The sequence below is a fragment of the Platalea leucorodia genome, assembly GCF_965183815.1.
Source record: "Platalea leucorodia genome assembly, chromosome: 11".
Lineage (NCBI taxonomy): Eukaryota > Metazoa > Chordata > Aves > Pelecaniformes > Threskiornithidae > Platalea > Platalea leucorodia.
In genome coordinates, this window is record NC_138833.1 from 6,641,728 (window position 1) to 6,713,816 (window position 72,089).

The window sequence follows — 72,089 nt, forward strand, 5'->3', positions numbered from 1 at the left end:
AAGTTACAGATTCAGTATCCTCAGATGAAGAAATAGATAAATACAATTTTTAGGATAATGCTTAATTAAATATGCTGATGTGATTAAAGATCACTCGGGATGAAAACCAAGATCAAACGAAGCCAAATGCTTCCTTGAGAGGCATGTTGCTCGGTACTCCTCAGCCCACCCTGTTGGCACTCATGGCAACAGCGACAAGCTTGTAAAACTGGTCCTCTATTTGCTATCCCATCCTCAACACAGGGTCGTCATCTTCATCCTCGTAGCTCTTTTGCCTACGAACTTCCAGTGTCACCACTGGCACGCTATGGTCCTCTGCTGAAAGGGTCAAACTGGTCAGAATATTTCCCAGTCAAAACCAGAACATCATCACGTTTTGCATTTGACCCCTAACCACAACGGAATAGGTACGCCCAGCCCTAACGGGCTTAGGACTGAAACGCACCTGGAATGCAGCGGGTCATGTTCTTAGTTCCTTTTTTAAGGGAATCAGAAAGGGAACCAGTAGACAAAGAGAGAGACACTGGGGCAGGAACCTACGTCTCATCCTAGTCCATCTCCTTAACCACCAGAACAGCCCACCCCAGGGACAGCACATAGTACACTACAGCCCAGGAAAAATAAGGCATCATGAAAACTTCACACGTCGATGACAACAATCATCGTGCTGCACCTCCAGACCATACTTGAGTACTACCATGACAAGCATGACATGAAAATAGGAGCACTACATCAGATTCAAAAGTGCAGTTGGCCTGTTGGGTCTCGAGAGACTGCCAGGGTCCTTCCAGGCAGCATTCACCTACCGTAGGCAGGTCAGGACCACTAACAGACTCTTCGTATAGATGAAAGGAGCCTGGTGTCAACTGGCATAGCTCACATGGTGTGTGTATATATATATATATATATATATATACTGGTTCACATTGTGAAGATCCAGTTGTACACAGAATGGAAAGCACGGACAAAACCCAGGAGATGCGCTGAATCACTGCAGTGCAGACAGGAGGTTTCTGCTTTCTCATCAGCATTAGGAGCCAGACAAGTGGAGTTTCCATACAGAAAGAAGACCCAGTCTCCAAGTGCTTCCAAGTCCTTATGGACAGCAATTCCAGGTTGTTTTTTTTTTTTTTTTTTAATCTCCTTCAGCCATTAATTCTTTTCAGAACCGGTGAAAATATTTCCTTTGGTCCTACCAGGCTGCAATGCTTTTGCTTAAATACATCTTACGTGAAAACCATACTCAAAGCAACTGGGCACAGCTAGGAGCAAAGCGGGGGCCAGCTCAGGCTGCACATCTGGAAAATATTCCTACTGGTAAGATCTGCTGGAGAGGGGAAGGGGCTCCCCAGGGAGCGAGAGGCGACCCACGGTTGGCGTCGTCGTAAACTGGATGAGGCCAGAGCCCGGAGGGAGCCGTGGCAGGAGCAGGAGCGATTTGATATAGGAGGTGCTGTCTCCAGCTTTGCTGGGGGATTAGAAAGCTGCCCACGGCATTTTTCTTGTCTGGTGCCCAGGGACGTGTACAGTTTCCCCGTTAAGAAGGATCATCTGAAGGAAGGTTGGGAAACGAAAGGCGGCGTGCTGCGTGCACCCTGGCTCGGGGCGCAGGAGGGATCACGCCGGTCACAAGTGCAGCTGGCACAAATCAGTGTCACCCCAAGAAAGGGGATCTGTGCTAGCGGCACCCACAAGTGATGTCTTTCTAGTTGTCAGAAAAAAAGCGAGAAATGGCTATTTCATGCATATTCCAAGTGTTTACTGTAAACAAAATGCTAAATATTGTGTTAATTGTAAACAAAAGCCCAGGGAAATAATAATATGACAAGCCGGAGTTTGATCTTGAGAGCTGCTTTCAGGGATAGAAAATTGAGAAATATGGCTGGAGCAGAAATCTACTTTCAATTCCAGGTGCAGTCTACAGACATTTAGGCACATGATATTTTTTTCTATATAAAAGCAGTCCCAGGTGAGAGTTCATAGATGATATATCTAGAAAAACCCAAAAAAACTCCACCAAAAAAAGCCTTGCTCTCTGTTCCAAAAAGCTGTCTTCTTTCTTAATTCTATCCATTTAAATTTATTGCTGCTGAAATTCCCAATGTCTGCCAAAATGTAAGGCAAGTTGCATACAGACGAGTGTTACCAGCACAACAGAGAGAAGTGTTCAGAAAGGAGCCGGGAAGGAAACACTGACAAGGACAGATCCGTCATTTTCAGCGATTACAGCAATTCTTGGGAAGCATGTATTTGAATTACCAGTAGTAAAAAGAAAAACAGAAGACAAACCAAGAAAATCCCTGCCATATGATAATGGATCAGGCCAGTGGTCCGTATGACTGTTATTTATTGCAGCAGTCATCTGAAATTGGAAGTGTGTGAAACTGGGTGCTGGAAATGTGCGCTGAAAAAGATGTCTCTGTCCAGAAAAACTTGTCCTCTCTTTCAACGCGCATCGAGAAGGGAACTGAGAAGGGAAATGCAGCGGTGAAGGGATGCGACCCAGGTACAGACGCTTTTCTCTACAGCCCCCCGCTGTGCCAGGCTACCGGCAGAAGTCACGGCCGTGCTGGCTCTCTTGCTCCCCTGCTCCTCCAGGCCCTTTGGTGCCTGACCTCCAGCCGTGACCTGTTTTGATGAACCTGGAAGTTATCTCTACGACTTCTACTCCTCCCTCCAACTGGGCAGGAATCAGCCAAATGGTTCAAAAGTCAATGGAAGAAGGGTAAAGTGGCTGAAGATACTTTGAAATGGTTGACAATTTTCAAAAACAGAGTGCTCTTCCAAATCCCCAGTTTTCATTTAGAAAACATTCCAGTTGAAAGAAAAAAAAATGTTAAAAAAAAATTATAAGATTTGAAGTACTTTAACCCTATTAACATTAAAATAAAATCCCAAATGTTTTGCTAGAATAGGAAAATTTGCCAAACGGAGATTTCAGGAGTATTTAAAGGCCAGCATTTTTCAGAAAAGCTATGTTAGAAACACCAGCTCTGCTCTACACTAAGAAATCACGTCACATAAAAAGCCAGACAGCAGACAAATAACACGCAGAAGATCGTTCTGCAAAGCTGGATCCCACATGACCCCATTTATTAAATGTACACTGAAAGCAGTGAGTATCTCCATACGCTTACTTCCATAGCTCGTTTTGCACGGGTTTTCAACCACAGAATTTAGCGAGAGCTCTCTGAAGTGCTATTTTCCGGATGCTGTAGTTCCAGGAATAAACGGGCATCCAAGCAGGTGAGGGAAAGGCAGTACAGCCAGAGGCCCCAGTTGAGTCCTCTAACGCGGACGCGGTATCCATTTCTAGGAAAGCCACGCTAACAGGAAATGCGGGGGTTAGAAACAGCTCTTGTAGAGAGGTCTTAAGACTCTAATACAGATGCATCTGTATTTTTCCATTATACTGAGAGCTTTGCCCATATTTACTGCTTGGGGATTGTTTTTCTCACTGCTGTTGTCCTGCCAGCAATATGTACTTATGGCCGGAGCCTCTGCGGTCCATTGGCACGGCAGTTTGGACTTTGTGGTTGGACCTCGCGCTACTTCTGCACTTGGGCTCCGCTCTGTGCCTCACGTCATCTCTAATGCTGACATGCATGGCTGGCTGGGAAGCTTGAGCACATAGGTCTGGACCTACCCTGACGCTGATCTTACTTCCACGCAGCTTAGTCGGGCATTTTAGTGGGAATGGAGGAAGCCCCAAGCGCCCTGCCAGCCCCGTTCCTCAAGCACTGCAGACCTTGGCACAAGGCAGCACGAGGGCATTGACCGTTTTGCTGGGGATCAGGTACCCATTTAATCCCTGTGCTCAATATGCCAGAGAAAAAAGAAAAGTCCGGCTGAAAGAGAGATTTCCAGGCAGCACGATGCCGAGTGCCCACCTGAGCAGGACCGCCTTGCTGGCAGAACCCGCTGGTCCCCACAGGAGCTAAAGGCTGGGTACCAGCATGAGTCAGAGCTGCTCTGAGGTCATGCACCGAAGTCTTTTCCCAATCGTTATTCAGGGAATTGAAGAGATGTTTTGCCTTAGCTGCAAAGGCGGTAGGTTTTTCTCACACAAAATCTAAGAAATGTGCAGAAATCGATTCAACAATGTCAGGAAGGGGCCAAGCTGTAAGGCCAGTGGTCCCTAGTGGCCCTCAGATGTGTGAATCAGTGAAAATCAGAAAAGTATCGTAGCACTAAAGCAAAACCTCATTAATAAAAGTGACAGAAAAAGCTCTGAGACAAGGAAAATTACCCAAGAGCAAAACTCATTAGACCCTGGAATAGCCTCCCCCAGGAAAGCAGCGTAGCCCTACTACTTGAGCTACTCATTTTGTAACTAGACTCATTAATAGTCTTAGGAAGATACTTTAGGACAAGTCCTTCGCTGGCAGGGGGGTGGACAAGATGACCTAATAGGTATCTTCCATCTCTGTGAGTATTCTCCATTTACACCAAAGAACTTAGCTTTGTGTTAAAGAAAAGAAAACCTAGCACTGTCCTTTGCCTCCCTGTTGAAATGCCAGACAGATGCTTAGCGCAACTGGCCCCCGCTGAGATCCTTCCTAATGCAAGAATTTTGGAAACCGATTCAGAACATGACTAGTATTAATGTTTCTCAGTTTTTGATGAAATCTCTGTACACAGACAGTCACTGCTTTCCCTTGGCCAGACTGACATACCCATCCTCGAGGGAGGAGTTGCTTCCCAACAGCAATTGCAGGGAGCACACAAGGAATCAAGCGCACAGGATGAGGGTGCAGGGACCCAAACCTGGCCCCAGCTGGTCTCAAATGAACCACACTTTGTCCTTTGCATGCCATCTGCCAAACTTCACAAGCCTGTCTGATGCTCTCACCCATGCCTGTTCAGTTCACTTTTACTTCTTGATAGAAAGCACACTACAGCCCGAGGAACTGGGGGAACGAGAAGGATTCTGCACAAGGTTAAATGGAGGAATTGCTCAAGCAAACCCATGGAAGAGCTCTCTAGAGCTTTATATACGAAAGAGGTGAAGACCAGGCTAAAACACACACATCCTCAGCAAAGGCACAGGTGAGGCACAGCTCATGGCCAGGACTGAAAGAACCAGACGTGATGTACCTCCGCAGGGATGACCTCAAGGCATCCAAGAGGAGCTGCGCTAGAAGTTGATAATACCACATTGCATCTCCTGCTTGTTTACCTTTTAGAGAAGTACATGAGCTACAAAACCCAGGACTGGGTTTTCAGCATTACACTAAATACAACCAGCGCCAGGTTTCCTGGAAGAGCGAAGGAGGACGCAGCCTCTCTGGGTAGCACAGCTTTCATAAGAAGCACGTTCCACATGGTAGGACTGTGCTGCTTTGCAGTCCTTTACATCATCACTACGATTACATGTGGCTATAATAAATGCAGTCTATCACTGGACAACTGGGAACACTACACTGCAGTTGCTTGGCTTTGTTATCAGTCATTATCTGTATCCAGCAGAGTCTAAGGCCCATCCCGATATCAGGAAAACATTGTACGTGGCAGGATGCACCCGCACAGAAAGCAGTTGTGGATGCTCTGGGATTTCAGGCAGGATGAAGCGATGAGTCCCACATCTCATCCCTCGCTCTTGGGCATCCCGGCCCCAGTGCAACCCACAGCCCCAAGGCAGAGGCTGAGAAGATGCAGATACCTGGGGCTGCCCGGGGCTTTTGGACTCGGGCACTCAGGTGTCACTACGGAGCCAGCCCCAGCTGGCCATCCCAGCCCCAGCTGGCCATCCAACCGACTGTGCATCACTAACCCTGAACACAGACTACTATCTTGTGGCTAGCTAAAGCCTTCCAGACAGTTTCCAGTCTCGACCCAACAGCCTCACCAGCTGGAGAAGACATCTCTCCCTTACGTGATTCTGCTGAGTCAGCTGCTCTTGACGTGCAAAGAGATTCTCAACATTATGCATCACTTTACCACCCAAAGGAGCCAGGGGCACTCAGTAATTTGCATGACTTGGCTCATATGAGGACTCCAGCAGCTGTGCTGCAATATAACTTTACTGTTTTCCTTTCCCAGACTTTGCTATTTAATCTGAGTAAGAGGCTTGCAAGAAGGTGATGCCAGGTATAATTATGCCAGAAAAGATAAGCAGGCTTGTCTGACTGTCTGTGCCATTATGTGCATACACTGTCATAAGAGCTAATACTTCTGGCTGCGTGGCATAAAATGGAAGGAAAAAAACTCGGAGAAGAACAATCAAAATACCATTTCACCCCTTCTCATTTACTCATTTTCTCATGTCATTTTTGCCATCTCTTTTAAAAATTATTTCTCAAGTCAGTATTTGATGTTGTTATCTGCTGTGCTCTGAAAGAATCAGTGGAATTTTTGAAGCCTCAATTTGTAGATTAACATAAAGCAGGGATGTCTTTTATGCTTGAAAACTAAGTTTACCAACCACTCAGCACTGTATCTTTCTTCGAAAACAAGGATTTTCTCTCCCATCACAATGATTTGGAAAGGTTTGCACTTGCTTCTACAACTAAAGGAGTTCACAGTTACAACTTTATTGTCATTAGAGGGATACAGAGCGATAGTGCCAGAACGCGACTGTGGTATTCGAAGTCACTAAGCCAGTAATTTGCTGACTAAAGCAAAACCCTTCTTGGAGACTACCAGAAAACACTGGAAAACTTCTGGAAGGAATCACATAGCGCAGGGAGAGGTGGTTTTCCCAAGCCCAGGAAAGCTATAAAGCTCTGAATTAGCCTGTGCTCCCCAGCAGCAGAGTCAAGCATGATGACCTTTTTTCTTCTCTATTTAGAATTAAGTCCTGGAATGACCCGTTGGACACTTGATCTTTTTATAACACGTTGGTCATGCAGAAAACGCAGTAGCGAGGGCCTTGCACCACTGCACACCGAAAATTACCTTCGATGGTTATATGGCTGCCACCACCTGAACTGTGGGTGGAGATAAAGACAGGGAGATCCCTTACCTTACTGTCATGGGCAAAACAGACTCAACTTGGGGAAAATTTAAATTAATTTATTGCCTGTTAAAATAGGCACTCTCTTTTTCCCTCCTCCTCTGCCTGTCCGGTGGTTTTGCCCTTCCTTAAATGTGCTTTTCCAGAGGTGCCACCAGCGTCGCTGCTGGGCTCAGCTGAGCCCTGCGGAGCCAGCTGGAACAAGCCAGAGCCGTGTGAGTCCGGCACGGGGCAACCCCGACCTCTGCTAAGAGAGGGCCCCCGCTACCCAAACCTGGACACCCCATTCACCCGGCTATTAGCCTGCAGGCTGCTTCAGCAATACCGAGTGAGAACATCTTCCTTTTAGCCAAACATCCTTCAGACCCTTTTGGAGAAATGATAAACTAACCAACAAAAAGACCTTCAACATTTCACCTGGATTTTAAGCAACCGAAATGTTATTTTCATGACAATAAGATGAATACACTTCCATGTATTAAAAAGACCTATTAATACTTTTCTTGTCTGAGTGACTTGCAAATGTATTTCTGCTTTGTGCCTTTGGCAGCAACATTCGATGGCCAAGCATTTTCATAAAACTGAAAGTTTTCCTGACCTTTCCTGCAGCAAGAAGTCACCGACTTCCTCCTGCTGTGTATTTGCATAGGGAACGCTTTTAAGCCAGCAGTAGTCAAAGGAGAGTTTAGTAGTTGTGTCCAGGACTGTATCCTCAACCAAGAGGTTAGTCCTATTGGAGCTCCTTCAGCCAAATGCTTTAGAACCTGGAGATTAAAATTTCGTAAATTTTGCTTTTTTGTACTCCTTATCCTTTTGTAACTGAATTCAAAGTTGTTATCACCTTTACGTGGAATTGGTCAGACACTGGCGTGGCAGGAAGAGGACTTTGATCGTGCCAGACCTGGATGATGAAGCGTCACAACTGCCAGCCTCCTGCCGCTGACTTCTCTCAATAAAGCCCAACTATGGATAATCCTCCTCCCACATCTTACAACAAGAACTACAAGAACTACAAGAACTGAGATGCCAACTTCAGCTAGATTAGCGCTCCCTGCTAACCCCCTTTACCTAAGTGGTCTGCTCTTTGCTTTCCAACAAGCTGTGGAGCATTAATTTGTTGCAGCTTTTGTCATTTATAAGAGGCTATTTACACGTTTTGTTCATTATTACAGCCTCTGAGTCATATATTAGTTTAGTCACCTCTAATCATTTCTATACTAAACATTCAACTGCTTAGAAGACAAACCCAGCCCCGCGTGAGGCATTCACTGGTGAGAGGGGCCATAAATCACCTTGGCCGAGTTCTCAGAAGCGGCTGGGCAAAGAGAAGTTTCCTAGCTGTAAATGCCCCCCCCGCCCCCCTTTGCAGACTCTTGGACTTTTGATAAACATGAGCAATTAGCACCTTTGCAGACATCATTTTCCTTCCCCACTGATGGAATATTGGATACCCAGAAGGAAACTGTGCCTTGGAGAGAGGTTCCAGGAAGGTCTTCAGGATTGTACATGGGATTATTAACACTGCTTCGACTCATTCAAGGAGTTATGTGCTAACACGCTCCTCTCACCCACACCTCCCTGCCCCTAGAGTGACATGTGCTGTGACAAGTCCATTTCTGTCCGATGGGAAGAAAAACAAACATTACAGTGGATAACCAAACAAATGTGGGCTCTTCAGTTCTTGGATGGGAACTCACTCTTAGCTAATGTCATAAAACATGGGAAGAATGCTCTATAATTAAACCCTTCTCTGGAAATATTTGACTAGGTTTGGGATGAGCGACAGGAACAACACTGAAGTCAGCAGCAGCAGTAAAGGCTGCATGAGACTGGGACTGAGGGATTTTCATCAAAATATATACTGGGAAGAAGCTGGAGGTAAGAGGCTGCTACGTTAAGCAGGGGAATTCAGTGAGGGATTATAGACACACCCAGCAAACCTGTATCTCCTGTTCGCATCCCTGCAAACACACCGGGGGAAGCTGTATCTGCAAAGAGGAGCCAAGTTTACACCACTACAGTCACTATCACACAGTTTTCATCTTTCTGATGCAGGGTTCAGCTCCTGCTTTCATGCTGTCTTCCCACAATCTAATCTTTTTCTAGCCACGACAGTAGCTGAGCTGTTTTCAAGAAAACCACAGCCTGGTTTAAGTGATGCTGCGACAGATTTACAGCACAGAAAACAGAAGCTCTGATGTGTGATCTGCAGCAGCCATGACAACGGAAGCCAAGGCTGGAGACCTACAGGTAACAGGATGGACATCCACAATGTTAATCAAACCACTTGCCACCAAAAAATGCTGGCAAGAAGAGGGACAAGTCGTGAATCCTAATGGGGCACAGAGATATGGGAAGCTGAGCCCAAGGAGACTCTCAGGCTGTTCAGTTCTGGATCCCAGGAGGATCTGAGCAACGCCCCAGAAGCACGGGGAGCACACACAGCCATATTTTGAATTTCCACACCACCAGAGCAGCGTCTCATGTCCTGCAGATCTCAGATCTGGACTGCGACCTCCCCTTCCCCCCAGCCTGCCTCATTCCACACTTCCTCTGTTCATCACTAATTCCCTTCCTCTCCGCATGACGGACAAATGGGCATTGCCCATCCTTTGCCTCTACTCATCCTCTCGAACACGGATCCCACCTCACAACAGCCTCAGAGGTCTCTGTTCAACCTACAAAGCTCTGCTTGTCCAGGGCAGGTTGCTCTAGGTCCCTCATGCCTGTCAGGCCCAGGGAACCAGAACAGGGTGGCACACACATCCAACCGATACCGAACCATACTCAGCTGTAGGTCGCATACGTTAACGTATTAAGCCAAGATTTGTAGCAACATGATGCTGAAAATAATGCTCTGAAATTAGGACTTGCACCGACCGTTTTTTAGAAAGTCTTAAAGAGCACACAAAACCCACTGAAAGTTGGGAAGGGTGACTGTGGGTGCATGGCAATTCCTGAAAACCATCTCCATTTTAGAATTTCTTCCTATTTTCAGAAAGATTAAGCATTCACACTGAGCTGAAAGGCTTAAGAATAAACTTTACTTCTGGAAAACCTTTGGTTTCACTGAAAAGCAATATAAACGGAGGGGGAAGGAGCAACCACTGATGTTGATAAGAAGTGGGAAGAAGTGCAATCTGTTAGTAAAATGGAAGAAATATGAGCACCGAGCCTCCTGTGTGCCGAGTTCTGTTCTAGGTTACAGCTCTTACCATCTTGAACACCACCAGTTAAGCTAAACTTTCTGTGCCTCAACTTGTCACATTTTGAGATGGATGAGCATTAATTAAATTTGCAAAATGCATCGAAGTCTTTTGAGGAAACACATAGGAGATGATAATTCTAAATTTCCAACGGGGACCTCCGGAGCCTGTGATCTGCAGAGGGTTCAAAGCCAGTGCAGGGCGGATGCTTTCAGCAGAGCAGCAGGAACATGGGGAGTTACAACTCCACCAGCCATCAAACCCAGCCAAGATCACACATCTCAAAACTCCTTTTAAAAAGAAGTAGAGACACATAAAAGAATGGTCTCTTCTTGCTGGAGCCATCAGGTGAGCACCCAAAGGAAGTCTTAGAAAGTTGTTTGCACAACTTTATAGGTTCATCAGAAAAGACGACGACAAACTTGGGCTATTGAAATGATTTTCCAACTGGATGGTGAAGCAGGCACAAAAACAAAAAGAACATGAAAAAGCTGATGCGGTGACCAACCCCCAGCCTACTTCCCTCTTGTTTTTGAAATACGAATCTAATTTGCAAACTAAGTGTCAAATACCATTGTCAAAAGGCATAACTCTTACAGCTGTTGGGCTACGGGAGAACGGCTCAAGTGCTTGACAGAAGAGGAATACAGTATGTATTGGCAATACTTCTCATTACATATTTCAAAGGAAAAATTGAAACCACATTTCTAGACGGCAGAGTTGGATTACCAGAAAGGCATCGGCACACACAACGATCGCTCTGCCTCCCCTCCTCTTCCTCCTGAGCCTACCCTCCCTGCTGCGCCTTCCCATGAAGCCACCAAGCACCCCTTACCTATTGCAGCACGGCAAGGCCTCTGGTTTGAGAGAGAATATACCCGTGCCACGAAAGGGTTAAAGAGGACAATAAAACACAGCAGGTGCAAGCACACCAGAAAGAAATAAAGCAAAATTCTCTCCTTATGGGAGCAATAGAAATGATTGAGAGTGTGGACTCTGTAATCTGCAGAAACTGGGGCGACACTGTTGAGTCAAATTAAATGCACAGAGTGGAAAAATCCTAGCCCGACAATATATCTGTGTCATGTGTCTGTGTGTAATTTACTGCCACAGTTGGAGTCTGCCTTCGATAGGTTTGGGGAGAGAATTAATGCGTGGGGCTTGTTTCCTTACGAAGTACGGACATGTGCGTACGTCTGGAACCACTCTGAAGAGTGATGAACAGGACAGTAAATTTTTTGCACTCTCCAATCTCCCCCATCATGGTTAAGAGCTGTCTCCACCCTGTCACTCCAAGCGTTGCGTTTGCTTATCAGGAGGCAGTGAGAAGAATCGGTGGGGTGAAGCCTTGCGAGACAGGTAATTGCTCAGGGCAGGAAGGTGCATCCTGCATCCCTGCCCTCAGCTGCCAGCAGACAGCAAAGCTGCCAGGCTCCAGCCAACTATTGCCCTCCTGAGCCCTTTCCCCAGTCTCCTCAAGCAGCCTTAGGTGCTGTCACACAACTCGGTTTGACAAAACCAGGTTCTGACAATACACAGGCAGTAACGCCGGGAGTCGGAGAGATGCAATGCCCGGGATGCTGTGTTCACCCGGAGCAGAGGCGGGAAGCAGGGCGTATCACACTGTGCACCAGCCTACCCCAGTCGAAGGCAAGGCAAGTGCAGCTTCTCTGCTGGCTACAGCAGCTTAGCACGACTCAGGAAAAGGATATTCCCTCCCACAAGACGCACAAAGGACGGGAGGGACAGCAGCACCAGCAGCTCTGCATAGTCCTGCCTTTAACAAGAGTCTCAGCCAAAGCCCTTGAGGTAAATAATCCGAGAAGACAGATCCATATTACCTACCAGCACACTTTTTAGAGGAGTCCTTCTCCTCTGCAGTGATTTTCTCTACCACCCATCAGGCTTTATTTTGCTGTCAGTGTTGGATTTCAGCTCAGAGATTTGCACTGCAGCTACTGGCTGGGTTCAGCTCCTTGTGTTCGGCTCTAGGAAACTTTCAGGATGAAACAGAAAACGGGGTAGCTTTGGTGCATTACCAGCAACGCTCTGGCATGACTTCTTGATGTTCATTAATGCCAGGCAAGTTTCAAGTGTCCCAGAGCTATGTTTTTCTAGTGGATAGATGCAAAGCAAGAATCACAGTTTGTCTCCTTTTTTTCTTACATATACACAAACCCCAGATCACAAAACTAAGCTTAAGGGGCTCGATTACCTTTCCTTCACTGGTATAAATTGTAAATAGCATCAAAGACGACATGGAGCCACAAGCGTGTGAGGCAAATGGCTAAGCCACAGGAGTTTGCAACTCATTTTAAAATATAGGCCGTCTTTAGGTAAAATTACCCTGAAGTGTGCACAGCTCTGCTGCCCCTGTGCTGCATCCCGTGCCGCAGGTGGCACGCTCCCCTTCTTCCCGCAGCACATCTCCCCGATCCCCCCACCCGCGTGCTGCGGGAAGAAGGGGACCGTGCCCAAAACCGAGTTTCAAATTCCACCGGTTTCAAAGTCCTTCTTTCACCTCCCTTCTTCTGTTGAATTGTCATCAATTTGGAGAGAGAACAGCAGACATGCCTCTTTTTTTTTCCCTGCTAGTAATTATTGGATTTAGTTACCTGCCAGCAGCAATCCATGCAGCGGTGGGAGGGGTAAGTAAATATTCCCTGGCTCCTTTCCAGCACCCAAGTATTATTTCATACTCTAGTAATCATACAGAAGCTAATTAGGTATCTAAATAGGCTGGGATTATTTATTCTATAATTTAATGGCCTGACAGTTGTCACAGGACATTTGTCTGATGCTGCTTACTTCATTTTACGGTCTTTTGACAGCAAACCGCACTCTGCTGCTGCGGTCACGGTTAGCACGACGGAGCAGGGTGGGCTTTTGAGGGGCTTTAGCCTCCACGAAGCACCCGCCAGGGCAGAGGCAGGGGGTTTCTCTTTGAGAAGCTGGGTCCCCAGAGCTCACCAGACTGTCCCCATCGCCCGCCGCCTGTGCCCCCAGAGGACGGCAGCCAGGACGCGGCGGGGCTGTGCTGAGGAAAGGAAACCGGAATAGAAACTCCCAAAAGACTTTGACAAAATGCAAACCTGCTAACATTGAAGGGCTTTTTGAAAAAGGGATAATTCCTAGGGCCTTTCCTTAATAGCTAAGAAAATATCTGGAGGGAAAATTCAAATGCAATTTTATCTATATTTTTCATAACAGCAAGAAATCACTTTGGAACCGAAGCGGTGTTTGATTTCGTTCGCTGTCTGCAATATTAAAAGAATATCAAACTGAATGAGGCGAGACTTCATTAACAAGTTTACAAAGCTCAGAAATGTCTTTTAAAGGTGTAACTTTGTTCAGTAAAATGGAATTTCGAAGTATGTACGTACAGAAACCTAACACAGGAGGATTCAACTGGCTGGCCTGCGTTCAGAAACAGTCATTCAGGAAGGGAAAAATACTGTAAAGAATTATTATGAAAAGTATTTACAGGAAGTTGGAAAATCTGAATATATACAAATCCATTTCTCCAGACAGGAGCTTCATCTTTTCAGAGGCTAGAGCCGCTTCTCTCCCCTCTGCCTCCCCAACAGCCTCGTCGCCACCCCGGAGCAGCCAGGGGAAAGGTGGGACCTCAGCGAGACGCTTCCGCGTGCCAGAGCTACGTGTTACCGACTGTCTCGAAAGCCATAAACACGAGCTCAGCAGAGTACATTTAATATATTTGATTTATGTGTCTTATATGATCTATAATGCTATATAAGATACACTGCACACAGGCTAAATTCCACATTCCCACATGGATAAAACCACCCCAGGTGACGCATGGAATCAGACGCACTTATCAGATGCAAGAAGAGCTCGAGCATCCAGACACTGGGGACTCTGCAGCTTCAGAAGCGTGTTAAGAGGATACCTCCGCAGCCCACGGCAGTCAATTAGGATGTAACTAATGACCACAGTGTGTCATCTGTGCCATGAAAGGAAAACAGTGGGAGAAGGCCATGACCCTAACCACAATGGAGAGACGTGGCCTGTGCTACAGGACGAAGCATGCACAGACCCAGGGACTGTATCAGCTAAAGGACTGACACCAGGATGAACGGTGTTTGCTTGGACAAGAGCTCTTTGTTGGGCAGTCCATTGAGGGGTTTTAGTTTCAAGCCTAAAGAGGTGTCTGATTACTCTCTCACGTGGAGATAAGGTACCTGAATGTCTTGTGCAAACACGGAGAGGCCAGAGGGAGAACAAAACTTTGTGGAAAAGGCTCTTGGTTGCACGTTGTCAAAAGGAAGAATGTTCTAAGGAAAAACCAAACAATTCCCTCTGACTTTTGTTAGCACTGATGGAAAGTGGCAACGTATAAAAATGAGCTTTACGGCTTGCCAGAACGTCGCTGGGAGTGGAACAGATGGCCAATTCATCTCCACCGAACTTGGCACTTCTAACAAAAGAAACAATATGTGTTTTGCTACCCTAATTTTTCCCCCAGGTATCCCAGCAGGTGACTGGGATGTCTGATGACAAGAATGACTTGACTTGTGCTCCCCAAGAGCACGAGTTGCTTGTTTCCGTGGCCTTGCCATTGTTTTGCCCAATTACCCACTCTGCAGCGCTCCGGTGAGGTTTCTCCAGATCCAGAAGACAACGGCAAACCGGGATGACACACACACACGCTCACATACACAAACGCCACCGCTTACAGGGGACTCATGTTTTCACACGGAGATTCATTCAGTGTCCTTACAACTAGTCTGAAAACGTCTATTTTCCTGTACTGCAGTTGCACACAACGCATCACGGGGATGCTTCACAGAATGTAACTGGCTGTAAAAATTCCAAGATTAGACCGAGGGATCCAAAAAACAGTTGGCTACCCCAGTATGTTTTCACATTTAATATTAATTCCCAGGGATAACCTTGATTTCAAGATTTATATTTTTCTACAGAAGGGATAAGCTGCTCCATTTTCCCAGAGAGAGGGTCTGAGGGCTCCACCAGCATCTCTCTCACACTGACGCAGCGGGCACGGGGCACACATAGGTATGTATGCCTGAAGGAGAGAGAGGTGATTGAATTGAACACAAAATGGCCTGTGTCTCTGGATAAAATGCATCTAAATGCTCCCACACTACAGCTGAACCGTGGTGCAGTCTGACACATACCAAGATCCTTAAAATTTGCAAGTCTTGTGAAAACAAAAGGGACTTGTGGATAACCAATGCCTCTAATATTCCCAAGCATGGGCAATGTGTGTCCATTAGCTGCCAGCATGACTCTCAGGCTTGAAAACTGTACTTTGAATATTCTCCTCCCATTGCTTTTCTTTGTAACAACAGGAACAGAGGATGGGTGTTTGTATGCTCTCTGCAAGATTAAACGTTTTGGAAAACATACGCTACAGCTCTACAAGTAGTCCATGCTCTAACTAGAATTTATCTGGCCACATGAACAATACTCTTATCACATGTTAGTGAAGCCACCAGACCATTAAGATGAAGTAAAAATCATTGATGATGATTAAAACTCATTCACTGGAAAACTTCTAGAGATATATTATTAATAGTAGACGAAATTTAAATGATACTTTAAAGAAACTGATTTTGTTTATATTAGTGATGCATAAGGAGAACCTCTAATGGGTTAACATTTTATCCACAAGCTATTACATTAGGAAATACAATGTTATATTCCCCACAGAGCAAAAAGTTGTTTTGTCTTACTAGTAAATATTGACTAAAAAACGCTGATTAAATGAGTGTTCCCATCCTGCTGACTCAACCACAGCAGTGTTTGTTCCCTTAAGAGAGCACTACACACACTGAATATACGTACAGAAGAATCAATCATTAGACATATGTTTAGGATATTATCTTTTCCAATCGAAAAGGCTCGGCTTCCAGTGAGAAACCAAAATCCCAGACAAGTTGTTAGAATAGCTTATCTCATAAAAGCACAGCAGAATAGGTCACATCCCAGCCTTACAGAAAAGCATTGCCATATTCATATATTTTAAGGAATTGGTAAAAAGAATCATCTCATTATTTTTTCTTCTCATCTCATTATTTTATTTTGTGGCTATCTATGGGGAATTTGAATAGTCTTGCAATTAAAAATACAAACTTGAGTCTGCATGATTGTAGGCAAATAATCTCCAGCTTGATTTTAAAGATACTTAACGAAGCTGCAGAGCACAGGTATTTTAGAACATGCCTCAATGTCTCCCTGCCACCAGTTCCAAGCGAATTTAAACCTATATAACCTGTCTCACTTAAGTCTTGCAATAGTGAGTGGAACAAGGCCTAAATATCTTTAAAATGCTTGAGTTAGACAGATTTTCAACACAGCGCAGCTCAAATTTCCCCTGCTTCAGCAGGATCCGTGCGCATGAAGTCAGTACGACGGGCCCGGGGCTCGCCGTCGCGCACGGCTCTGAGAAGGCTGCCGAGCGTTTTTGGGAATCTCACCCCTTTCTCATGTTCCCGAGTGAAAGATGAGCTGCTTGAAAAAATCTAGCTTTCATTTCTCTAAAATAAGGGTTGCAACACACTGCTGATGCACACAGGCTCGGGAAAGCGATAATCATAAAGAGGTCAGATGTTTAAATGGCACTTAAAAGATGAAAACAAGGTCAGTCAGCCTCGCTGCGCTTCCTATGCCACCAAGTCACCTTTTCCACTCCTTATTTCACTGAGGCACAGTCTTTGCTGCCTTTTGTACACATTGGCTTCTAAGACCAGCCAATTTAATTCAAAATATTTAAAACTACTGAGGGAGAAAAGCTGCTATGGATCTTCAAGCGACAGGCTGGGAGCAATCTGGGAGGTCATTTTTAGCAACTCTACGGTGAACTATTTCAGATTATTGTGACAATAGTGGGATCTAAAGGCCCTGAGCTCTACTCCCAGTTTTGAATAGTGTTCGGACCGACAGTTGTATTCAGACTGAATTTTTCTAGCCTAAAATTTCTCTGTGTGATCCTAATACTGTTAGTTCCCAGTAGGCTTTTGAGAAAGAAAAAAGTAGTACTGAAAATGGATATCAACTAAGAATTATATTCTTGGTTCTGAAAATTTTTATTTTTGAAGCTTGTCACATGTGACAGACCAAAACCAAACTTCAGAGGGGAGTGCAGGTGGATTTTGACAAAAATGGATGGTCTGAAGGGTAAGCCATCGGTGCAGCCACCAGATGTGTAACAAAAGAAGAAATACCATGGCTATAAAATCCAAGAGAAATGGTGCAGCAAAGGTTGGGTGCTTCTCCAGAGCTGCAAGTCTGTGCAATAGCTGGAACGTTGTTTAGGGTGCGATACTCTTGCTGTAGGTGAACACGCAGGGAAATCACTCCAGACAGTTCCTGTGCGTCCCCTGGGAATTTTGCTATAGCTTGTAGAGAAGGGGAACCTGGGCAGCTCTTGAGCTGCTTTCCGTCCTGGTCGTCTGCACCAGAGGGATCACCCGGTGCCCGAGCAGACACCAAGCGATGCTCCGGCAGATGGGATAAAGGTGGGCAGAGCGGAGCTCCTGCCCCAGCCACGCAGCTTGGCCATCACGGAGACCGCCAGGCTGGGTCAGACCAGTGGTCTCCCTCGCTCAACATTGCGTCTCGTGAAGTTGCCAGTACAAGTCTCAAATGCTGTAAAAACTATATGGTGTGTTTTGTTAGAATGATTGTTCTGTCATCGCCCAAACGTTGTTGTTATAGGTGCTACACGGGGTAATAAATAAAAATGAAATTAGACAGTGTCATGCAATGAAATAGGCAATCCATGCTGGCAGCTCTCCCGGTCAGATTGTACCCAAGCTCATTAGATATAGCACATATTATTTCACTGATGAAAATACAACTCATCACATATGTGCCTGTCTGCTGTTTTCACTCGGTGAGACCTAGACAGGGACGTGAGCCATAACCCGAGCCCCACACTTCTGGTCCAGATCCAAACATTCATTTCAGGTTTGATTCCCTCCTCACTTACGTTAGAGCAAGTAAGGACTGCACTAACAGACCGAGACCGTTTCAAACTCCCTATGAGTACAAGCAGTATCAGTCCTCAAAACCAAGGGTGGCACAGAACTGCTTTGGGAAACATCACAAGAGCTACAGGAGCCACCTAGCCCCTTGCTGCAGGCTGGTGGAAGGCTGCTCAGCCACGACACGAAATCTGGCAACTCAGGACGCTCTTCTACCCTGCTCAGAGCAGGGGCGTTAAAAAATTGCAGTTTGTGTGCTCTTGTTTTAGCTGCTTCGAGTCACTTCTTGTTGGACAAAGGGCTGGGTCTGTCCCCTACCCTGGCAAGCGACGGCTTTGCTCACTGGTCTGCAGCCACCCCTACCGCACACCCCCGCACCACCCCAACCAAGAGAGGAGACGAAGTCTGAGTGCTCACGGCCCTCACTTACGGCGTGGATGACCCTGGTGTTCGTCCCTACCGCCACTCTACCAAAACAGAGACTCCTATATTGCAGTCAGCTTATCTTCTTGCTCTTTTCTTATATGAATTTTGGGGAGGTTTTCTTACCATTTTGGAGTTCAGGAACTTCCAGGTCAGTAATTTTTGTCACTACAAATATTTGAGTTCTGTTCACAAAGCGATTTTTAGACTTTGGGGGTTTTTTCCAATCAAATGAGAAAACATGCAACTAAAAATTCCACCAAATCTGGAAGATGCCTTTTTGAAAAATGATGTTTAAAATACGATAAGCATTTTCCAATGAAACCTATTAATAACACTCCTTTTTAGAGTACCTGAGTAATGCTCAATGGTCGTTCAACCACATAGTCCCACGATATCTTGCAGTTCCCCAGATGGGTAGCTATGGTGGCAGACCCTGTCTAGCTACTTGCGAACGAGAAAATTGCTTGTATCACCAAAATGCAGTCACAACAGGCCAGCTTTCCAGCTGGCATTACCTGCCAAGACAAGGAGACAGATGAAGCTGCAAGACATGGCCCGTTCGGGTGAACGCCGCTAGAGCCACAGCCCGGCGTGCCATCGGACGCCTGACAGCGGCTGCCCGATGAGCCAAGCTTAGCTCACTGCTGCTTAAACGTGCTCATTACTGGCCCCGTGCGTAATTACAGGAACCCTGGAAATGCAAAGGAAGTGACGTGTACAACCCTCTGTAAAATATGTCCCAGCTGGAGCATGACATCATGGCCATCGATCAGCCTGTGAACGACCTGGAGTCCTGATCTAGACTCTCATTAAGACTGACCAGTAAAAGGAAACGAGTTCAGCACCGAGCTACCAGAGGGAGGTATCTGCCAAGAATTTCTTCTTCTTCTGGGAGACTGACAAGTCTCTCTAGAACTTTTCTATTAAAAAAACCCAATAGAGCAGCTTCTCTCCAAGGATCATGAAATGCTTTATGCCCATCAGGTTGCTAAACCTCAGGAGCAGCTCCTGAGATAGTGAATAGCTGGTATTCTTCTTTTACAGGTACACAAATCGAGACGCAGAATAGCTGAAGTGTGACACTTGAAACTATCATCAACTTCGGCAATTGCCTTTATGTATACGTATAATTTTTAAACAAATATGCTGGGTGATGGGGTTTTCTTTTTCCATTTATCCAACATATAAGCAGTATAAGCAACTAGATGAATAAACTCATATAATAAAGCATTAAGGGCAGCAAATACGTAGGGGAAAGTAAATTGTAAAAGCTACTCTACTACAGACCCAGAACAGAAAAAATGCCATTTGACTAACTGCAGCTAAGCTATGTAGCTTGGAAGTTTTCAAATTCAGACAGCAAGTCATAATGTAAATGAAATACATAAAAAAAATGCAGTGTTTAAAAAACAAATTTTAGACCATGGAGATTTCCTGAGCTACAGTGAGGTTAGAAAATACTGTACTGTGTTCGGAAGTAAATTAAAAAATTACAGTATCTTATCATCACTTTGAAATCTTTTGATATGTAAGAATATTGAAAAGGGGATCTAGAACTGCAGAACTTTTTGCCCACATCAGAATCACCCCTGCTACACAGATGACCCCCGAGTTCTCATGCAGTTTCTCCGCTCTTTCTCTTTTGCGCTTTCTCCCGTGCAATTTCTCAGCCCCCAGGCAGGAGTCTGGATGTGCACACTCAAGGGCAGTTGTGCCCGCACGCAATGGGTGGATGCACAACCTCCTCACATCTGCACCGGGATGCATAGACCTGCATTTTGAGATACTCCATTACAGTTCTTTTGGATGCGACAGAAAACGGTGTTTGCTCTACAAACTCCTGTGGCCATCAGCAGCCTCACCTCCGTGTCTTTCCCTCAAGGTGGAGACAGGGTGGGATCAGACGCCAGACCCTAGGCACCTGCATCTACTGGAGCACTGCAAAGCCCTCCCGCATTGCTCAGTTTTCAGCTCTGGGGCTTGCTCACCCACAACCCACTCCAGTCATGCAGGGACTGAGTTTCTCGACCTTCCAGTAACACTGAAAAGTGAGATCCTCACCTCCTGATCTGCCTTAGTGGGACGGCAGTTTGAATGGGATTTAGGAGCAAGAGCTCCTAAAATTCTTCATTCAGCAAGTCTGTTGTTTAAAGCATTATAATCTTTTGTAGAACACAAAGAAAAGGTTGAATGTAGTATGAAAATTATATACAATAAAACTTTGCGATATTGCAAGCCCGAAGAGGAATGAACATCTATATGCACGAAAGCTGGGGTGTACAAACCTGTCCCGACTCACGGGCTGAGGTAAAGGCCCTTTACAAACTTGTCCCCTCACTGCAGCACGCGTAGCCTCACGCTGCATTCCAGTCAATCCGCATAAAATCCCACACTCCCCTCCTAGATGTTATCCTTCACGTGCTGTATTAGTTACAAGCTCCGTGCACTCGAGTAGCCACTGACAGACGGCAGTAGATGATGTAGAGGTGCAATCATATCAGACTATTGAGAGTACAAATCTATACAGCATAATGAGTCTTCTATTGCATATATCAGAGCTTTGAAACATTTTCTATTTAAATATATAGTCTGAAAACTTTCAGCGTATATCATATCATCGAAACAACAGACTTCCATTGTTCAAATGGCATAAATCTATCATAGTCTCGTAACAGCATATGATTTCCACTAGCTACAGGCTTATATATTGTCGCTCTCGTAGTGAAGGTTTTGTACATGGAAATCGACTTACACTGTAAGAACAAATTTTGCATTGTTCTGTACCTTAAAGTCACACATTTCCATGATGACCAATGAACTATTACACAGATTGCTGGCGAGGGTAAATCATGCTGAATAATCATATGTGTTTTGCCTAGGGGGTCTGTGCTTGAGCGATCTGCGGCTCAGGGCTATTGTGGCAACGGAGCCCCAGCGGAGCAGCCCCATCTGCTCCTTCGGCACGACCCAACCGTGGCGGCAGCACACCACAACTGCCCAAACGCCATGCGAAGCGGGATGCTCTGGGGGATGCTCCTACCCCACCGGCCTCACCGCACAGCTGGCCCACGCCGTGCTCCATGGTATGCAAGACCCCTGCCTGCCCTCACAGAGCTTGAAGCTCACCAACCCCAAAATGGATTCATTGGTGTTCTCTCTCAACTCTGCCGGTCATAGCAGGACACTCCCTTGGAGGAATCAAGGAGCATTTACAACTTCTGGTCCTGTGTCAGGATGAGCAACAAACACAGGCAGGCATTTAGTGGCTTGCTGCCAGGTGGAAGATATCTGCTCACCTGGAAAATGTCCATGCTTCGTCTTTGCTAGCTGGAGCTCCACAGCTGGCTGGAGAACAGCTGGTGAACTGGGGCCACGAAGAGCTTGGTTTTAGGCCCTCCAAAGGAAGTGTCCCAGTGTCAGGCACCAGTCCCAGCTAGGCAGCCTGCTGCTCTACCCGGCGTGTGCTCTTATCAAGGGTGCTCTTGGGGCTGAAGATCTCTGTGTTTTCCATCAGACAGATGATGAGATGCACAACCCTACTCTGCAAAAAGGATATGCTTCTGCACGACAACAGGCTGGCTGGAGGTGGCTTGCTTGTCGGTGCTAGATAGACGTGTTTCTATCCTAAAACAAGACATGTTCATCCTCAGCCTCCTTCCCTGTCACACAGCTTTGTTTCCACTCCCATACCTAGCCCTGGTCACTCTTCTCTGCAGCTGTCTTCTCATGATGATCACATCATGACTATCCATACCTCCTCCAGAGGAAGACGGGTATCATTTTCTCAGGGCTCTTGTGGCAGCTCTCAAAAGCACGCAAGAGACATATTGCAGCAGATGCTAAATCTGCTGGGAACATTTTGAAAAGCCACCCCTGCGTGAGAGTGTGCTGCTGCAGAGGCACTCTCCCCGGCTCAGGTGCTGCTGGTTGGCCTCTTGGGCCAGGTACCGATCTCCTTGCCTGGAGTGCCCCCAAGAGCGGGTCCTGCACATCACACGCAGAGGTGTCCAGAGGTCACTTTAAGGGCAGGATGCTCTCATATTCCCCCTGAGGATGTAACAGATGGAGTGCTATGGAGATGCTCTCTAGGGCACTCCTGCAGCAAGGCAGCGCAAACAATTGACAAATTTGGCCTCAAAGGCACGCCCGCAGACGAGGTGAACGCGGCCATAAAGCCTGATTCATAAAAGGGAGATAAAATACATTGTCAAAATATTACCTTCCAAATCTACTTGGAGAGGGGATTAAAGTCTTTCTGCACTTACCATTGAACCATGTCCTTATATCTTAGTGACCATATGTAAGGAGTTGCCCATAATGCACAGAGTATAATTCTAAAGGACGGTAGGAAATGACTCACTTACTAGCTTGCTGTCGGAGGACTACATCATAAAATATTGGCTGTGGTCTCACATCATACCACACAGGCAGGAGAATTCGTATCAGCACACAGAGGCTATAGAATTACATTTTCTCATCAAACCCCAGACATACACCATAGATTACAGGCATTCTACTGGCAACACGCTTGGCTGGAACAGGCTTGCAATGCGAGTTCAGGAGGAGATTGGCTTGCAACATATACATCTTGTATTTTGCTGTCACTTTGCTGTTCTTTATGAAATCTGAAAACAAGAGGTCATGAACTACAGCCGAAGCAGGAGCCAGAGCATAATCATCATCTTCCTGGCCCTCAAGCAGTTTGGGATACGGAGCAAACTGCAAATATATGGAACAACAGGAGGAGGACTGCAGGTATTGGGTGATCATCAGGAGGTAGGACAGTAGCATTGAGTCAGTGGCTTCCACATCTTGTCATACTTAGCACCAGGATTGCTGTCTGGAAGCTGAAACTCAGTTAGTGTGGACAAATTATTATTTAGACCCAAACAGAGAGTGTGTGTTACAGGTCTCACCCTGGGAACAGTCTGCTGAAGATCCGGGTTATAATGCTGCCAACTTGAGAGTCTGGGCTCATCCATGCAAGACATAGCAACACAATCCCCAAGTGGTCCGAGGCAGTAGCTGGTACATTAATTTTTCTTTTTTGTTTTTTTTTTTTAAGTTGAAACTAAAACTAGCTGGGACAAAATTTTTTACCTTTAAAAACCTTCATATGGTTAAATGTCTTTGTTCTCTTTCTACCGTTTCAAGCATAAAAGCCCGTTAACGTTATTTTTGCTTAATATTATCAGTAACTATGCTGCACAAGTCTATAATTGCCAATGAAGTATTTTAACTCGTCTGAATAGTGTCTGCTTAATGAACAAGTTTTAGACCTAGCTTTCAGCAGATTTAGATTTCAGCGAATGTCCTCACTGAAAAACATTAAAATTTTAATGGGAAAGGAAACAAATTCCTTGCCTAGCACAAACATGAGAAGCTTCCACATAGGAGTCCTAAAGAAACATACAGCAAGAGAGAGCCCCTGACCAAGAAGATTTCTGATCTACATGAATGAGACAAAAAAGGGGCAGAGGAAGAAGCACGCAAAATTGGAAGACAGAAGTAATCTAGAAATACAAATTAGTTCATTCCCTGCATCAAAACACGTCAAGCTTGGCACATTAAACCTGCATTGCTACAGATTTTCTGTTGTATCAGAATTTTTCAAATGCGACGGTTTATTTGTCCTGGCAATAGTCACCACTGCTGCCGTCTAAACCACCTTTAAAGTTGCTCATCCACATCGTTACCTGTGCTCCACCAGGAATCTTGTGCCACGCTAGAAAATTTTGCCACAGTGATATTAAAATCTGCGTTTTGTAACATGCTTTGCAACGAATTTTGTGGGTTATGGGAACGTTACCTAATTTACAGTTCTTTGATGCATGTAACAAGGACGTTAATACAATTTTAGCACACAGAAGGGCAGCAAGATTACATACACTGTATTTGAAAGTACATCGAGATCCTTAGGAGAATGTACTAGAGATAAGAGGGGCAAAACATTATTACCCAGCAAGTGTCACACGATAAGGTCAATATATTGTTAGCTAATGAAATACAGGCTTGATATATCTTCTGTGGATATGGAACAGGCAGGACCCCAGCGTATTTTATCAGAATAATGCTGATTTGAAAATCAAGATATAAGAGGTGATGGCCAGACCAAGCAATGTTTTTTTAACTAACCCAAAAGGGATAATCTGTGCGTTTAACATCTCGGCTCCAGACACCGCCATAACCACTGCTGGGACACCTTTCACAGGCTTAGCCACCCTTCCTTTAATTAGTAATAGCTACAAACATGTTCAAAGGTTTAATATAGCTAAGTATCTCATTATATTAAACACACAATAGGCATCACAGTGCACAAATTTTCCACTCCCCTGGGTCCACGAAGCACTGATTAGATTTCCTTCAGAAAGCACCCAGGAAGGCCAGGAGAAGGCCTTTAATAGAGGTTTTGATCCGCATTTCCAGAATAGACCCTAACTGATGTTGTGGCCTCATTTGAATGAAAAATGGAACTTTGTAAAAATTTAGGTCTTTAATGCTAAAAGGAAATAACGCTCTCTTAGTCATGACTCATTAGAGAAAAAAAAAAATCTCATTTGGTGCATTTAAGCTCTCATTTACTTTCAATCTTGCTAATGGTTAACTGTGTCTTACTGCTGTTACCTACGTATCTGCGTATCTTCACGCTCGTACCTGGGTGACCTAACGTTGCCCAGGGGTTTCCCCCAACACCGTCACTCATTATTCCCTTCCACTGTGGGTTAAACATCTCTTACGCACTCTCAGGCCATCCCTTTGATTTTGAGGTAGTTCCTAGGCATAATTGAGGGAAAGAAAAATTGCAAATAGTTGAATATTTCTGTCTTCACACATCTGTCTTCCTTCTCTTATTTCTGCTTCTCTCTTGTTCCTAATATCCCCCAACTTCCCTGCTTTCGCTCTGTCCTGGGAACTAGAGAAATACATATTTTCCTTCATAATGTTGAAATCAAAGGTTCTCTTCCAGCACGTTTTCCCCCTGGACCAATGTGGATATCAAAGAGCAGTGTTTGTATGCACGCTACAAACCAAACACAAAAGACCTCCAGCCTTTTTTGACACTAACAGATGATATTACTGACTGCAAGACTATCTGTTGTGTATATACAGTACCTCGATTCCCGAAGAGTCTACGTCCCCTAAGACTAAAAGTCTCTCTTGAGATACGTATTTTTTTTCTCCACTGGTAACTGAGGGGGCTCATGCAATACCGCAAGGCAATACAGAGACTGAGGTATTTCAGTGAGACGGAAGAAATGCAGCCGTAAGTACCTGACCCAACAATTCCATATCTACAAAATACTTGCTGAACCAACTAATCCCTTACCTGGGTTGATGAGGTCATTGTTTTTTAAAGAGGAGGAGACATTCGGATTAGCTCACCTCTTGAACAACACAGGCTGACAGCAGTCTACCAAATCCTGCTGTAGCAAACCTAAAACATCCACTGGAGCTAGTCTGTATTTTTAGCTGTGGTTCAAAGAACTCAAGAGATGAAGCTTCTCCTGTGAGAAAGCAGAAAATAACCTGTTTAACCTGGCTAGATCCCTTGGTGGACAGATCTCTCACAAGCTTCACATCGGCCACAAAAGCTTCAGCTGGAGGTGTACCTTCCAGACAGCGACATCCATCAGCATCACGGCACAAACCCAGCGGAAACAGGGATCTCCTCGCTCCAGCTCTGCCAGAGGCTGGGACCGGCTCGCTCACCGCTGCAGCCACTGCGCGGGGGTCCTCCGCCGGTCCCTGGACAGGCCCCCGTCCAGGCTCCCCACCATCCGCAGAAAGAGCACATGCAGAACTCCATCAGGGTAAGTAATGAGATGCAAATGTATTCCTTCAGAGGTTGATCCAAAGCCCAGTGAAGTCAATTATTATTAATGTAATTAGTACCGTATAAGCAGTTCAAGACATAATTCAAGTCAGGTCTCCATCAAGCCAGGCTGCGGATATATGCAGAGCAGAATTAAAGGGTTTACAATCTCAATGGGTGTGACAGACAAGAAGAAAGAGAGGAAGGAGATGCGAGGTGATACAAAAAGAGCAGATAATCTGCCACAGAAATCCAATCTTAATCCTGTGCTTTGTCTGTCAAACCGTGCAGCCTTCAGCGGGAATTTTCAATAAATGTTAAATTAACAATGTGTTCAGTAAACAATATTTTGAACCTTTATTTGTAATGAATTTTCTCTCTCCTTACATTTCCATTTTACCTTGCCTTTAGCAAACATAAGCACACTTTGTATTTCTGTAGCGGTGGCTATATATTCAGGGTCATTCAAGCCAAGTCAATGGAATGACCCTGTAGTTACAAGCATGAATGAAGAGCTGAACAAAACCCACCATGAGCTTTGCTTTATTCTGTATCAGTAATTAAAAATGCCTGAGTCACATTGTGCACTTTCCGCACTCCTACGCAGCCTCCTCCAAGGTAACTGGTTTGCTCGAGTGTCGCGGCCAGATGCCAATCCATGATCCCATCACTGCGTGCTGGCACTGGCCCAAACTCTTTTTTTTTTTTTTTTTTTTTTTTTTTCCCCAGTCCAGAAGGGAGAGTTTACATTTGTGGAGGGAGGGGTTGGGGAGAAAGCGGTGAGAAAGGGAAGGCGGCTCGGCGTGATGCAGAGGAGCTCCTGCTCCTCCTTTGCTTTGCACAACACCCTCTCCCCAGGCTCCCGCCGCTGCGGCTGGTGCAGTGAGAGCACCCTCTGCTGCTCTCCTCCCTCTTGCCAGCAAGCCCTTGGCATCTTTCAAACCCTGCCCGAACACGTGCGATGGGATACTCCTGGTACCCCGGCACCCAGCCTCCGCCGAGGCTCGCTTCCAGCCTGCGCGCCAGGCTCTGCACGCACGCGGTCCAGCTTTACGGGTCGCGAGGGAGCACAGGATGAAAATCACGCATGCCTCCATCACTAATTCTGCAAACCTGCCAGTTTCTAAGCCAAAGGATTAAAAAAGAAAAAAAAGGCAGGAAACTCTCCTTGTTTCATAACTCTGGTGTCCGGGTGTGACTGGGGATACAGCCTGCATCAAAGCCCTCGGCGACAGCACGGGCTTTATCTGGAAATTTTTGTAACTGCCATTGCTATTAGACCATATGAATGCAATTATAATATTCCAAGAGAAATCAGTCAAGTATGTGGTAAACCAAGGGAACATACAAGGGAATGTGTGTAAGATAATCTCCCTATCGTGCGCATACAAGGGCACCGGCATTTCTTCCAGGATCCAGCCGTTCCCCACACCTCCCCAGTGCTCCCAGGGGAGGACAGCGAAGGTCGGCTGAAGCTCCACTGGTGGGGATGGAGGACCACCAGGTCACCCCTGAAATGGCAAGCCAGCCAGCCACGCTGGGGCAGACGAGGAAAAGCAGCGGTGGGAAGATCTTTTGTAGCTGGAAAAGGCAAGTCAACATGCAAATCCTAGTTAAAATATCTTTATTAGCAGCATTTTAATCACTTGCAAAATCTGGACCAGGATCAAACCAAACATAAGGCAGCAGCTGCTGTAAACAGCCGTTGTTGAAATGGAAAAATGATTAGCTCTGAGGGAAGGATGTCAGGCGTAATGAGCCTGACTTGAATGCTGCTGGAGCGGAGCACTGGGCACGGCTGGGCACTGCTGGGCACCTCGGCGTCGCGTGTCCTGCCCTACAAACCTCTCCTGGGTGCCGAGGTCCTGAGACCTGCAGCCCCTCTGCCTATCCAGGTAACCGTCCCCTGGCCGTATTTACAGCATTACGGTGCTTTTCAGCCTCTCCGTGGAGAAGTGAACAATTACGGCGACGCAGGACCCCTCTCTCCTTCCATCACACACTGGACTGTAACACTGAAAGCCATTTAAACTACTGCAGAATTAGAGAAAGAGTAATTATCCACCAAAACGTGAACTGAATCCCAGACATGCACTAGATGTATTTTGGCTCTAGCTCTATCATGCTGTCTTCCCCTCCTCCACGAGAAACCGCATTTCAGTGCATCACCTGGTGCAATTGTACAAGTCTGAGATTTTTTTTGTGTGCTGGTGAGAATAAGGGTTACAAAAGAAATTTTACTTAAATTGACCCACACTAAATAAATATATTTTTAAATACCAGTAAACAAAACGTAAAAAGCATATCACATTGACAGCAAAAAAAAATTCTCAAAACTGGAAGAACTTTTATATGTGTATTTCAATTAATGTAACTAAGTTAATAAAAATAGGAAAACTGTGCAGGCAAAGTGCTCTGAATGTCAGAGGTTTGCCCATCTCCCCAGCACAGAAAACAGGTGGCACATCTAAAGCAAGTTCCTAAATGTTTTAGTGTCATAAAACCGTTTCATTGAAAAAAGTAATTGAAAATCAGATAGTTTAGAAGTCATGTACGAATGCTTTGTCCTCTTCCAGTCCTCTTCCCACCTTTAACTACAGATACGGCAGTGCTAATGGCTTCGCTGGCCTTTTGCTGGACCTCGGGATATCCAGGTATTCAATCAATCTGTGCATCACCTCCAGGCAGCTAAACCCACCTCCTGCTATTGGCCTCAGCATTTCTGAAATAACCAGGAATGTACTTGCCTAATTTTAACGGTTACGAGTGCAAGGCAGAAAGGTTTAAATGGCTTCGCCCGGGGTCAGGCGAGCACCACGGACTGTCGCAGGTCCTGCTTCTGTCGCCTGTCAACAGGCTGAGCTTCAACAGTAACTGATGACGCAATTTTCACTCCCGTGCCCGAGACATTTTCTGTGGTGTACATGGGTTAATTCCTTACCAAAGTGATACTCTTTTTTTCCAGGAGGGACAATTCTGCAGTGGCAGACACAGCAGCGGGGTCAGACCTGATCAGAGAGCTGGTGCTGATTACAAACAAAATCACCATGACTATAAAGGAATGGGAAGCATGTATTTTGGTGAGTATTTTTTATGGTTGGTAGTAGTATCTCTTTTGATATTTGGCAAGCAAAAGAGAGCTCAGGCAACGGGTGAGAAAGTTATAACACAATGCACTCAGCCAGCATTTTCATTGTTTTAATAAAAATCACTCAATCTGCTTTCACTGCACGTGCTGCTGTAGCCATAGGAAAGGCACAAAATGAACTTCTAACCTAATTTTCAGGTTGAACTATTCTACATAACTGCATTACGTAGAACATATTTGGGTCACCCTGAAGAGAAGTGCAGATATAACTGCTGCTCTCAAATGTTGCGGTCTCAGCAACGCCCGCCCTACGCCAGCAGTGCTTACTATGATGTTCTTGATTTTCATGTTGTGCCGATGCGCTTTACGTACTCCCTTAAAAACAGCTGGTCCACCTCTCCCAGTCAATCAAAATCACCGAGCGTCGTCCATGCCGTTGCAGTGCATGCTGGCTGGCTGGCACACCAGGAGAGGGGCCAGGGCCAGAGCGTTCAGCAGCAGCAGAGCCAACCAGCTCCTCTGGCCCGGTCACACGCATTCCCTGCTATTTCTGGCCCCGCTTCTCTGTAACGTTCAACCTGTCCAGAAAGTCCATAACATGGGTAACAAGGAATGCAGAAGCTATCTTCAGCTGCCCCAGACTACCACAAAGAAACATCTTTCCTGTCCACTTCTCCAGCACAGTTTTCCCCTTCGTTATCTTTAATACTAATAACACTATTTGATATTACTAATAATATATCTTTAATACTATTTCAAATTCATTTGAGCAGTCTCCTCACTCCTGCAAGATGACTGACTGAGGCCAGATGCTTAGCTTCAGTGTGAGATCCTGCAAGGTGCTGAGCATACGTGGTTTTCACTGACATCAGTGGGCCAAGCGGACCATTCAGGTATTGTTTGAAGAAACCCCATTTAAATGGCTTAAACCAACTGAAAATTGGTTTTGCAAGAGCAAGAACATTTCTGTTTGGGTTCCTGCACCAGAACAATTCACACGAGCCATCAGGGCGTCTCGCTGAAGCACCGAACATCGGTGGGATGATACTGATTGACATTAGCTCAAACTGCGGTTCTTCAACATGAGGAAAGGTCTAGACATCACAAGAACGGTCCTATTGAGTCAGCGCAAAGGTCCATGTAGGCTGCTGTTGGGATTCAGACATGCTAACGGAGAATGCGGTGAGCGTAGAGCTGTAATCGCTCTCACACAGGTTTCATCAGGACCTGTTATGCAGTAAAGTGACCATGTCAGAACGCGAGATTACTGACCACAGCTATGCAGGGTTTGAGCCTACAGGCAGCATCTCTTGCCCAAACAACTTGAAACTTCTTACTGTTATTAGCTAAGGGTGACGTTCCACCATCAGGATCCAACTCAAAATATACATCATAGGGTGTCCTCAGAAACAGGTATAAAAACTATTCCAAAACTGAACTATTTGTTCCCCATGACTTGTTTTTGCTCCTCATAAGGCAGAGGAGGCTAGAGCTACACCTCACTGCGACGCCCTAGTCCCTCTCCCCTCCCTCATTGCCAGGATGCCACAAGAAATTCCAACTTTGAAAGCAGCTCAAATCACTTTGAGTATAAACACATACGCACGCCATCATCATTCATCCGTGTCATGGGGAGCATAAGCCCATTCCTTAAATAATCCGCATTTCAAACATTGAGTCTCAAAGCACTACTGTAGGCTTGAGAAGTTGCTTCATACTAATCAGCTCTTAGTCCTGTGCGACTCAGGAGGGAAAAAAAAAAAAGCATTGTTTAGTATTTTTCATTTCCATAAGGGGGAGCTTGTGCACAGAGGATTACTGTTGGTGACTCTCCAGCCCCAGAGACTTCACACAATTACAGCTCATTGAGACCTACTTCTGCGTTAATTACCCTGCTCGGGAGAGGTGATGCAAGACCAGGTCCCACGGTCTGCGCCCGCCCTGCCGCGCTCGGGAGCTGCGGTCTTGTAGGATTGAGGACGGAAAACATTTCTGCATTAACCAGAAGTATTTGACCCATGCTCAAGTGTGAGTTCTGTTTATATAATTATATTAGTGGAAGGTTAACGTTTTTATTTAGCTAATGTATAATTCATACCACCAACAATGCGAATTACTCTCTGTGGTTTGGAGATTGACTCTACCTAGTAAATATTAGCATTTGTGGGATGAAAAATAATTGTGAGGGTTACGTGTCAAGCTCTGCGTCAGGGTTATGTGGTAACAGGCTATCGACTGCTAATAGCTGGGCTTGAAATTAAAGATCTTGCTGTAATCAGTCTCCAGGAAACACCACCCATGTTCGAAGGGGAAGCAATCGTTTCTACCTGTTATGGTGACAGCTGAGTAAGTAAATGGCTGGTTAAAATTCAAACACTTCCCACTGGAGAGGTGGCAAAAATGTCACATGCGAATTATCAGGTGTTATTGGTGAGTTTGCATATGCAAATCAGGTAATAAGCCACAACCATACTGAATTTCCTACACAACATATAAAAACTTGTTGAATAAGAAGTTAGGAATGAAAATCTAACTCTGCAAAGACCTCTGAGGTGCAATTTTAGAGCTCTACTTCAAGTTCCCTTGGAAAAAAAAATTGGTCTTCATGCTTAAACCTGTACTACTTTTGAGAAAAGCGCAATGGCCACCATTCAACACTGCGTACAGATCTGCTGAAGTTCTCCGACCTTCAGAATCTTCCAGGATTTCTGGGGTAAAACCAAACTCCCATACACAACTTAAGGCCTCCTCTTTAAATAATTTCAGCCAGCTCTGTGACAGCCAGAAGCAGTACTCCTTTCCAAAATTTTCACTTACAATTTTGTTTACATTCAATTTTTAATTTCTGTTTTGTCATTGTTATAAATGAGCTAGGTTATGAAGACTAAATTCCCCAGTTCCTGCCTGTGTGCCTGTAATCCATAAAGGTGACTTCTGAAAACCCGTGCTTTCACTCCCAGTATTCTAAAAATGCCTAATTTAGAGAGATGCTTCGCAAGCATCACTTTGTCACAGGTATCCCTTCTCTGAAAAGATGCATTCGAAGACAGAGGAGGGAACAGAAAACACCGGCCCCAGCTCCGGCTTCATTTCTGGTCAAAAAGAGTTGCCAGTCTCTGCTGGAAGAGGACACAATAACCCACTGACGAGATGCGTGTGGACAGTTTGTAACGTTTTTTTGAAGAACTGGCTCTGAAGTTCGGTGCAGCCAGTGTAACATAAATACATATTTTGATTTGGTCAATTACCGTATCTCATTTGTATAACACGACTTAAGCTCTCGGGCGTTAAATGCACACATATTCTGTTTTTATTGGGGTAGATATTAAAGATTTTATTGTCCATATACAGTGGAGACTAGAACCCTCTTAAAGTCTAAAGCCATCAGCTGATGTGCTACGTGCCCTGGGTTATGCTACGTGGGGGCTGCCTCTGACAGCGAGGCGATGCTACTGCACGTCTGTAGACACAAAAACTCTATAAATAATGAACGCAGGCCCGAGGCGCCACCTCTAGCCATTCTGTCCAGCAGAACAGAGGAGAACTTTAGCTGTCTTGCTGCAGGTTAAAAACATAAGTGCCCTGTTGGGTCTGCCATCCCTTATCTCCTTACCTTATTTCTGGCATGATAGGGGATGGTTCACAACAGTTCACTCGTGCTCATCAGAGAAATGATTTGAGATTTTTATTTTTCGTGTTCCATTTTGAAAATTACTCAGCACAGATCAAGAGGTGCTACGCAGCTTTCTCCCATAACCTGAAAATGCACTGTGTTGAGCGAGCCCCTTGCAACTGCGAGGGAAGGAATTCCATGGGAACGCACGGCTGCCTGGGCTGAGAGCGGTCGGGGAAAACTGATCCCATCATAAACCCATAAAAGGATGGCTTTCCAGAAATCCCAGGCAAAGAGCCTGTTTTAGAGAAAGCTCAACATGTCAGAAAGTCAAGTCACTTCTTTAGGTGCCTCCAAACCCATTCAGGTGTATAATTTACCAGGTCAGTCCAAGGCTTTCCACGAGATCCAGAGCAAGTTAAGCAAATTTTGGGTCTCACCTCCTCATATACCAAATTGCAATAACGCTGTATGCTTCTTCCAACGCTTTTTCTTTCTCTCATAGCCAACCTGGGGCAGGAACGCTCTCCTGCTATTTGCAATTGCAGGACACAATTCAACAGGGGCAAATTTCAGACAAGGCCACTATGCGAATAATAATGTAAAAGTGCGTCTAAAGTCAACTCTAGTGACGTGACGCTTTGGTAGCAGGAGTCAAAGAACACATTATATTAATTATTAAAATAACTATGGAAAACAGTGAATTTCATGACCTGAAATCTTTCATACTAAAATATATGCTCTATTCCCTCAAAGATTTATAGGCTTAATACAGAAATCAAAGAGAAACAGTATGGTACCTCCTGGCTTTAAACATCTCTGGATCTTGGATGAGTAAATGGGCTGCCATGAAATAAAGCCCCTTTTTTAATTCAAAGTAAAACACACCTACATCTACAATCTGAGGAGACAGATACTGAGGAGATACGGTATCAGATCACAGTCATGTTTCCTCTGGTACAAGACTGGGGGAGATCAGTCCAAAGAAAACTACTTAGCAGATTGAAGCGGTTGAAAAAAAAGTACATTTACTTGTTAATGTCTTATAGTCTCAGATGTCTACAGTACAAAGGAAAGTATTTGAACAGCTTAAAAGTTTTATGGTTAGAATAACATTCAATAAAAAATACATTTTTGCAGGACTGGTTAAGAAACCGCAGGCAGGCGGGAATTCCGGGAAAGCCCAGGGGCAGCCACGTTCCTCCGGGGAGGAGTGGGGAGAGGCCTCCCCATGTTCCCCTGGTACACCAGAGAAATAGGGAAGGGATGTTTGGGGTTTTTTTTTCCCCCCTAAAACTCTGTGCCTTTCTTTGATCAGGCAGGTGGGCTCAGTCTCAGAGATGTAGCTTTATGCTAGGAAAATCCCAAATCCGAAAGCCAGGTGCTATCTTTGCAATCTCCCCAGAAACCTGACATGTTCCAGGTGTGACTGACACCCCACATATCCGTGAGCCTGTTTAGAAAAAAGTCATGAACTTTTGGAGCACCGCTGACTCCGGACAGAGAGGTTCTGGGCCAAGCTTCAAATACACCCACCCCATGAGTTATAGATTTGTATCAAAACCAGGGCAGGAGATTTACTGTTTCTCATGAGTTAGGGAGCTGAAACCAGGTGAGATTTCGTGTTTTTTAATGAGTTTGACCTCGAATTTTAAAATGCCTTTGATTCCCAAATTCAAAGTGGAAGTCAGAGAAATGAGTCCACATGAACCAGACCCAAGAACATATCTCCGCAAAGCCCTGTGAAGTGAAAGCACAGCTTTGCCACGGCTTTTGTTGACGTCTTCCCTTGCAGCAGGCTTCTCAAACAGTCAGTAACTTCTGACTGCCCAAATGCACAATGTCCTCACGGCACTATTCTCAAATAGGCTTAAAAAAAAAGAATTTAAAAATCTAGTTACAGATTACATGTGCATTAAAAAATGCATCATCGAGCGCAAGCATCTTACAGGGTTTCCAGGAGTTACCTTCTCTTTCTGTTGGCATCAATGGATGTCAGTGTGAACTAAAGGGGTACAAAGCTGGAGAGGAGAGGGAAACGCAAAGAAACTAATGGAATGAGGGCACCTGTCTAGTATTTACCAGTGTTTCCCTGACAGGTACCTTCCCATGCTTGAGATCACCAAAGCCACCAGCGCAAGGTATGCTGCGCAAATGACGTGCCACGTAAGCACATCAGCGGCCGCATCCATCTGCATGTGGCAGATACGCTCACGGCCGTGCTCCAGTGTGAAGAGGCAGGTAGATTACAGCAACACCGACCATTGCCCTCAACAGATTTGCACGGAATAAGAGGACAAATCAGCGTCCTCGTACTTGCAAGTGAATATATTCCAGTGAAACTGCAAAATAGCCAGGCAACTCCACAGTTACAGTGATTTCTGAACTGCTGCATACTGACACTCTCCCCCAATCCTCCAGCCCAAATAACTTACAAGCTAACTTGACACTGCTGTTTTTTCAAGTCTTGATTTAAATACACATACACCTATTTTTTTCTCTCACTGTGTTGATGTAAAGCACTGCTGGTCCCAGCAAGGCACGTAGCAGCCACAATCCTGGGAATGTATTCTTCTGGTCTTTCTATGTAAGAACCAGACCTGAATTACAGGTATCTATATGTGTTTTTAACCTGACAGGCCACGGTCCTGTATAGGCACAAGCATGCTTTTGCGCACACAGTCCTCAAAAGCACCGATCCTTTAGCTTCCTGACCCAAGCGCTGAAGTACCAACACTTCATCTCCAGAACAGATGCCAGTGGGCAAACTTCCTTCGATGTGCTAGAAAATGTGACATGTTTTTGTTCGGCAAGTAAAATTACGTACCACTTCCCATACGCAGAGTGCTTTGCCACCTACACAAAACATTATTGTGATCTTTAACCTGGGGTGGGGGAGACCATGCCACATGCGATACCGGGGAAAAATAGCAGGGGAATAGGCAAACATAAATGGAAGGATAGTTTTGCTCCTCTCAGACATTGTTCCAGATGTGTCCCTTCTCATGAGCTGCGCACGTAGCCTGTCTTACTGTCCGTATCCCCACTGCACTCTCTTGCCTTTAATTCAGTTTTACCCTCTGGTACCTCCTGCTATCTTCTCTGTCTTAGTTTTAAAGCACCCTGATTAGCGGGCACTACAACAGGCGAAGAAGAAACAAAAGATTGTGGTGTGGGAAGAAGATACCCTCTCTCAGTAAAAGAGATTATCTTGAACTCTTCTCTCATGCAATAAAATAGGATTACATTCTCTATTCCCTTTTACTCCCTTTGAGCCAGCTAGACAGATGTTCTCCCAGAAGGTAAGCAGGTCTGGTCCAGCTTACTGGGAGGGAATAAAACATCAGTTTTAAATGAGAGTTATTGAAGAACAGGTCCAACTGATTGAATGGGTTCATCTAAGTAATTACTTGAAGAATCACTTCTCCACAGTTTTTCTAGCCGCAAATAGCAGAACAGCAGCTGCCAGTAGCGCTCACTTTGGAAGGCTGCTCAGTAGTGTACATGAATTAGCAACCAGGCTTGGACCTGCCTGTGGCTGGATGACGATAATGCAAGTCCAACTACATCTATAGATGCTCTTAACTGGAGGTACTGGGGAAAGCAAACGGCCATCACTGAGCCACTGTTGCACCTTCTAAGCCAGGAGAGGCTTACATTAATACTGATTAATATGACTTTTGTATCATTTGGGCTTTTGAAAAATTCATTTAACTTTTACAGCCTACCTACACGAGCAACGCTGCAGTTCCTGCAACCTGCTGCTGTACTGTTTGGCTGCTGGTACTGACTGGTTTACTGTCTAAAACTGCCTGCAAACAGACAAAAACCTTCTTGTGGTTGTGATCAGCATCAATAAATTGGAATGATTCACTATCAGCAAAAAGACAAAAAATGCAAGGAAAAGATGTGGACCGGTGACTGACTTGAGCATTATTTGGTGACATTGAGCTGCACTCTCCATAACTGAAGCCTGTGACAGTCGTTTTAGAAAATGTGTACGGCACGAAGGTGAAAAGTCCACACTGCAAGTTACCAAGAAACTTCTAAGAAGGGGACACGGCAGTATGAAATCCTCCTCCCAGCCCAGCCCACAGCCCCCTTCCTCGGGGTTCGCGCAGATCCGTGCTCCCCGTTTCCCCCCAGACGCAGCCCAGCGATCTCTGCTCTCTACTGCTTCACCTACGTGCCCAGGCTTCCACGCCAATGCCGTGCAGTGCTGACCACGAGGCGACATCCACCCTATGTGGGAACAGAGACATTTAATCATTACTGCACGGTTTCCATTGTAATTTTCTTGCTTTCCTGCTGGGCTGTTACCCGGTTTTGGAACCCACAAAGAGACAGGCGTGTGGCTTTGCAAGTGCTGAAACCAACAACGCTTGCTTTGCTGCACACTTCTAATTTGACAGTAACCATGAACCTTCCTCAAAGCTGTTCTTGCAGCTGGGGCAATCTCCTTCTGCATGGATTCCCATCTCTCTGCAAGAAAATAACGCCCATGACTGCAAGCTCTGATGTTCCTACAGCTGCGGCACCGGCTGGGTCCTGTCCTACCTGGTCTCAGGAGAAAGCAGTCACCAGCTTTCTCTGTCAAACCTGGCTGAAGCCGTCCAAAAGCGACAAAAGTTGCCTGAGAGCAGCCCTCCTCCACTCAGGCAACACAACAGCATAACCATTGTTTCCACTGGAAAAAACCTAGAACGTATTATTTGTGTTAAGGTGCTACCTAAGAAGGCATGAAGGAAAAGTCAGGGCTCCTTGTGCTAGCTGTCACAGAGGCACAACTATACGGTAAAAAAGAGTCTGCAAGCCCGCAAGCTTGCGCCCGAGCTGACGAGACAGGCGAAGGACGGGAGAAGAAACCAAAGCACGAAAAAACAAAAGCCTGAAAGTCCCCCTCTGGCTGCGCGGACCTGGCTCTGCAGCCCTGTCCAAGAGATGGTGCAGCAAGGCTCGGTGGTTTGTTACTTCTTGGAAGCCTTCGGAGAAACGTCTCTCCTGTCTGGAAGTGCCAGCTTACACCAATGGAAAGCATATGTGGGATGTTTCCAGAAATCACTTTATTCGGGGGAAAAAAAAAAGTACAAGCAATTTTTATTTCTGAGGACTAATTTTTCAAATAGAAGACTCATTTTCTTGCTCAGAACGATTCCTCACTTCAGCTGTAAACTCTAAAATTTACATTTTAAATAGTTTTAAAACTTTACTAAGTCAAAATCAAGACAAGTGTGCTGAGATGATCATTCCTTCCGAGACCTTTTTTCTCTGGAAAGTGGGAGACACAACAGAAATGAGAAGCTTTTATTGCAAGTGACAGAACCTCAGGCTTAAAGAAGGAGGCCTCGTCCCTGGTATTAAGGAATATAAAACTACTGACTCCAATTAAGTTTTGTTCTATTTATATGGGTATAGAATCGGGTCTTTTGAAACAAAAATCAACGGGCTTCAGGCAGCAGTCATGACAGGGAGACACTACATGAAAATTGCTTTTATTCATGCTCCCAAGACATCTATCCTCAACTAAAGGCTGTAAGCGTTGACAAGCTTCAGCACTACAGATTAAACCACGACAGGAAAAGTAATTAAGGGTGAAAAATAAACAAAGGAATATTTTAGTTATCTTGGGGATGAAAGGTTCTTTTGACTGGCATTATTAGTCTTCTAACACGAACCTTTAGCTTTGCTTGGAAGAATACTAGATTCTCTATGGGATGCCAAGCCATGAATCCATCAGAAAAATCTATTTTTGAAATCTTTCTATCACGCTACTAAAGGAAAAAGTTGCGTTGACAAAAGTGCCCGTTGCGTCCCACATAGCCTTTTCTTGTTCGTTGTTTTAAGAAACATGAAGGAGGCTGGGACTAAGGGATTTATAAACGTTAAGCAAACCCCATCCCTTTAATCTGAAATCTGTCTCGCTTTGCCCTTAGGTTGACATTTATTGTTTAAAAACCTTGAGAAAACGTACTGAGGAATTGCCCATTCCCATCAGTTTAAGTATGAAATGTTTAAAGTGCACATATTTCATCTAGTGCCAGGTCCAGGATCGCAGCCAGGTCTTGTTTGACAACCAGATGACTAACACAAAGGGGTTCCCCTTATGAAAACGTTTAGATATGTGAGTTGGCACAGGCCAGCGGATCACAACATACCCTGCCGGGAGCCAGAGCGCAGGCATGTGCGGGGCATATGGGCAGCCACATTAAAAGCGCATTGCCACAGCGAGCTGGGAGCGATTGGATTGAATAATCAGGCAGGCCAATTTGAGGGTCATTTTCTGTTGCGCTGTAATTCATAGAGCTGCTTAAGGGCGTTAAATGGAAACAATTTTAAGAGCGAAAATGAAAAGTGACCGCACGCTGCCTGGAGGTTAAGTAATGCCGATGTGCAAGTTTGTGATTACTCAATATACACGTTGCCCATGCTTTCAGCATGGGAGCAAGCTTTCCCCGTAAATCTCTGGACACAAAGCATTAACAAAAGAGGAGCTGAGTGGTACTTTTCCAGGGTTTTCCTTTTTCTAGTATTGCTTCTAAGTTTCATCTTCAACTTTAAAATAATTTGTTCCAATTAACTTTAAGCAGAAGTATTTTTACGCTGTCAGGGACTGTTGGATAAACAACGATCTAGGGATCCAGCTACCATCCTTAAGGTTATTATCAAGGAGAACGTGAAGAGTCCCTAGGCCACCTCGTGAGAGCGGCACTCCTCCCAGCTGGGTCTCTACCACCAGGCCCCATGGGTGACCCCCACGCTCCATGGACGGCCCCTATGCACCCGCCTCACATTTCAGTATTTCTTGGGCTTGAACCCCATGCTGGCTGTTGTACCTTGGAAAAGTCGTGGACTTTCCAAATGACATAGCTGGGGCTTTTTGTATTTATGGAGGAATATTCTGGGTTTATCTGAAGGTACTTAATAACAGCAAGTATTTTCCTAGGTGCACCAAACATCTCAAATTTAAAGCTTCTAGTGACTATGATGTACGTTTATTTAACAATGTTTATTACATGAGGCTTGTATTTTAAATTTTGAAGTTTAAAAAGGACTAGAAATTCAGAACAGTTGCTAAAAATGCTGAAACGGATCAATATCAGAGTCTACACGAGCGACAGATGATGTCAAATGTGTTTCAATTAGATGTGCTTAGCAGATTTTCAAATACTGGTATTTTCAACTGAATTTAGTATTTTGACATTTAAAAACTAAAAATTGGGATGTTTTCAACAGGGAGGTTTTTAAATTCCAAAATCAAAGTCCATGGGGGAACAAAAGGTAGAAACCTGAATTAAAGCAGCTCCTCAGCCCGCGGTGACGCCGTGACCGCCTGACTGTCACTGAGGCAACACAGCAGCATGCCAGAGGGCTGCCAGGCAGCTACGTCTTCTCTTCAAGTCGCTGTAAAATGACCACATAGTTACGGTAAATTAAACTGTGGTATTTTGCTCTAACTCAGTAAATATTTTGCATGAAGAGAAGGTAACATGATCACAAGGAATTTCTTGGCACAGGCCACTCTCCCAATTAATATTTACCAGTCATCTCCCTGTCATTGCACCACGCCATTTCCAAAATCGTCACAGCTATGCACATATGGCTCTCCAAGGATATATTTAAGAGGAATCTTCTTTTGCAGATCTTATGAGGTCCAGCTGTTCCTACAGCACTAATTGTAGCTTTGATTCCCCCCTTTCACCGCCACCTGCAGATAACGTGGGGCACTTGTACGCAGCCGTGTCTGTAATTCAGCGCCTCAGAACACCAGGCATCCCCAACAAAGCCAAGCACCAATCTTCCTTTTGAGTTTCTTGCAGTGAGGTATTGCTAAGACATTGTTTAAGGTCTGACAGAAGAAACAATACAAAATTTTAGGAGAACAAACTGATTCGAAGCCTACCAAAACCTCTCCATCAAAGCGATCCAGACTTTGGATCAAAGGGTGTGTCACCAGTTTTGACTACAGCCTGACCCAACAGAAATTAAATTTAGAATTTTTCAAGGACAATCCCTGGCCATTACACACTATTCTCAACAACACCAAACAACCAGTGCAAGACTATGCTTTTCATCACCATATTGTGGAACTTAACTATTCCTTGAGCAATTAGGAACCGATCTGAAATCCTCCCATTACTGCCCAGGATACAACTGGAATCAAGAAGCGTGTTCCCTAGTAAACTACTTCAAAAAAGCAAGTTTGGAGCAAGCTGGATGCATTCGTTCATGCAGAAACTGTCCTAAGTTGCATTTGTAGCTTATCGTCCACATCCCGAGTAACAAAATACAATTATCTGACAAAAATCATTGCAGCCTTTAACGATTACTTAGAAGCGCCCTACAGATACAAACTTATGGGTAGCTGCTCTCTGCTCTTCAACTATTTACTGTCAATGCACACCAAGTTCAAAGGGTTTGTGATGGGAAAGGGCAACAATTAAACATTTTTGCCTCTCGCTGGAGAACTTGTGAACCGCAGGTGTGTATTGCTGAGCGCGGCTTACAAAGCAGAGTGGCTGGAGGTAAGCAGACCTAAGCTATCCCCTCTGCTACTGGGACAACGCAATTCCAATGACATGGTAAATGCACCGTCCCTTCAAGGGCTGAGACCCCCAAGCTGGGACTTCAGTAGTTTAAATGGAAGGTAGGTTAGGGTTTATTTTGGTGTAACTGTAAAATACCCACGGCATGGACGCGTACCCAGGATGAACTCCTCTGATGTCAGTACAAGTAACTTTGTGTTGACTCAAAGGTCAGAGGGGGCTTCTGACAACCTCCTCTTCCAGCTACTCTTCCAACCAATCCCTCCATTTTAAAGCAGAGCCTACTCAGGAGATGATCACAGGACAATTCAGGTTGGAAGGGACCTCAAGAGGTCCTCTAGTCCAACCTCTTGCTCAAAGCAGGTCAGCTATGAGATCAGACCAACTTGCTCAGGGCTTTAACCAGTCTGGGCTTGAAAATCTCCCAAGGGTGGAGGCTGAACAGCCTCGCTGGGGAACCTTGTTCCACTGCCATGTAGTGAATTGGCATAAACCCAAGGCTATTTCAATGTGCCTACTCTGTGCCCTAGCAGAACACCTCTGGACATCTGCCAGTTGCCTATGAAACCCTTGGTGAAGACAAATTTTCAAGTGCCTGTCTTACTGTCAGCAGTCTCCATCATTAAGGAGTCATCGCGTCTCATCGTAATAGAGAGATCGTGTTCGGGGCTGACAGTGAAATGTCTTTCTGCCTACACATGAAAACCACACTTTTTGCTTCTGTTTCAGAATACCTCCAACACATCTCCCGTTTCACTGCAGAACTATTACAATGCATATCAACACTATTATAATAGCTGACAGCAGCTAGTAATTTCTGGAGCTAACATTGCAAGTGACCTTCAGATAGCTTTGCATTCCTACAACCTTCTGAAGTACCATGGGGACCGAAGTCTGATAAAACTGCTTCCAATGATAACAGCAAACACAGAGAACACATAACCAAGATTTAAGTAATTTATGTACTTAGTTGAAGAAACTGGCAGGCTATTTCATATGCATACAAATCAAACGAGAAAACTCAGTGCTCAATACACTTACACCACCCCTCCTTTTACTTAGTGTAGTGTAACACATTTCTGCTCTTTCATCATAATTCAGAACATGATCCTAAACTGAACGCAAGTGGGGCTGCTGCGTTTACTTCAATGATTTCAGCACTGAATCAAATTAACATGCAAAAATAGAATAAATCTATTTTTACTAGCCAAAATGCTGTGGATGAAGTAATCTTCACTTAGAAGATCAGGGCACTCACTTCGCCTCCTGAACATAAAAGTGCAAAAAATATATAAATGCATGTTGATTTCTTGGACAGAGAACAGGAAAAAATTTAATTTCACAGATATGTTAGAAACACTGTAAATTAAATGCACAGTGTTCATACCCAGGACTATGCTCGATGCCACCCTTATATGGTTTGCAGGATTTACTATTATTAATCATTGCTGATTGCTGGGTTAGAGCTGTGCAGATATTCTCACCTCGAGCGCCCCTCTGATCAGGGGCCACCTGCAAATGGTGAGATCTGCTCCTGGTTTGTATCATCTGGGGATACAAATGAGTTGTTACCACCTTATCTTCCTGCTAACATTGCAGAGCCGGTAGTTACATCTGCATGATTTAGGCTCACACAGGGCAGGCAATGCTGAACATGGAAAAAGGTAGGTTATCTTCCCTCGGCTCCGCGCCATGCCGAGAAAAGGCTCCCTCAACATTCCTGTCTGAGATTCAGCATTCAACGCTGGCAACAACGGGTAAACGGGGACCTATATTTCTTACAGATATTAATATACACTAAACGATCACCCTGCCTTCACGCTGTGAACCTGCGCACATCCTATTAAAAAAAGGTTGGAATAATAACAGTAGCAAACTGCGTGATTGACTCGTCGTGGCAAAACCCGCAATTTGAGAATTTTACAATTTGGCGATGCGATTCAGATTTGACCCTGTCTTATGCTGCTACGTGGCACATCTGGCTAGGGAACATAATTCACAGATGTTGTGACAAAGGCGTTGACTAAACAGCACTGTATTTCAATGATGCGCCCGTGCTGCTATCGGACCTGGCAGCAGGACGTGATATTTTTGCCCTATTTTGTGTCAGTCCTTCATATTGCTGAGCTGGCTGCCAAATAAACATAGCAGTCATTTATAGTGACCTTGGCAACTTTAAAACATCAATTATCAGAATTTTATTATTGAAAGCAGTAATGTGCCTGGAATTACACCAGGAGGAAGATGCTCTCTGACAAGACAGTTGCTTCCCATATGGAAATAAGCACATTAGACCACAGCACCTTTACAGTGATTTGAAGTCCGGGTTATGCAGGTTGTACTGTTGTAATGATAATATTCTCAAAGCTGGGAAGGACTGGGAGGGAGTTAGATACCAAATACAGCATTTTTATTGATTTTATAGTATAGCAAATACAACATTGTTTCCAAATTCAAATAACATCCTTATAGCAGCTGAGTCCAAACCTGCATGCTGAGATCAACGCACATGTTACTGGCTCATAGGAGCCAAAAAATGGCTTGTTTTTATTTAACATTCATCATCCCAAAGGATCCAAGAGCACCTTAGCGAGTGTCTGAACTGAAGCACGGACAGCTTTTGGGCAGAACGGTTACCATTTAGCATCAGACACCAGTCCTTTATGCTAGGTTAGCACAGTCAATGTCCATGCTTTAAGAGACTATATCCTTTCTGCAAATCCTACATAGCTACTGTTGCATCTCAGCATTATTTTATGCATCGATCACTAATGCAGAAAAATGTTTTGCTCAAGTCTGGCTGACGTGCATTTCCCATCTTCCTTGAAAACCTGGCTGTATTAGGACTGACTTTAGGTCCAAGTATGGTCACAAGACAGGGATAACTTCATTTTAGCTTATTTTTCTGTACTTAAGTCTTAATACTTACACACTGTCTCTATGATTGTTTGCTCCCAGTATTATATTTTACAGCACTTAAAAACTAGGTCTTACAGATGCGTCTGCAGGGAAACTGGCATCCAAGATGTTAAATGCCTGTGCAGCACTGCAGAGCGCAGTTCATATTCACAGGAGGTTTCCACTAACTTGTTTGGACAAACTGAGTAAATGTCAGTGGGAATTCTGACCCTGTGCATTACATTAATCTTCATAACTACTCGTCCAGATGTGTACATGTTTCTAGGATGGAGATGGATTTTTTTCAAGTTAACTTTTGCAGCCCATTGCTATTTGGAACAAGAAACAGAGGCTTCTGGCATCCACTGCTACTTCTGCTCCTTGGCTCTGATGAGGACAGAGAGGGCTCATCCGCAGCAATGCCCACTTCCACCTCCAAGGAGGAGGAGGAGGGTACCCCAGCCCACGGCAAGAACGCATAATGAACGGTTCGCAGGGTTCAGACCAATTCCTGCACTGCCCAATGCTCTTCTCTGCAGCTACACAGACTGCTCTACGAGGACCACTGGTGCTACAACTGGACATTTCTTTCTATCCATCTGCCCTGCTTCCCACTCACCTCCCTCCTCCTCCCATCCCCTACTACGTACCTGTAGAAACGGGGGCAAATAATATCCTTATAGCAGCTGAGTCCAAACCCGCATGCTGAGATCAACACACGTGTTACTGGCTCACAGGAGCCAAAAAACGGCTTGTTTTTATTTAACGTTCATCATCCCAAAGGATCCAAGAGCACCTTAGCGAGTGTCTGAACTGAACTCCCATCCCCTACTACATACCTGTAGAAACGGGGGCAAAACTCTGCCAGCCGCAGGGGTCTGCAGCAGCAGCGACCTCCCTTGGCTGCGCAGTCGCGGTGAAGCACGCACTGCTCCCGACAGCGCAAAGCGCAGCCGCCTTCTCAGAGCTTTCCCTCCGCTGCTTCTTTCAATGATCCAGGTGCGAGAATGACAGATGAATGGAGGAATAATTTCCCGTACCGTAAGGCCAGGTGAAGGCACGTTCAGCTTCCCTGCTGTAGTGGCCGTGAATTAGTAACGAAGATGTCCATGCCTCATTTTACAGTGCTCAGAGAGATGGAGGGAAGGGGCTGCGATGCTCCTCTCAGTCCAGCGACAGCCTAATTTGCACAGGCTACAGCTGCCACACGACCCAGGATTTCTAACAGATATAATGCCATAGATAAAGAGGTAGCCAAGTCTATGCAGCAAAACAAAGATACGACATTATGCACTGGCATAGATGAGTATGAATAACAACCGCAGTACGGTCGCAAAACCACAGACGTTTAACCTTCACAAGCAAACCAGCCTTCCCAGACTCCTGTTAACGCACGCAGAAGCTTGTGGGCTCCCCAGACTGATGTGCCCTACAGAAACTGCCGCAAACCATACCGCCTTCGGCACCTGCCACACACCCACCCCACCAAGTTGACGGCTGAATTACAGACGTTTCGGTCTATCAAATCACCCCCTAAACCATGTGTAAAGGCAGGTGTGTTTGTGATTTGTTGTGAATAACTGCTTTTCAAAAATAAGCACTGCGTGCTTCTGCTTTCATCTGCCCTTGCCTGGCGTAGTTTTGCGGATGAGTTGAACTGCGGGCACTGGTGCGTCCCACACCTCCCATGATCAGTTAAATGAAGTGCACAGACATTGGGGACAGTTTTAATTTCATCAGAACAGTATGTTGAGCTTCTCTTGTTGCCGTTTTTCTAAATCTCAAAGTCCCCTACCAGCAAGTTCCTACGACAAATTGAAGGTACTGACAATAACTAACATGCTAGATTATCTGGAACAAATCGCCTTGCATTTCAACATGTGTCCTTCAAAGGGATGGCACATGCTCAGTTTGCTATTTCAGAGATAATATTTGTTAGCACAGTGATCAGTTAACCAACCAGAAAATGCAATGCTCTTCCTCATCTCCTGCAGAAGATGACAATAACTAGCGGTTTCTAGGCAGATTTTTTACAGCTTTGCCAGCTGTTTCGACCAATGTCGTCCCTAAGACGACAATCTTTGTAAGAGATTTAAAATTTGCAGTTTAGTGTGCTTCAATCATGCCTGTCAAGTGCTCAGCATTTATTACATGAGCTCCAGCCATTTTTATTTCTACCACAAATACACCTTCTTTTCTTTTTGTGACTCATGAGATCACCATTTTGTGATTTTTGATTGATTAATGGGCAATTTTCCAGAAACCGGGCTCAGAATGGGAGTAAGTCACTAGATGATCCAATGACTAATGATACAGGACTGGTTCTTACAGATTTCTCATGTCAGCTCTTCACATGGTTTTAAACTGCACAGCTTGCAATAGGGTTGTGTTACCTTAACCAGCTGCTTCTCCCTCCGCTCTAGTTTGAAGGTCCCCAAATACTCCTCCTTCCCATAACAGCCTCTGGTCCAAAAGGAGATGGGGTAGAGCCTCCTCTTGAGAGATGCAACACAGAAGGAACTGGGAAGGAAAAGAGCTTCTAGATACCCTGCTGATATATGGAGAAGGTGATACTCTGAAAGATAGTAACCTTCATTACATGGCCTGATTTTTTAATATACAAATTAGTTATGAATTGTAATTACCAGAGTCTTGAAATTATTGGTACGTGTTAGAGCTGTTGCTTTTTCTTATTCCTGGTGCACAGTGATCATTTGTTTTCAAAAAATATTTGCCATGAGAACATCCAGTGCACGAAATGAAATAGTCCAGTCTGAGATCTGCATGTAAGACTTGTATTTTGATGGCTGTATTGTAACAGGCAATTATCGTGAGAGCCGGAGAGATCTACCATTAGCTTTTACTTTCATTACTCTGATACGGCCTGCTTTCATCCAATGGGAAATTTGTACAGGCTGATAAATGTGATGGACTCACAGATTTAGTCACAGGGCAAGAGAAGGTCTGGCTCTGGGAGGAAATGATTGCAGGGACGGGGTTTTTACGTTGGTATTTTCCTTTTTTTTCCTTTCTTTTACGGATGAGCAACTCCCAGGTATGATCCATCTCCCTGGAGAAACATCCCCATTTGATGAGGTGAGCACCACAAGTGCTCTCACAGCAATGGGAGCGCTACCTCGAGGTCTGGCTGCGCATCGCGGGCAATTCAGGGTATACCCTGAATGGTTTTGTAGGAGCAGGCACGCCGATTTGCTAATTTGTGGTAATCTGTTGGTTACTGCCTGCATGTTGATCATAATGTTGAGTAAATTGGTATTTAAAACATGGACACGATGATAAGAGGATGTGAATCCCTAAGTGGGCTCTGAAATCAGTCACTGAGGCAGGAAGGTTTTTGCCAACAGCTATTGTGCAAACTGCTTGGTAAAATAAAAATTAAAAAAAAAAAAAAAAAAAAAAAAAGAAGAATCACTGTATTTGAGTTCCTTTTGCCAGACTAATCAAAAAATGATACCTATATCCATTTACTAGCCCAATATTTTCAATGAAGTCATGAATCTACCTCTGGTCTCTGTTCTGTAGAGGGATTCACGGCTATTTCTACTCTCTAGATTTCTGCTCATGCCCTTGTACTTGTGCCAGTACCAGTACTGAGGGGAACCTCTGCTGAGTCATTTCAAGGTGCCAATACAGGGAAAAAAAATGCATGTTTCTATTCAATTAGTTTTCCACCAGCTAAATGTGACAAAACTGCTCAGCCCAGATTCTGACCAGTGAATCCATCAATGACAGCTCTGGCCCATCGTCCTTCTTCCAGAGCTGGTCAGACATGTGAAGAGATAACTAGAAAAAACACAGATAAGGAGGTACTTAAGACACCTCTGTAAAAGAAATGGAAATTACCTGACCTGACAGAATCAATAAAGACTCATTAACGGCAGTGAAGATTAATGGGCTATGATAAGAGCTGGATATACAGCCATTAATCTTTCTTGGGACCTTGCATAAGTAACGAACATCGTAACTTCCCTTCCTTAGCAAATCCATACCGTGCAAACTAAGGTAAGCTCCATGGGCAGGCTCAGCCTCATTTCTCAGTTCCTCAGCTTTTGTTTGCTGCAGCAGGAATGCATAACTGGAGCATCCAAGAGAATACCGGTACTCCAGATTTTCTCCAGACACCTATCTGCAAACCACTTACTCTTTAACTCCTTGTTCTCCTGTGAAAAAACAAGTTAACTCCACTCCACATACCCCAGACTGCACATCTGGTTTGTTGCTGTATTGACCACCGTGTCTTCGTAGAAGCTCACAGCAAACCCAGGAATTCAATGAAAACTTTTTCCTTCTAGTTTTTTAAGCACTGCAGAGCTAACCCTTCGTTCTCAACAAAAGGGCTGTGGATTCCTTCCACAAGTGTAAGTCAGTAAAGAACAGTGACCAGGTAATACTTTATATAGGCACGATGGGATACAGAAGATACACTGCAAGGTACAAGATTAGATTCTGCAGCATGCTTTAAATGTTTCTCTTCCCGTGCTGCACCAGGCTGAGGAATCATTTTTTCTTCCATCGAGTGTCAATGGAAAATGCACATTGTCACTGAAGAGGCACACTGACATGAAGAGATGCCAGACCTGCTACACAGCAGAGCACGCGTGCTTACACGGCATCTTGCTGCCCATTCTCCCCGACCTCGCTCCCACGGCACCCAGGGGAACGTGGGCTTGGCACGACAGCAGGCGTGGCGGCGGGGGCGAGGTCCACTGCAACCATCCACATCCACGGGCCTTGCAAGGAAGGTAGAGGTAAGCACACGCACAAACCTCTTCAGCTCCGAGACCTCTAATTGCTGCAAGCACGACATTCAAGGGAAAATAAAACTTGTGCTCAAATCCCAAGCTATTAATAGAGAGGAAGACATGCCAACTGTCCTGGTTTCAGCTGGGATAGAGTTAATTTTCTTCTTAGTAGCTGGTATAGTGCTGTGTTTTGGATTTAATGAGAATGAGAATTTTATGAGAATAATGTTGATAACACACTGATGTTTTAGTCGTTGCTAAGTAGTGCTTACACCAGTCAAGGACTTTTCAGCTTCCCATGCTCTGCCTGGCGCACAAGAAGCTGGGAGGGGGCACAGCCAGGACAGCTGGCCCAGACTGGCCCAAGGGCTATTCCATACCGTATGGCGTCATGCTCAGTCTATAAACTGGGGGGAGTTGGCCGGGGGGGGAGCAATCGCTGCTCAGGAACGGGCTTGGGCATCGGTCAGTGGGTGGTGAGCAATTGTGTCGTGTATCACTTGCTTTGTATATTATTATTGTATTATTATTATTATTATTACTACTACTACTACTACCACCACCACCACCACCACCATTCTATTTCATTTTACTTCAATTATTAAACTGTTCTTATCTCAACCCACGAGTTTTCTGACTTTCACCCTTCCAATTCTCTCCCCCACCCCACTGGTGGGGAGTGAGCGAGCGGCTGGGTGGTGCTTAGTTGCTGGCTGGGGTTAAACCACGACACCAACACAGGAATAACTTCCACTCTCAGGTTGGCATATTTCATCTTTTCTGCATTAATCACCAGTGAGAGCTACAGGACGTCTTAATGCATAACCCGGCACAGCCCAGCGCAACCTTAGGGAGGGGATGAGATCCAAACTACATCACCCGGGAGTAATCCCAAAAGGCTCCAAGGCATCTTTTTCGACAGACAATTTCTCATCCTCGCTTTCCAGGTTAGTAATTCACTTCTGACCTTCAGGAGTGGAAAATCATTTCTCTCCCACGCCCACCTCACTGACTGAGCTGCTTTGGCCACGCCACCCTTGTCTTACCAGGTGCCCACCCGCCCGAGGGAAGGGTGGCTTCCCTGCGTACCATCGAGACATTCACGCATGGGCCTCCAGTACTCATCATTTAGACTTCCACAGTACTTGCAATCGCCTACAGTGTATGATAAAACATAAAAAGGGCTGGATCACCACTCCCAGATACACTCAGAAGAAGAAAAGAAGAACACACAGTAATAACTTCAAATTCTACTTTTGCAACCCAACGAGGGAGAGGAACAAGCTATACATCCTTACCAATAAACAGAGAGGACCTGAGTATTATTTTTGCCAAGACCGTATCTCTGCATACATTCAAAGGTTGAAACGGATCTTGTAAGTACTTAGCACTGAATGATATCATCCGTAACACTATATGAGAAGCTTTAAAGGCAGAATCGTACAGAAAATAATAAATCATCTGCTGAAATGGCCAGCAGCCAAAGTGACGTTACTCAAATACCATCTCCGCTGTGGCTATTGCAGCTGAACCGGGCATTCCCCAGAGGTGTGTTTGTGTTTGGGAAGAGATGCTGCTGCAGCGATACCCTAATCGCAGTCGGGCCCGCAGCCAGCGCCTGGCACCCGGCCCGGGGAGAGCAGATCCCTCCGGGGACAGCAGAGAGAAGCTGGAAGCTTGCCATGCTGCTCCAAGTGGGAGGGATAAATAGCACTGAACTGGAATTACTCTTTCTTGAAGAGCTCATCAGGGGCATGAGGTAGAAGCTGAACTATGCATAAACTGGAAATGTAGTGTTTTAGTTCTACTAATACTTTTGTTTAGTCCCTCCAGGTACATGGGCAGAAGTTAACTGTAGACCACCCTGCCAATACGCGTGCCTCTGGCCTTTTCTGCCAAGCAGGCTGGAGGAAGATGCTCTGCAATTTTATGCAAAGAAAAGGTCTGCGTGTCTGCAATGTGATGGTGCCTCTTGGTGTCAGATCCCTTACACAATATATATTTACTTGCACGCACCCCAGAATTAACATTTTGGTTTGAATTACATTAAATGTGCCATAGCAAACAAAACTTTTCACGTCTGTGATCTGGGGAGAACAAACGGATACAGTTGCCTGACTAGCAGCAAAACCCTCTTGCAAACAGAGTCATTCACAGAAGCCCACCCTTTATATGGCAACAGCAGCACTCCTCCATTATTACAACATTATTTGGTTTAATTACCTCTTTATTCCTTTTTATTCATTTTCTGCATCCCGTTCTGCTGGTCTCCCAAAGAGGCTAGTCCTACCAATGTATTTGTTCTCCAACTTGGTATTTTTATCTAGAGAAACTTCTGCATACAGTATAATCCTCCCCACTCAGAAATGTTAATCCCATAGATCGTCTAGCATCTTTTAGGGATTTTTCCACTTCTTCTATGGCCTAAGCTGCCTTCCCTGTACAGTTATAAACTTTCATTGCCAGAACACCACTTAACCCAAAACCCCTAGTCATCTGCAGGGCCCTGTGTTTTCCAGATTTCCCAGGGACTGACTTGGCTACGTGAAGGTCAGATGCGTTCCCCGAGGTTTTATTCCACAGAGTTCTTCATGCGCTGAAGTCAGGCTTCAGTGCACAGACATTTATGCATGAATTGATCTGCCTGGAGTCAGCCCTCAGTGCCGAAACCTCGTGTGCTGAAGTCTGGCTGAGCTGGTTTGCCTTAGGGAAGCTGCCAGGCTGAACGTTATTACAGGAACTGGCCGTCAGCTTTGAAATCTCCGTTTGAGGTCAAAAGACCCCTAACATTAATTGCAGATTGACCTAGTTAAAAATTATCCAGCTAAGTATTTCTAACTTTGTCAACAGCTACAATAATAAAACCACTCTGGTTCCGCTGAAAATTGTCTTGGTTATTAAAAACCCAAAATGCCTCAAAACAAATTTTGATGCTCAAACCACTTCCACTGAAGATTTTCCCATAATAGAAAATCCAATTTCCTTTTCAATTGCATAATTGTATTTTTCCCTGTGTGTTAGCTTTCCTTAAAAAAGCGGTCTTTGTGCTAGAAAACCAAAAATCTAAAAATTTTGGATGACTCATTTAAGATTCTTTAGAAACTGAAGAGAGCTGTGCGAGGCAGTCGCCCACTGGTTGCGAAGACCTCAGCCCCATCTTTGCACCTCAGCTCTTCGCCTCTGAAACAGCGGTGGCCAGTGCCGCCTTCTCGCTAGCTGTCCAGCTCAACACTTGGGGTGCGGAGAGGTTTTCAGGCTCTTCCCATGACAGAGCTTTCAACCCAGCTGGGGCCCCTCGATGCTACTGCAGTACTCCTAAGTAGAAAGTTAGTAAAGGACCATTTTCAGTAACAAACACACCACCATATTACAGTACCTACTATTTTTCTCACAAAAAAAGGGTCATTAAAAGTGCAGCACGAAGAACACCATGCTGAAAGTGCAACCAAGAATGTCTTTATGACCACAGCTCTCCATTTATTTCCTATGTCATGCTTCTCTGCTTTGAGTATGGGCAGCACCCAGATAGACGTCTAGCAATAACCTACCACACCGGTCATGGGAAATGACTCTTTGGAGGACACAAAGACATTCTGGCAGCTTTCAGATACAAAATAAGCTTTTCCAGGGGGAGAAAGCACAGATCTGATGACTTAATTTCTGTTCTCCATCTGTTTGCAGGGCGGTGCAAGCAGCAAGCACATGGCTGCGTGTGTGCCACCTCTCACTGGCCTCCTCCTGGGACCCCAAAATTTCCCCTTCCCACCTCCCCAGGTGCTGTTCGAGGTCACCCCAGAATCGCCGATGGATTTGCTGAGCGCACAGGGGTCGGGTCATGAATCATCTGTACTAAGACAAACCGCACAGCACCTTCCAGGTATGGGTGAGCTTGGAGAGGGCAGCTGCTACGCAAAGGGACGTTGCTTTTCAGATAAACTTCTGAATGCAAAATAGCTGTGGGAGCTCCTGCAGAGGAGATGGATGTGTACAAATATTTCAGTAAAGAATGCATGCGAAAAAAAAGAATTTTAAAGGAGCACTACATTATGGGTGTAAAGCAGGGAAATGTTACACTGTGATAGAGAATTGATAACTCTCCAAGGAAACATGGGATTTCCCTTGCCTTGGGCTGGTCTGAGTACTGTAGGGGTGCAAATTAGCAGCCTGACTTCTAGAAGGGCTAGGTATACAAAATCCTGTTGCTGAGGACATAAAAATTCATCAGCAATGAAATCTGCGAGTTGCAGCTGTATCAGCACCTTGGAAAAAAGGTCTCGGGAATCTGAAATGAAGGACACAGGAGGACCAGGATCATCCCCACTGCCCGGGCTGCTCTGGCAAGGCTCTGACACGGTGATGGTTAAGCGTACCAGCAACCCTGCCAGTCCTCCCTCGTGCAACGGGGTAAACAGCCATAATCTCACAGCTGACTTCAGCCCTAGAAGCAGCACTGGACACACTGCAAAAACCTCCTTAGTGTGAGATGGTGGGAAAGTGCAAAGACTACGTCTGCTTTCATCAGGTTTTTTCCTGCTGCTCTGTCAAGCACTGGAAGAAGATCATAGAAGCACAGAATATCTCAAGTTGAAAGGGACCCATAAGGATCATCGAGTCCAACTCCTGCTCCTCGCAGGACTACCTAAAACTAAACCATAGGACTAAGAGCATCATCCAGATGCTCCTTGAACTCTGACAGGCTTGGTGCCGTGACCGCTTCCCCAGGGATCCTGTTCCAGGGACCGACCACCCTCTCAGTGAAGAACCTTTTCCTAATGTCCAGTCTGAATTTCCCCCGACGCAGCTTCACTCCCTTTCCTCGCGTCCTGCCGCTGGTCACCAGAGAGTACTGTGTGCAGTTTTGGGTGCCTCAATGTAAGAAGGACATCAAACTATCGGAGCGTGTCCAGAGAAGTGCCACCAAGGTGATGGTGAAAGGCCTCGAGGGCAAGACTTGGGAAGAGCAGCTGAGGGCACTTGGCTTGTTCGGCTTGGAGAAGAGAAGGCTGAGGGGTGCCCCCGTCGCAGCCTACACCTTCCTCAAGGGGGGCAGCAGAGGAGGGGCTGCTGACCTCCTCTCTCTCAGCAAAATCATCACTATATGATTATTTTCAGATAAGCCCATATGCATCCATCAGATGCACGGTTGCTATTTGTAACAGGATAGAAAAATTCACAATTTAAATGAAAAATCTACTGCTAACCTTTCTTGTGCACAAGTAGTGTCTGAACTGCAAAGATTCTCTGTTTTGTTTTCGTTGTGACAACTGGTCATCCTCTGCCTTTCTATCTCAGAGACCTATGGGCTTTGCTGCTCTTCTCACTTCACACCAGGAGTTTTCAAGGGCTCTTCCAACACCCTTTCCCCAGACGTTTTAAGCAGCTGTATCCATCTTTTCCCAAAAATACCACTCACTCAACACAAGATGGCACCACTGACCATCTCAGGGGCTGAACGCGAGGCCAGGTGCACTGGACAGGTTTGAAATCTGTTTATTCCACTCATTTCATGGCTCCTGAACAACCTCCTCCTGGTGCTTCTCCTCCCCATTCCTCACTTTGCTTTGCTACAGACACGGTCTGTTTTCCCGCTTCGTCATCCAACAGATGCTTGGTCAAAACAAGCTAAAATCTTCCCCAAACCTAATTAAGCCTGGCAGTACCTTGTTAATATGAGTGAAAGGAGTCATGACAGACTAATAAGCATTACTCAGCATAGTAACCTCTACTTATCTGTAAGTACAAGCAGCTTACAAGTTTTGCCTCAGTAAGAGGCAGATACCGTGCCACAAACCTGAGAACCACGATGTGAACTTAAATTCAAATCTCTGTTAAGACTGTGACAGAGCTGCCAGCTTGGGTTGGATGTTCGGTGCCCACCAACCCGACAGCAACCACCACGCAAAACTCCTCCGATGGGACTGTGTTTCCATCACTACCAATCTGGACCCGATTACCAAAGGGGGGAAAAAAAAAAGGTTGACTGGATATTAGTGTTTCTTTCGAGTCCCTGGGAAGCAGAAAGACTGGGGGGAGGGTGAATTCCTTCCCTATACAACCGAGAATTACATCCTTTCTCTGGAATGTTTAAGCTAATTTGGAGAATTTAACAGATATTAATGTTCTTGCTGCAGAGACCTACACACCAGTCTACGGCTTGAGATGAATTACTTGTGAATCTTGTTCTATTTCCACAGATCTCTCTTGAAACAAAGCAAGTTTTATAGCACTTTATACTTTTTTTAAAGTAGATTCCCCAAACTATTGCCCTTCAATGAAGTTCATGGCATTCCTTAAGCTGTTCTATACCTAGACAGGACTGAAATCTATAGTCCTTGCTCAAGGATACATTCTCATGGTTTCTCATTTCTTGAGGATATACAGGCACAACTTGCCCTGTATGTATTTGCCAGCTCACATTTTCCATTACTTTCCTCTCCTCTTAATGCTTCAAAGTACTCCTGCATAGTTACCAATCCCACAGGCCAAACGTCTGTGGTTCTCACTAAATATCCCCCAATTACAACTAAACAACCAAATGGCTTTCATGGGTATAAATCTCGCCATCAGCTGCAGAATAACTCCTTGGATTTCAAGGGAGGTAATTCAGATATCGTCCAGCTTTGCCTAGTACTTCAGTGCTACTGAAAAAACCATTCGGCAAGCATCATCCAGGGCCATACCGGGGTACAGCCGAGGTCCGAACCTGGGTCTGCATTGGAAGGCTCCTCCTTCTACAGTCATGCCTAGAGTCCTCAGTAAAGAAGGCCGATGTACACAATAATCTCCTTGTATCTAAAATGCGCACATTTGTTCATGCATTTTAGGTATAAGCAGACTATTGTATACATACGTACAACCAACCATGTAAAGTCTTGGGTGCTACCATTCAGTCATGGAGGCTCAGCAGTCCCCAAAGGCTCACATTGATAAATCAACGTCCACATATAACATCATTTCTTTACACAGACCAAAATCCACTCAAAATCATACAAATAGCTGTACTATACAAAACCAATAGTCCATTTTGCTAATAATCTTTCCCTGACGGTATCAATATTCCCTGCTTTACAGGATGGAGTAAATCATTCGCGGGCTGGCACTAGGGCTACACAGCACAGCCCCATACACCAAGGTATCTTGGGCAACTTTCCATACTACAGGCTCTTTGATTCCAGTATAACTGAAGTAATACAGAAATCCTCCTGTACTGGTGTCTTAACTCAGGAGGCTGAACTGTTTCCAGTAGGAGCACACAGGTCTCCAGAGCCAGCCACTGGGACCGGCCCTTGGACAGTGCCCAGCTTGCCCCCTCTCCCTGCATGTGCCTTCAGTGTCGTGCCCTGGGTTCTTCAAGGTAAATCCCAACTCCGTCAAAGTCAACAGAGGAGCATTATGGCTTTAAGGCAAGAGTTGAACATGGACAAAGAAAGATACCTCACAGCAGAGCTACAACCATGCCTGTCTCGCTTAGCCAGGCTCCGACTCTCATCCCGAAGTGTTCTCCGACGGCAGCTGGAGACCCAACCACCGAGTAGCTGTGGTGCCACCGGGCTCCCGCTCCAGCAGCGGAGGCCAGGGCTATCAGTCGGTTTTCCAAAGCCTGCGGCGTCACCTGCACCGGGCTGACAAAAGGAAACCAAAATACCGCCTTTGCTGTCTGGCCTCGCCGCCTCTTCCCATTTGTAAGAGATGCTGCAGCTCGCTGCGGATTTTACAGTTGTTCTGCCACCGCGAACACACAGAAAATACGGGGGCTCTGATTACAACCTACCAAACCTCGGTACGCAGGACGGAGCATTAATCAGCATGCTTGTTTTTAATGCTTGATCTTTGTTCCCTTAAGAGAAATAATCATCCTGTTATGTAAATGTTCTCATTTTCTCCAATAAAATTCCCCTCACTGAATATTTCTGCAGTTATTCTTAGCATTTCTTATACTTCCAGCTTCTCTCTGTATAAATCCCTTTCTTTCCTGCCTCCTTCCTATTTCTTTTGCTAATCTTTATATTCTTACTAACTGATGAATTAGTTTACTAGCTGATGTATCTCTTTTTCTACACTTCTTTTGCTTTTCTACGTATTTACACACTTTACCTCCCTCACTCTTCAACTTCAGTCCTGATATCTTTATAAAATTTTTAGATCCATGCTGAGAGAAGCCTATCTTTTGTATTGGGGCTAAAACTAGTGATTGTAGCTCCTTTTCCTTGGTACAAACACTATTATCTGAGCTCATCATTATAAACTTCAAAATAAAACATTTTTGCTCTCAGTAGCACAATATATAATATATATATATAAACTCATTAAAATTGTAATTTTGATTATAAAGTTGTTTATAAGATGCAAAACTTAATCCAGTATCAACTGATTTATTTCATTTTCTATACTATATAACAGAGTTTTGATATTTAGGCAGTCTCACCATAGGGAAACCTACAGTTCTAATTTCCAATATTTCTCATATACCAGTGCTAAAGAATGTAAAGCATTCACAGGTCCAGAAAGCCAATGTACCCTCTTGGACCTGTGAATCAGAGTACACAATGTCAGACAATATGTAGCTATAACCCTAAGAAAGCCAACTGACTTCCATCAGGAGCCAGTTTGATCCATACTTCACAATTAAACGTGAATAGTCAGAAAATAATCATTGTTATAATCATTGCTTCCACTAAAAAATCTGCTGGAGCAACTTCCTCGCTGGTACAGTAGACGCTCCATCACTTGATGACTTCCACTGGGCTTGTCCATCTTTCTGAAAGGGATGCTCGCAACCTTTTAGAGGAGATTTGGAACTGTGCAAAATCTAGTAACCTAGGTTCTCCGGTTGTCTTCTTACGCATAAAGTTTAAGTACGTGATATGCAACCTGCCCATGCATCCTAAGAGAGCACGCATCTTGTGGCTCCCCAATCGACCTATTTGTATGAAAATAAGATACAAATACTTGTATGAAAATGAGAAGTAAGGATATAAGTTGCCTGATCCAGAATTTGACCAAGACCCTGAACAAACTACAGTAAAAGTGGCAATTTTCTAAACTATTGTTAAGGTATTCTGGGGCCATACCTGAGATTAAATCTGGCTTGTGAACTTCAGTGCAATCTTATTTCTATGAGAATAAATTGGGAACAAATTACACTCAAAAGTTTTCCACGAGTGGAAGGGAAGGCTTGTGCGAGAACGTGCTCAGAGTGTACAGCTTCACGGTTAAAACGCTAGCAAAGAACCTCTAAAGAAGTGCATTTGGCCTCAAAATCATCCTTGACCTATTTTTCAATTAGCATTTTCAAGATGCTTTCACCAGGACAGGAACCCCAAAGCGAGTCGAAAGCTTTCTCCTACTAAAAAAAATTCAGGTGTAACCCCAAATCGCAAATTTATTCAGAATTCCACCTCTTTGATCCCATTTGGTTCAATGTTTCTACATGTAGCAATAACTCCTCGTTCACCGGCTCCAGTAGGAATGACCTGTTCCTTGGCAGGGTAAGCTGTTATGTTTCCATCACAATACATAAGCTCCGCTTCAAGAGGGTGAGCAGGCAACGGGCCAAAAGCAGAATACCTCTGCTTTGCAGTCATTTCGGAGCCAAGATATTATTTTTACTTTTCAAAAGCATGAGTGGTCAAAAAGCACTGCTTGGAAATTGAAACCATCCTCCATGCACCTCTGCTTCTCTCAAATTAAGCTTGAAAAGCATCGTGGATTACGTGACTCATGCAGCATGGGGACTGCGTTTTCCCAATCAATAATGCTTTCAGTTTATATTTCTCATTTGCACCTCAGCGTTTTTCCTGTCTTTATTGCTGAAGGGAAGAGACGAGCCTGCAGATCCCTGCAAAGAGTCATAATCCGTGTCGGCAAGGAGCTCACCGGACAGTACATCCTCATGGCTCCTGGACATCTGGTCGTTATCCGTCTTCCCTCCTGAAGGGTCCTGTGCAACCACGCTGGAAACTGTGAGGCAGTATTTGGAGTTTGTTAAACAGCCACAGTATATCTTTCCTTGCAGCACACCGTGCCGCACTTTGATTTGTCTGACAGTTATATAGCTATCTAGGGCTTGCTTTAATCTCAGTAGCAGGCTAAAGTCTTTTTCAAGCTGTAGTGTTTCTGTCTTATGACTGTCCAAATGCTGCAACGTTCTGCTGATATTACTATAAAAATCCAGAGGAAAAAACTTAAGCTGAATTAATTCTGGGCAGATTGCGATTCTCCATGGGTTAACTCGACTCGTAGTGCTGATTCGATCCCATTTGGCCCCTTCTGCCTGCAGACAGTGGGGTACAGCCCCAGTCTCAAGTACTAAGGGGTGATCTCTTTCAAGGTATTATACAAGTAGGGATCTTGCCCGGGGGCAACACATCTCACTCTGTTTTTGAAACTCTCCAGTTTTAAAACTTAGTAGGTGTTCATCGTGCTCGGGGAAGACACCGACTGAACCAAGTCTGCAATACACTGTCAGCTGCGACCCCGCGACAACTGGTGCTAGTGGGAAGTAACAACGGCAGTAAAACCCACGCCAGTCCGCGATGTATTTCACACCCAGGCTATCATGCCACAACCCACCTACCTTAGCGTGTCAGCCCAGACACTGAACCTGAATGGAAATTAATTAAATAATATAAATAATAAATAAAACTGCAGCCTGATGATAAGCGCTGTGCGGGAGGGGAGCTGGGATTCCCTCCCCGGGTGCTGTGGGCTTCGGCAGCGTCTCCTTTGCTCTTACTCTCTTATCACAGCCACTAGCACACCTCTTAGACCATAAACCTTATAATCCAATCCACAGTCGAGCATTTTCTTTTTATTTCTGCAGAGTGCCTTGTGTAATCCTTGTGCGCTACGTGTAGCATTTCCCTTTGTTTGCCCTAAAAACCAGAATAAAATCATGTGGACCTTGACCGATACCAGTCAGTACATCCCGTCCCAGCAGATATTCTAAAGGAAACCAAACTAGAACCGGCCATAAATTTCACGGAATAAGATGTGGCTATTTTTAGACCTTCCCAGAGCTGTTTCTGAAGCTGGATAGACAGTATTATCACAGCCAAGCTAACTCCATAGGTTACACCATCTTTCTCTCCAAAACCTAAGGGAATCGGCAAGGAAAAGCTGAGGACAGAACTGAAAATTCAAAGAGGACCAAAAGGTGTTTGCCGCGACACCCGAACCCTAAAGACATACTGCAGTTGGAAAAAAAGGCTAGAGATGCCTACCTAGCAAGTTTAGACCATCTGCTCTTAAATGCACAGCCAAAACACCGCTAGCTGTGAAAAACCCAGACTGACAGTTTTTGTGATGTATTCTGAGATAAGTTTTAAACTGCTTTGGGTTTTCTTGAGAAAAGTGCCTTTCCATCACATTCTGGAGATCACCCGCCAATGTACGTCCCCATCAACACATTGTAAATGCCCCAAGTTCAGCTCTGAGAGAAGGGGAAATAGAAATATAGGTTGGTACTAATGTATATCGGGTTACATTTTACATTAAACCCGACCACCTGATTATTAGTAACATCAAAGTTTGAGGGCCACAGGCAGAGGTATTGTTTTATAATATTTTCTGCCATATATTTGTACTTTAACAAAAAGCCCCACTTCGCAGTTTTACATCACTGCTCTGTTGGCCCTTAAGTAATAATAATAAATGAGAAAAACAAGCTCATTTTCAGCAGACGAACGTGAGAACCCCAGGCCTGACTGCGGATCATCTCCCTCGGCACCTCGCCCCCCTCGGCCAGGGCTTTGCCGCGGCGGCAGCTCTGAGGGCGAGCACAAGAAGAGGGCCGGCGAGGCGGCGCCCCGCGGCGCTTTGCTGACGTACCCTTGCTGCGTCCAGAACCGCCTGGCGTCGGGACCGCGCGTTCAGTGTACCCGACTGACCGCTCTCAAAGCCCATGGAAATACCTGACATCCACAATAACTCGTGGCAGTGAACGCCATACTGTAAACTACCCTTTGTGCGCACAATTATGATTCCGATTGTTTTAATCTACCATTTTATTTAATTGCCCGTTGTTCTTATATTGCCAGACAAAGAAACTATCTTTCCCTTTTGATATTCCCCATGTTGCACAATTTTATAGCTTCTGCTGTATCTGTCCTCGATGGTGTCTTTCGGAGGCTGCCATCAAGCATCACCAAGTTGCTCCAGACAGTTCAGGGAAGACACCAGTACAGTTACTCACGTATCTCACAGCGCACTGGGACACAGGGCACAGCACACCACCACTAATGACTTGGTGCTCCACTTGAAAAGTATCAGAATTAAGTGCAAAAATACACATTCAGAGGTACTAAGAGGCACGCTGATTTTGAATGTTTCAAGCCATAAAGTTAAAAGGCTAAATGTACATAATACATGCTTTGCATCCAAAGAACTTATAGTTTGGAGAGGGAAAAGGAAAGGTATCTGAAGTCCTAAAGACTCTTGATTTTATACCGGGTAAATGGTGCGTTAGTCCCGCTTTTTCCTAACTTCCTGCGTAAAATCTCAATAAATTAAATTTCTGGCATGCCTCGGTCCCCTGAGTTTTAAAAGATTATATTGCATTTGGGAGTAGCTTTCAAACATTTAAGGAGCCTAACTACCATACATACTGAGCACTGTAAAAGTGCAGAATAAGACACGGGTACCTACCTTGGAGCATTTATGATATAAAGAGAGAAAACATTTATGACCGTACTTACTGATACCGGTAGAAATAAAGTGATAAAGCGCACTTCCCAACTGCACGGACATCGTGAGCTGGGACAATACGTCCGCCTTCTAGCACGGTAACCTCAAGTTCTAATGCAGAAAGTAGTGGGAAAAGACTATAAAAAACTGATAGTAACTGTTGGCAAACCATTGTTTTAAGACTGAGTTAGAAGTAAATTACACTATTTGACTCAGAAATGGCAGACTTTGTATATTGTTGCCTACTGTATGAACGGCAAAGAATGAGAATCGGCGCAGCAGATAACGCAGTACACGGGAGAAAATCACGAGGAATGAAACAAGGGTAAGAGGAATCAGGTAAGAAAGAGGAATATTCTCTCCTGATTTAATAGCCTGTATTAAAAAGGTACTGTGGTACAGAAGTCACAGATTGAAATCTATACTACTACTTTCACTTCTTAACCAAGTTTCTGCCTTTCCAAGATGCCATATATAAAATTGTATACACAAACTGGAATTAAAGACGTCTGGGAGTATAATAATTCCCCCGATCCATCATTAGGCCTCGGAGATAGTCAGCTCCCCAGTGAACAGTTTCCCACATAACACAGTGATACAACGCATACGGTAAGAGCTAGCGATACGTGATGGCTTTGGCAGGATGGATGAAGGTTTGAACGGGAAAAACTGTGAACGGTAAACTTGTACCAGCACTGCCGTTCACTTGGTGTCAAACACTAAACCTTGCTGCATTTAATACTGGACTTCTTGCTTTGAAAAACAGTAACAAAGTTCATGGCTGGGCAGAATATGATTAAGAGAAATGACCGTGCATGTAAATAAGAACTTGTTCTTGTTTTCTGCTAGATGCTAAACAAACAAGGATGGTCTTTATATGTAGTAGGATTGTAAGTCGATAATCTTCTTAAACATGGCTTCCCATATTCCATGATACTATTTTTCTCATCCAGCTATAGAGTCCTTATGAAGGGGGTAATCATTCATCTCCCACTTGCACCACCCCACTCCCTGTGCACGCTCAGTCCTCGTTCACAACAGTTCCCTGCGAGCAACTTCAAAACTCCAAGGCGAACCAGCTTACCGCGAGCGTCTGGGCTGCCCGGTGGTGGTGAACCAGCTTACCGCGAGCGTCTGGGCTGCCCGGTGGTGGTGAAGCAGCTTACCGCGAGCGTCTGGGCTGCCCGGTGGTGGTAAGGAGCTAAACGCAAGCTCAGGTAGAAATGCTCCTTTTTGCACAACATTTTTCATAGTAGCAACTTCTAACCAGTACTGCAGGCCAAAAAGACGGAAGAAAATCAGCTGTGAGGGACCGTGAAGAATCCAGGGAAAGTGGCTCTGTGCCACACTGCCGGTGACAGAGGTGCCAAGGACAGCTCTGGATTCGGAAGACGAGACCTGGGAGAAAGACCTGCTAAACTTTGCTTCGCTAGAAACTGCAGAGGTTGTTCTTTTAACTTTACCATTCCTGCTCTGCTCCAAATCCCTATAATACAAATACTGCCACAAAGCAAATTTCAACTCTGCGTCTGAAAAATACTGATTGTTTTGAACAACATTGCATTTTTTCTTTTTGTTTTGCCAAATAATCCACCACCAATACACTTAATGCCCCATGACACCAACAATAGTGAAACAAGACATGCTCTTTTACATATTTTAGCATCACAGCTTCCCCATCAGGATTTACTGACAGTTTCTACCCACTTCATATTTTATCCCCCCCACCCAAGAATGGCAGAGAAGTTAAAAAACAAACAAACAACAAGATCATATAGTGACAATGTTAAGTGCTTCAAAAAAGCCCCTTTAATGTCTACATCATGTCATTAAACAAATTTTTCATGGATCACAAATGTCTAGTTGGACAACATATGCTTTGGGGGCACATGACCACACCACAGGACAACACCTCCCGAACACTGGATAATTCCACAAGTTTTAGGGAGCTCTCATCTTCTCCAACAGCTAAAAGCTTATTTTTATTTAAAACAAAAATGGCAAACAAACAATTAATTTTCAAGGCCAACTCTTGTACTTAAAATTTTCCATCATGCATGGCCATACCTTCCTTTATATGGGCATTATATGGAATTACAAAGATACTCTGCTTGGTGAGCGTTCACTAATGTAAGATACGGTTGAAACGGAGAGCAGCCTGCTTAGAAAACATCAAAACACAATTCGTTTTGCTCTAAATTACCAACGAATTTGTGAAGACGTGGCCAGTTGCTCGTGTGAGAGGGAAGCCCTCATTCCACCTCCCACCTCTCCCGCCGCACGGCCTCGCGACGGCCCGGGACGGGCCCTTCGGGATGGAACCGCAGCGCAGCAGCCACCGCGTGCCACTCCGGGCAGGCTCTCGTCATCGCTGCCTTCTCTCCGCTCCTCACCCTGCCCCTCCACGCTTACGTGCAACACGTGAAGCATATGTTGATGTACATGGTGTAAGTTTACTCTTTGTATAGACACATCCGCAAATGTATTTTCTACATTTAAGACTCACTTAACAGAAACAGAAGTACGGTATGTGGAGAAGGAAGCAACTGTTACAGAGGACGAGACACGGTGACTGCTACAGGCACTGTTCTCCTCCAGGTTACGCAGCTGCAGTCAGTCCGAAATGCCATCCATTAAAATCATTGCAGTTACCCTGGTGTAAAGCCAAAGACAGAATGAAGGTCAATACCCTTTTTCCCTCGCCATGTCAGCTTTGACGTGCCTTTGCAAACAGCATTTTCACCAGCTTTCAGAGCACAAGGCCAGTAACACGCAAATTCACATAGCATTAAAAATACGTTGCCTTTGTGCAATGCTGTGTCAGATCTTAAGGCTGCAGACGCTGCAAAAAAAATATATATGTAATGTATCTTGACAAGTGGGTAGCATCAACACTGCCAGAGTTGCTTCAGCTGGTCTCTCCATCCCCACAAGGCAGAAGCAGGTGTATGTGTAAGTAAAATACAGCTTATGCCACAAAGTACAGATCCTGCACTTACTAAGTTATTGGGTAATCACCTGGCATCATCATTTGAAACAGCACTGAGACTTCTTCTGTTTTCCCTGCCCGTTTTTTTACAAAAAAATAAAATTACGGGACACAGAAATATGGACAAAAGCTTGTGCTTGATAAATATTGTAAAGGGTATCTGCTCTTTCACCATGGCAAAGCAAGTGGTACTGTGTAAAAACATATAGTTTGCCTTCTTAACGACAGTTGTGCGAGCATTTTTCATGCAAAGCTGATTGCTTAGCAATAATCTTGAAGCCAGAAACGTGACCCACGTATCCTGGTCAGTGTTATCGTTATTGTGAAACCTTGCTATTCCAGTTTTATTACAGTAACAGATCACAACATGGAGCCGTTTATTAAAAAGGGAGTAACAATCTGGTTATTTGCTATGCAAAAGTGCACTAAGGACGCACTTAAAAGAAGATGCACTGAAGTCTGTGGAAAAGCCACAGAAGTTACTTTGGAGCACTAAACTATCCTGGCTTCTTTGTGCTTGCCTTCCTGGCGTGCCCAGGCACGCTCGCCGCTGAAAAACATTCGATATCTGTTATGATCTAGCTGTGCCCCTTGCATGCACACCCGCTCGCTGATCAACCAGTCGCAAAGGGAAAGGCTAAGACAGAGCTTATAGGAAAGGGCTTCAGCTTCAGGACTGCGCTGAGCTTGGTCTGGGCCTGCGCCTTGCCCCGTACCTGCGCTCTGTGTCAGGGCTTCGCAGCAGTCACACAAGGGGTTTCCACTGTTACACCAATAACATTTACATTTTCAAAATGTTGTTGATTTCCTTAACTATACTGATCATGGTAAGATTTCCTCCGGGGCAGATGGGATGCTTATTCCCTGCCATGGAGAAGCGAGAGCAAGATTTGAGCTCGCTCCTCCCGAACTGAAAGGCAAGATCTATGCTGTTGACAGCAGCCCACACGACAAACTTCGGATGCTCACAAGATCCGGCAGCTGCTTTCAAAGACACCTAACCAGCCTTACATGCTGCTACTAATTAAATAATCTGAGGTCAAACCAATATTTGTAGAGAACAACTGTGTTTATCTCCATACTTAGAGATAATACAGGCAAATATTTATCTTCCTTGAAACCATTTTAAACAGAGTAGTCCTACCAATTGGAGAGTTTTGCCGAAATATTAAACAGTCGCTTCCTGGAGTATCCTACAACTTTCAGTACAATTTGCCTCTATTGAGAGGTGAATAAATCACGAGAGCCAGCCCCGTTCCTCTCCGCAGCAGCACAACGCCGGTTCCCGTCTGCTTCACGACGGGCTTTCAGCACATCTTGTATTGTTATTACCAAAGATGCCAAGTCCACAGACCTGCTTTGAATTTCAGTTTCTCCACTGCAGCGTTACAAAGGTTTCCACTGGAATGTCCCTCGGATTCCCAGGCTTTGATGATGTTTCAATAGCACAATGAAAGGCAGGTCCTCGCCACAACAAAAGACAAAATACCGTGTTTGAATACACGGAATTCTTTGGCCCCACAGAACATATGTCATTCAGAATGGTTTTTTCCACAGATTCAGATCTTTCTGGGAGTGGGCTACCATTGCGGATCAGTAACAGTATTTGCTGTCATGCATGGGATCACTACGTGAACTGAGCTAAAAATGACAGACTTAGTTACACAACTGAGGTATAAACTTAGTAAATGAAAAGCAGTAAACTCATGAGTAGCTACTATGGCTGTTTGCCACAATTACTCATCCACGCCACAGAACACACATCACATTTTCCAAAAACACTTAACTTCTTTTTTCAAGTGGGTGCTAGGTATTTGTAATTGAGCTCCTACCAACACCCCTCCAGTATGAAATCAGAATTTTGAAAATACATACAAAATAAAGGCAATCAGACTTCCTTTAAAAGCAGTTGTTTCAAACGATGCAAAATTGTTCCAGGCATGTAGGCAAATGTATTTTTACATCTGCATATATACTGTATATACAGTGTAGCATACACATACATCCCGTCACAGGGGTTCTTCTAGCTCACCCATGCAAAAATGGTTCTGATGACAAAGGCGTAGAGTGGGAAAAGTTTTCTCCAAAAGTATTACAGTAAATGGGAACAGCCACATTCAACAAAACTACGTTGCCAAAGAAATGGCAGCATGGTAATTTTCCTTCGGATCTCCTACTCTTCATAAGATAATCCACCACCTACAAAAATTCCCCAAGAGAGCTCCCTTTTCGGAGCTCCCTCTGAGGTGCTTGTCCATCCAAAATCTCCTCACCTGCTCCACAACTCCTGCAGGGAGTCCCGCTCCTCCGCGAGTCTGTGCTCAGCAAGGCTTGGCAAAGGTGGAAGCCCTTTGCATGGCTGGGATAGCTTCCCAGGATTTCCATGACCAAGCGCTGCGAGGTGGACCCTTCCTCAGCAGTCTGTCTGTCAGTCTCCTTCGGGAGGACACACTGGCCCAGGGGACCGCCCACAGCAAGGCTAACAGAGGTCTTGCCAAAGAGTGGAAATGAAGTGTATGGATCTAAATGGAAAGCGACACTAAAAAAATCAGTTCGCCTCCTGGGTTCACACTTGGTTTAGGGAGCAGGATAACGGAGCTAGGGATCTAGCAACAAGCTGTGGTGTAAAGCATGGCACGGGAAGAACCCATGCTTTGGTACTGCAACCATCCGGAGCGGGGGATTAGCACCTGCTCCTTCCACCAAGGCTGTCCAAGGGCTTCTCACCCACTCTGCGTCCAGTACCCAGAGGAGAAGTTACTCTGCTCTGTACCATCAGCCAAGCAAAGGTGAGCCTGCAAACCCTTGCTCACTATATTTTAATTCTATTACCTCCCCAGCAGGCAGACGCACTTTGTTTAGAAGAAACCCTCAAACCAAAGGCAGCTGTGTAGTACATCTGGGACCAAACAAGTCTCACGGCGTGGCTGGGGCAAGCAGGGAGCAGATCAAACCAGATTTGCTAAAAGGGAGACTTCTGGGCACTGACAAACGACCTTCCAGGACGGGTGTGGAGGCCAGAAGGGGAGGGGAAGGACATCCCTACGGGGCAACCCACCCTCTCCCTACGAAGTGATCCGAGACTTGCATAGCAAAAGCGGAAAAGAAGCTGAAGCAGATAAAACTGTATTTGTAATTCCCAGAACACCTGACAGGTTTGGACTCCCAGGATGGATGTTTCACGTGCCACAAGTTGTATTATCCTGTTCTGTTATGGTTTCACCATGTGCGATTTTTCTTCCTTTTTCTGATCTCTGTCTCTCTTCTTATTTTCAGTGTGTTGGGGTTTTTTTTGCTTTTTTGTCTTTTTTACACAATTTCTTTTTGAGCTAACAGACTGAAAAACTGACTGCAGTTGCCTCTGGAGTATGACTACTGTCAGATACCAGCAGCCAGCCATCATTAAGTTAAGACAAAAAATACAGGCTCTGCCTGTTTGTGTGCAAAGAGACCCTTTAGATGCCAGCAAGGACCAGGCTTCTGTACCTCACTTGCACCGCCACCCAGGTGAGAGAGGATCATCCTCAGTGCAGATCAGCAGAAGACAGCCATCTCCCCAGAATATAATCCCAATAAATTCAGAGATGAGAAGGCTCCTGGGGGCAGCTAAAGCGGTTGGTACCCAGCAGCCAACCTCTGGGTTGGCTACTCAGCACAACGTTACGGCGAGTATTCTTGCAGATGGTTCTGCTTGTCCTCCTGACTGAGGCAAATATGCCCATGATTTAGCTTGCTTTTCTTTTTTTAATTAAAAAAAAAAAAAACAACTTTTAAAGCCATTTGGATCTTGTCATTCTTGCTAGTGAGAGACCAGCAAGTCTGTGTGGGTAATTCAGGGCTTTACAACACACATAACAGATGAGGCCTTTGCTTTCAAGACCCTGCAATATAATGTAGATTTTTTCAGCTATGCACAAGTTGCTTTGCTGCTAGTCAAACCTAGTAGACCATCCCTTCATAAAGCAACATCGGCAGACTCCCCGAACAAGCTAAACAGAGCTCCTGGGTGTCACCACTCAATGGCCAGCAGTTACTGCTAGAGGGAGGCGTGCAGGACAGACAGCGGGCAGACCCGCGGCATGGCCTCGGGCACGGGATGTCCCGCACCTGGACGCTGAGCAAGCTCGACAAGCACCAAGTCCTCAGTCTACTTGGGGAGATGCCAGCTGAATGGCCAGAGGGTCCGTTACATGGCTGGATCAGGCCAAAAATGTCTTGTTACGCCTAAGGACGGTTCAGCACCAACGCATGAGTAGTGATGGACACTAAACTACAGAGAGAGCGAGCAATATACAACAACTGGAATGAGAACGATCAGTGGCTGCAAGAGCAGAAGGGGGTTGGACTATTTACCAATGTCAAATTGCATAAATATCTATGTACTTTTGATTGCTCAACCTGCTGTGTGTAGGGCTCATGTATTAAACACCAGCTTGCACATTCCACAAAGGGTTTTGGGTTTTTTTTTCCCTTCTTTCTAGGCTGTCAGAAAGGATTTGGATGAGGTCAGTCTCTGAACACAGAACATTAAGTCTTAAGGAAGGACACAAAAGCTACGTCTTCTACTGTACAGCATGTTGCCATATTGTGCCTATCAGTCAGATTTGTTTTATTACAAACAATTACCAGCTACAGCCGGGGCAACCTGGTGAACTAGCCTTCTGACGCAGTCATTAGTCACAGTTCAACAGACATCACGATATAGTAGGATTTGGAGTCCTGTAAAGTAACGGACAGTTATCAAACAGTTGAAAAACCATAGACTAAGCACAAGCAGCACTGTGGCTGCCAAGGGGGGAAGAAACCTCATGAAATCTGGAATGTGTTTCTACTTACTGTCCATCCTAGTAAAATAAAATGATCTCTCATTTGAGCATATGGTTCTGCTTAGACAAGAAACTGTATATATTGGTCTAAATCCAGAATAGCCTTTCTGACATATTACTCAGTATTAGAAAATCACTACAACCTGCATGCTCTGTAGCAGTTCCTAATGCTAAGTGCAACAAATCTACAATGATCCTCCTCCTCCCCCTCTCCTCCCTAGCTTTCTGTCCTGGACCCGTTTCTTTCTTCTTTTCTCAGCTTTATACCTTTTTCTATAAGGCCAGTTACAAATGTCCTTCCCCTTTCTTTTTTCCATGCTGCTTCCGTCTTGACGCGCATCTCTTCAAGAAGAAATCACAGCTTTTTCTCACAAAAAGCCTTTCAGCAGTATCCTAGGGTTCCCAGTTTGTACGGTAACCTACTGATTGCACCGAGGGTCAGCTTCCCAATGGCAAATACCTCACGGATAATCTGTATGTTGTAAGACATTTATGCATTTTAACAGATCGTGTAGCTTTTACTCATGCATAGTCAGAGGGACGGAGGAACCTCCAAACCTTTGGGGCTGCTCAGGTGGCAGCGGAGACGGAGTCCTGGGTCCTCGGCGTTCCCCTTCTGCTCCCAAAAGAGCGCAACGATGGCTGGAGAATACCCAGGTCAGGCTCGCATCCATGCAGCTGCCCGGCCAGGGTTAAAAGCCTCTTGCAGCAGCATCCACATCCTCCTGGGAGTTCCCATGAAGTGTCAAGACACAGAAAGAGAAGTAAATTTATCTGAGAAAGAAGGAGGCTTTGCAGATCTTGGTCAATGAATGGGACCTCTCTGAAGAGGAGCCGGTTGACATTTTTCTAACTGTATTTTCCAGTTGAGAATGTATTTTAGACACGATCCAAATTTTCCAGGGGAACATTCTGATTTTCAGAAAATGGCATTGCAAAAGAAGTATTGAACTGAAACATTTCAGTGAGATCAAAACATTTGAATGGGGAAAGCTCCCTTTGTAAGAATGGATATGGATGGGAAAGGAGACTTTGCCAGAAAACCACTCAGCCAACTGGGCCTGGGTTGGATCCAGATACGTCAAAGATAGATTCATTACTGCTAGGCTCTTCTTCAGCTTACAGAGCCGTGCAGCCACGGCGAGGCCGGAGCAGTTCCAAGGCACCTGTGCTGAAGATGACAGGAGAGCCCGGTCCCCCCGGGGCCCCGAGGTGTATCTGTGCAGCACGACCGCTGCCTTGCTGGAGTGAGCTTGGAGAGAACTGCAAACACCGTCACACAAAGCACAGCAGAGCGCTGTATGTCAACCAGCGTTGTGTGAAAATCTAACCTACAGCAGGGTGATGCAATCACAGACAAAAAAATCAGTGGCAAGGAGCTGCCGCAGTATGGCCCACAACTCTCCTAGCAGGCTCCGCTTCTCGTAGTTGAAACTGGAAAGGAGAGCCTTCTCCATGAAAAAGCAGCTTCTCAGCTGAGTAAGAGAACATTTACACATCCTGAACAACAGGCAAATACAACTGTATCAAGAAAAAAGCTAAAATAGTTTTTTGGAGATTTTTTTTTTTTTTTTTTAAAAAACAGAGTTCTTTTAGCAAAGCATTGGAGATAATTGCAAAATCCCTCCCTACTGCTCATAAGGAAATGATTCCTTTGGGACTATGTTCATCTCTGTGGACTAAAAAGTTAAGTCCTCAAATTCACCCCGGCTGCTAGTTCCTATTTCATTTGCCACCCACCAACTCAAGCCAGGTTGTCTGAAGAAACAGGCAATATCATCCTTACCGGAAGGCTAAAAGCTCTTTCCATTTCAAGACACAGAGAACAGAGAAGGGGCGATCTCTCTTGACAAACAAAGAAGATACCATCGTGCCAGGAGGTCAGCATCCCTCCTGTGCACCGGAGCACTCAGTCTGTGCCAACAGGACGGGTTCTTTCTGCATATAAAAAATTCCCGTGGACTTCAGCCAAGATAAGGGTTTGTGCCAGGGATGAGGGAGCCTCAGTTACTTGTATAATCATTCTAGAACAGCTTCAATTACTTGACAAGGCTTACGCATGAGCTGAGGTTAGAGCGAGTAGCATCATAGCCTCTTGAACTAGGGAAAAAAAGTGTATTTTGTAGAGCAGATCCCTTCATCTAACTAGGGCTGAAATACAAACCTTCTCACAGGGAGCACTGCCCATCAGCTGAAGTGACATACCAAGCTGGGGTCAGGCAGCTGCATCACCCCACTGGACAGGCAGCGCTGATGCAGAGGGCAAAGCCTTTCTCCCTCTGGGCTGAGATAAGCATCTCTTTGAGGAACTGGAT